This window comes from Meleagris gallopavo, chromosome 4 (assembly GCF_000146605.3).
Source record: "Meleagris gallopavo isolate NT-WF06-2002-E0010 breed Aviagen turkey brand Nicholas breeding stock chromosome 4, Turkey_5.1, whole genome shotgun sequence".
Lineage (NCBI taxonomy): Eukaryota > Metazoa > Chordata > Aves > Galliformes > Phasianidae > Meleagris > Meleagris gallopavo.
Window position 1 is genome coordinate 16047483 of NC_015014.2, and position 72089 is coordinate 16119571.

The 72089-nt window shown below is 38.9% G+C and overlaps 2 protein-coding genes across 2 annotated transcripts; one reads left to right on the forward strand and one right to left on the reverse strand.

Annotated features, from left to right (window-relative positions):
- Nucleotides 1-14303: 14303 nt before the first annotated feature.
- On the forward strand, nt 14304-25711 carry LOC100545878 (alpha-fetoprotein). Its single transcript, XM_031553035.1, has 13 exons — nt 14304-14428; nt 14661-14796; nt 15750-15952; nt 16487-16634; nt 16882-16979; nt 17601-17730; nt 18243-18457; nt 19301-19433; nt 20203-20300; nt 21486-21624; nt 22057-22280; nt 23135-23267; nt 24126-25711. The coding sequence occupies exons 2-13, from the start codon at nt 14665-14667 to the stop codon at nt 24168-24170; spliced, it is 1698 nt and encodes a 565-aa protein (XP_031408895.1). The 5' UTR covers nt 14304-14428; nt 14661-14664; the 3' UTR covers nt 24171-25711.
- Nucleotides 25712-26334: 623 nt separating this feature from the next.
- On the reverse strand, nt 26335-47696 carry RASSF6 (Ras association domain family member 6). Its single transcript, XM_003205672.4, is given in 12 exon segments — nt 26335-28675; nt 29469-29566; nt 29654-29703; nt 29706-29771; nt 30755-30806; nt 31764-31865; nt 32287-32471; nt 32901-32992; nt 34908-35059; nt 36243-36321; nt 43109-43198; nt 47511-47696. Coding segments are annotated over 11 exon segments (1023 nt in total). The 5' UTR covers nt 43180-43198; nt 47511-47696; the 3' UTR covers nt 26335-28599.
- Nucleotides 47697-72089: the final 24393 nt, after the last annotated feature.

Sequence of the window (72089 nt, forward strand, 5' to 3'; positions counted from 1 at the left end):
CACCAAGCATCTCCTTGCTTGCAAAGAGCTGCAGAGTGAGCTACTTTTAGACACTTCTGTTTATGCCTTCAATTCTTTTCAAAATAGATTTTGACTTTAGAGATGCATTTTGAGAAGCCAACAATCAAAATAACGTCCTTCACTGCAGGAAGTTCCTAACAGAGAAATGTTGGGGTTCCATGTCACTAAAGCACCATGATTTTCTATCACATACTTAGTTTCAGTCCACAAACATCCAAAAAAAACGCAAATCTTCTACACTTAAATGTGGGATGGTGGGATTGTTTTTGCTTTGATCCCTCACATAATAAAGCATTGTGTACAGACAGTTACATTGGCCTTGAAATATCGTGACTCTAGTTCACAAACCAACAGTCTTCTCCAGAATCATAGAAGTACACTCAGAAAGAAACAAAGATGTGGAGTTGAAAATGTACAAGAATCCATGAATCTAGATATGACTGAAAGGCTCGCACTTTCAATTAATCAGTCATAGTCACACATTGTTTTTGAATAACTTATATGACCTGAGGGTATTCACAAATATCTCAAGAGATGGAATGTTTAGCAAATCTGAGCAAGAATCATTCACCAGCTGCAGTTAAGCACTTTTTCCTTCATCATTCCCTGCTTGTGTAAGGGAGCATAGTCATTATAAAGGCCATTCTTGTTATCTAATTCACCATCCAAAAATCTGAGTCTCTCACTGCTATTGAGAGGAACCTGCTCTAGGACAGCATAGCTGTAGTTAACTAGAACAAGTTAAGCTTGTATAAAAAAGAATCCAGCTAGGATTCTGAAGGAAAGAAATCAGCTCTAGCTCCATGAGACTATCAAGAGATTTCTCAATAGATTCCCAGTCTTTGCCAAAACTCTGACCGTATCACATCCTGTTCTTATATGTGCTGGTTAGCTCACAGCTATATCTAGTAGGTCTTTTCAGCTACTACAATCATTTCAAAAGCAAAGCAACTTAATAAATCTATAAGATTTAGTAATGAAGAATGTTTTTTTAGTTAATGCTTTGGCAGTTTTGCTGGCTCCAGAGAGATACTGCATTTGTATATGTGACTTCCCAGGTGCGTTTATCAATACTGAAAAGAGCTATGTCAAGATAACAAAGTTAAACATATAAAAATATATATGTGAAAGGTTGGATTGACCTCTGCCTGTAGTTTCCACAATTTATGGGAATTCATCAAATTCTCTTTTGTATGTTAAAGCATCTTTCAGTATACAGAGAGAGAGTAACACAGATGTGTTGATGGGCTTAAAAATTATTTCTTAACAGCTTTTGCTCCCATGCTGAGTAGTTTTCCTTTATTCATGGAATATAATGAAACTGCGCTTACACAATAATTCTTTTGGACTGTGGTTTCCCACAAGTGACATATTTTTGTCTATCGTTTTTCCATGTTAAAGTCTGAGTGTAGAAGGCAGAGGAATCAAGCACAGATGCAGCTCTAATACCAGACTGATACAAAAATATTCTTTAATGGCCTAAGTGTCTCATAAAGAGGTTGAGAAACCTCCTCGATCATCTGGAACACATAAGTTTCTGGAACCAAACCTGAACTATGACTTCAAGTTTCAGAAGGGCCAACTATTATCATAACTCTCAACACAACACCTGTGACTCATTTTTATGCAGCAGATTTTGTTAGGTTATCTCAACAGCCTTGCTACTCTGATATTCCTCTTCCTTGAAAACTACACAAGTATTCCTGAATGCTCAATGGAAAACAAAACAAACAAACAAACCAAAACAAATAAACACACCAACTTGTAGGCCATAACAGAGTTTTAGAAGGCCTATCTCCTCACCTATGGACACTGAGTCTGCAATATCATGCCGTATCAGCCTGAGCACCGTTGTGAGCATGCATCTCTTGTAATTTAAAAAATGTAACAATTCTCATGCAGTTTTGCTGATGTGCACTTGATGTGCCCTGGAGAAGCTAATGTCTGTTATGTCTGTCTAGATTAAAAATAAATAAATAAATAAATAAATAATGGTGTACTAGGAAGGAACATGATACTGTGGTAATACACAAGAATCTAAAAGAACGTGACCTTTGCAGAAACAAGTAATACAGGGAATTAGGGAATTACACATCTTGCAGTCTGCTCCTGTTCCTATGCCCCATTTGCTTAATCTTCCTATTATAGCACAGTATAGTAAAGTGATACATAGTTGTAGTTTGTGATGTACTGTAAACCCTCAATAAAACACAGGCTAATTCTTACTTTCACCATTTTCACTTTTTTATAGCTCATCTCTCTTTTTCATACACCATCTATAAAGATTAGTAAAGCCATCACCATTCAACCTCTAATACTCATGATGACTATTCCTTCAAATCAAGTTTTCTTTTGAGAAAATCTGATAGCAAAATCCGTTACATGGAAAACTGTTTAGAGATCATCATCCATTAACAATAATTAACAGAAACCTCTTCTGAATTATTTACAATGTTTAAATTTCACATGCTAAGACAACCTACCATTGCAGCGCAAAGAAGATCTTCAAGTTTTCCAAAGATTTCAGAGTAACAACAAGATCCAGAAGTTGGAAACTATACTCTTCTGGTGGTTAAGAAAGAAAGTCTTTCATCTTCTGTTCTACGATAAGAGACTATATCCATTTCCTTCTGCCTTCTCCTTCAGTCTTTAATTCCTTCAGCTGACTGCATGTCACCTGCATTCATCAGGCTCCCAGGTGCCCAAAAACTCCTCATTTTCTTCATCTCTGAATTATTCAGCCATTTCCTCCTGTCCATACCTATACCACACCCTAAATCATAAATTGACAGTTGTCTTTTATAACACTTCCTACTGGCACTCACTTTTTAAAGGCACCCCTATAAGATGTTGTCATCTCTTGGCCAAGGCATTTCCCTGCTAGGGCTTGATTTCTCACAGTTCATCTGAGGTTGATGGAATGCCTCCTCCTCTTAGCCCCAGCTGCTCTGCATTCAGTCTCGGTGTTTGAGAACTAGTATTAGTATCGTGATTCTGGAGTGTCTCTTGGAAGACCGTGGGCTCCAGCTTTAATATTTGGAAAGTCCTTTAATGCATGCTTCAACTTTCACTGGAGCATTCTAGATCATATTGATTTTTGAGAAAAGTTTTATCAAGGTCATGACAAGGAAAACAGAAGAATAATCAAAAAGCAAGAATGATCTTCTAACCCACCACGGCAGCTTATGATGCTGATCTTGCAGCACTCAGCCCTATTAAGTATAGTGTAATATAGTGCAGTAGAGTGTATCCAAGGCTTTGCAATGGGTAGTAGCTTTGGACCAGGGCACATTTCTAGATTTTCAAAAAATTTCTCTTGGTCACCCTACTGTTTTCATGCTCTCATATACATATCAGAAAACATTTATGACAGCAAAAAATGTGCAAAGTGTAGGTGCTTTTTATGGTACACAAGAAATTCCTCTAACATCTTGATACAAATCTTTATAATCTTTTTGCCCTAGGGTTGTTCTGTTACCTCTTACTAAGAATAGTGCTTGACTTTTCTACTTTGAACGTACTTTTTGGGTCAACTATGAAGAAGTATAGGTAATCAATGCTAAGTGACTTTATTTATTTATAGTTACTAACTCATGCTTTGTCTATATCCAAAGACCTGAAAATATTTTTTTCTGCAACCAGGACTAGTAAACTGGATTTCAACCAGCATAAAACTGCATGTCAGTAGTACTAGTATGAAAATACACACAGTTCAAAGGTCATATCAAGTTATATTTTAAAGGCAGACTTGTAAGCCACATCTTAATGGACCCAGGTACCAGGACAAAGCAAAAATCTGAATTTGCAAGTTGCTTTCAAAGTAGCCTGGTCAAAATCATAAACCCAGTATGTAACTTTGTCACATTTCCTTTCAGCAAAAGTGACTGCAGTTTAGAAGTGTCATTCATGGCTAATGGAAATGTACGTTTGTGTGGTTAACTGAATTATTGGCACGGGCTGCCCAGGGGAGCAATGTGGTCATCATCCCTGGAAGTGCTCAAGACACATGGAGATGAGGCACTGAGGGACATAGTCAGTGAGCATGGTGGGGATGGGTTGGGATTGGACAGGATTATCTCAGAGGTCTTTTCCAATCTTAACGATTCTATGATTCTACTGATCGTTGATAACAACATGTAAGATATTTTATTGCTTCCCATCTTCTTTGTTTCCAAGCTCCCCATCATGGTCTACACAAAATCATAAGTGGCATTGCTCCTTTTTGACCTTACAAGATTTGCAACTGTGTCAGTAACTGGTTGGTGTTTCTTTTGGATAATCTTATAATGAATATGAAGTAAAATAGCCTTATTTTCAACCTAAATATATACAATATACTATATGAACTAAATGCTTTATCTATTTTAGCTTTTTATCTATTTATTTCTTAACAGGAGGAAACAGTACTACTTTAAAGAATCTGATATCTCTTCAAAAATGAAACAGAATGAAACAGATCACAGTGAAATGTAAGAATGTTTATTTTGAATGTAACATTCGCTGTTTCTAAGCCAAAATGCCCTCTGAAGTAAAGTAAAAAATTAACAGGTTAGAGAAATCAACAAAATCACCAAATATCATTCTACTAGTCATTTTTCTCTGGAGCTCTTCAGCTAAGAATTTCTAATAATGCCATTTTATGTGTCATATGTTTTTATATGACTGCTAGATAAAGGAGTTCAAATTTACATCTAGACACATGTCCCTGCAAACAAAGATCTGTCTTTTAGAATACACTGATTTCCAAGAAGGACAAATTGAAAGTTCCAATGAATCCTTTCTCTTACTGAAGTCTTATGTTGGTAATTTCTATTAAATGGAACTAGAATCTAATCTAGTTGCTTCATTTTCAAGACCTACAAAATGAGAAGCCCAAGTTTTCCTAATAGACAGTGGATGTGTCAGTTTACTAGTGGCTGAAACAGGTGTGTGGGCGATGTGTATATAGAAAAGTCAATGTCCACAGATAGTACTTGCTGACCTTAACCAGTTATTTTCTACAGCTGAATTAGAAAAATATTGAGGGTGGGCTTGAATATTCCCAGACAAATACACACACAGTGGGGGTCACCAGAGAGCTCAGTAAACCAAGGGAAGGCCTTAAGGATATGGAGCTACACTGGCATGTTTATAAACTGAAACCTAGCATGTGTAGCATAACCCCAAAAGAACAGTGGGAGACGTGAGTGTTCTAAGCCACTCGTATGAACTGAATACGAAATTAAGTTTATATTTTCAGCCAACCCAGACTGACAAATAGCAGTCACTGAAAAACTGTCCCTCCCTGATGTTAAACAAGCTATGGATTTGTATACACATGCACACTTGACAAAAAACTGAGTTCACAGAATTGTTCATAAGCCTTCCTGTACTGCCCCATCATTCCAGTGTTCTGCCTTCTCATTACATCTGTTCTTGTATCCCACCATTTTCTTGCATAAGAGGTATCAGTAAGAAAATTTCATGAATCATACCATACAGTGCAGTGACTGACTGCAGTGGTAAGGCTGACCCTGAAACAAACCAGTTTTTTGCGATTTTCAAAATCCCAGGGAAATTTTCAGTTGAAAATACTAGAGTCCAGAGCTCAGTGTACAGATAAAGGAAGACCAGAACAACAAAACCTTATGCCCAGAAGAGTAAGAACATTGTTTGTGTTGCACTGAACAAGTATTACTTAGTCAGAATAGAATATTTTGAAGAAATATTGGTACTTGCTTAGGAAAAGCTGCCTAGACATTTCAGACCTTAGAGTCTTTTGCCCATCTTTGTCAAATAAGATTAATTTTTCATTCAGAATAATTTAGAAGTACATTCTTCAGAAACAGCTTGCATAATTTCAGCTTTCAGTATTTTTGTAAAAACACCTGTATTTTCTAAGGCTCTTACTTTCTCTACCTTCCTTTATTTTATTTTCTCAGGAAAATTAACTCTCTAGAATCTTTGCATTTAAGAAGGCACAGAGAGGAGAAAAACGAGCAAGGATTTCTCCAATGTAAACTTGAAATCTTTGGCAATCTTCATTTGTATTATATGTTTCTTTATATGTTTAGAAATATTTTATTAAATATGGAATGCTGATTCTCATTTGGGGCTGAACACCATACAGACTAAACAATGACTTCCACAATTAATTTGGGCCATTAGCAGATGCAAATATATGAAGTCTCTAGAAGTCTAGGGCATCCTATACTGATCTGTTTGTCTCATCTTTCAGACCTGCAGCACCTACAGCTAAGATTTAGCTGCCTAGAAGGTGGCATCCAATGCTATTTGAGATACCTTGAACATCTTGCCTGGCCTTTACTATGCCAGATACTAATGGGTCTTCTCTGGCAAAGCGCTACGCTAGCTAACTGCCATGCCATATTAAAAAAAAACAAACAATAAAACACAGCAGTAAGATGACTCAACCAGAAGAAAAACCTCAGATAGGCAAAGTCAGACACTGAGAAGGAGTTGATAGAGAATTTATACTCCAAAACTTAAAACTTTGGTAGGTCCAGAATGAGCTGCACAAGACTCAATATCTGGGGAGCAGTGTCCTTTGCAGAAGGGCCTACAAGAATTAATTGTTACCTTCTCTAAACTGCATTTTGCTTTGTTACCTGCAAGCAAGTTCCCCACTATAGACAAAAATGCTGTGTAAGCAGGTCACTGCAACCAAAGTTTGTGTTGTATTAAGATAACAGAGACTGTGTGTTGTTAAGATAGCGTGTTTTGACATTCACCATCAGTGTTTCACTTGGCTAGACCATCACGCCTACAGGTGCCAGATAAAGACAAGGACAAGTTGTAAATGTCACCCTTTGTACTCTGTTGTGTTCAGCTGTAGCCAGTCTCTGTGGAATGTGGAAAACAGTTAAAAGTAGGAGCTTAGGAAATCAGGGAAAGAACAGGACGGGGAGGTGGTGAAAGAACAGGACATTAACTTGAAGAATATCTTACTCAGAATCATGGAATCATGAAGGTTGGAAAAGACCACTAGGATCATCTAGCCCAGCCATCAAACCATCACCTCTTCCCTTCCAGATGCTGGAGGTTTGTCTTATGCTCTCATACTTGGCTAGCATATAGGCTTTGCTTTCCAGTATAAGACATTTGTGCTGCTAACAAACAGATAGTCAGCAATCTCAACAGAAACAGCACACATCTAAATCTTTCACACTAAACATTGGGCTGTAGTTCCCAATCCTGACAACCACAATCCACCCGTTAGCAATGATTGCTTCTCCTCTCCTCCTTAGTGTAATAACAAATTGACAAACCTTTGCTGCAGTATGAAAAAGTGAGAGCCTCTCCTCAATCCTCCTGATCTTATAACAAAACTCCTGAATAAACAAATCAATACAGTTCAATATATGCATCCTCTTTTTGCTATCAAGAAATATTGCTATTAAAGAGATGCTCTCTGAGGTGATTGTTAAATCATCTATTTATTTGATTATTTCTTTTGCATTCTCCAGAAAATGTGTATTTTATTGTTGACATGGTCCTAGAATGACATGGAAGGGAAGAATTAAGGGAATAGTAACATTGGCAGAGCACTACTCAGTCATTATATCACAGAGCTGATCAAAGATCATTTTAGATGGAAACTTGAAATTCTATACCTTGAAAGATTCAAGTAAAAGGTTGATAATCTGCTGTGTGGAGAAAGTAGGAACAGTGCAGACACCAATGATAGTATGGTTGTTTTTTCCTCTTGCTGCTTGCAGCATCCCTGGGAGAACAGTACAGCTTCACAGAACTGAAGCTGAGGGAACCACCCCCAATATGGATGAAACCCAGATCTCTCCTCAGAAGCTCATTAAATAATTCCCTCAAGTGTAGGTTGCTGATAAATACTTGTCCATGTAAAAATACTATCACAAGTGTTAGGACGATGAGGTGACCATGACAGCTACTGACTAAACCTCTTTGAGAAAACTAGGTGGTTCTATCACTCTGGGAGTCACATGATATTGGAAGGCTTAGAGTTACACTGGAAGGCTACAAGTCTTCCTTAAACGTCCTATCAGTGTTGCAGCAAAAATGGGAAAAGCTGAAGCTGATGAATATATAATAGTTGTGAATGTATTAATTTGTCTTCTTGTTTACAGGCTTTGTTCCTTCTTGTTTTGCTTTTAAGTATACCACAAAATTTTACTGGGGTCAAAGAAACAGAAGAAAAGTTAAGCCTCCTCATGTGTAGACATGCTAAGAGAGCTCCAGTATAGACACACACATAAACAAGTGCTCCTGAAACATGTCAATTGATTCCAAACATTGGGACCATTAAAGCACCCAGTGCACTTTCCACCAACACACCACTCTGACAACACACAGCAAAATGTGTCCACACAAGCTCAGAGACAAAGGGCATAGAGAGAAGCACTGCCAAGAAAAGCGGTGAGGAAAGTTGTTTCATTCCCAGCCAAGTGACTCAAAAGAACCAAAGGACAGAAAAGACCTTTGCCAACTTACAGCAGGAAGTAGGTGTGCGTGGCTTGGGCATGCTTACACCCATACTGCAAGGTTATCCTGTCTCCTGTGCTGACATGCTGATACAACCAGAGGGTGAATGCTTCTCAAGGGGAAACTGCCAAATCATGTCTAGACAAGGGACCACACAAAATACCTAAGTGTGACTAAAAACGTGGAGAAGCTAGATATTACATATTAATCTTTTCATTCCCTAAAATTAAGGGAATTTGAACAGAATCCTCTTAACTAGGCAAATGACAAGTACTTTTGCCAAAACATACCAATACAGGAAATCATTCAGGTGAAACAAGTTCAAAAATGATTGATACAATTAGCCACATTCATGGAGTGAAAAAAGTAATTCTTTATCATAAGAATTCTTAGCACTGCCAAATAATCTATTAAATCATTTGTAACAATGAAGTTAATAACTTGGGTTTCCTCCCAAGTTCTGCTTCCAGGTTTGCTATGTGCAACAGAAAAGATGTACTGAATATACAAGTAAAAAGTTCCATGTTCCAAGTGTCCCATGAATGCCTTAATGTTCGAGGCACAGATACAGCAGTGAGTGTAAGTTGTCTCCGCGTCACAAGTCATCCTGCAGGAAAACCTTTCACCCTCTTCAGTAAGCTTCAAAGTAGACCCTAAAAACCAATTATGAAACCTGTCTACTTTGGCAGTCCTCAAGTGGCAACATGCTTTCTCATGCGAATTAGTTTGGGTTAGGCCAATACTGCCATGATATTCAAAGTAAATTCAGTATGCTTTAGCAAGAAGAGCTGAGCACAATGCCAGTTCAGACCACTTTGAATGCTATTCATGCATGTGCATCAAGACAGTGAAAGGATAGAAAACTGCTGTGAAGTTTCGAGCTAAATATTTGCAGGAAAAACTCAAACATGTTTTAGGAATCATATTTTCTTAGTGAATCTGCAGCTAACTAACAGAAGAGTATGGATTAAAAGCTGAATTGGTTTTGACTTTCAACTGAAAATTCTACATGTTCAACCACAAACTCATTAGTAGAAGATGGGAAGGGAAAAGGATTAGGGTTTTCAATTAAAAAAACAAACAAAAACACTACAGAAGTGAACCCATTTTTCTTTGTTTGCAGTTCTCTGTGTAGAAAACTATATTTTCACCCTTTTTAAATCCAATCATTACAAATACTTGCCCTTCAAAGCAAGGAATTATCCTCCGTTTCCAAAAAGTCATCATGTACTGTTGGTAGGGCAAAACAGCTGCAACGAACTATCCTAACAGCAACTGTCCTACTGCTGTGTACAGACATGCCCAGCAGATAAATAAGCCCAAGCTGCATCACATCATGTGTATCTCTTGATCAACAAGGGCCCACAACTCAAGTCATTATAGACAGAGCAATCAAAGCATTTATAGTATCACATGCCCTGTAGACTACACAGGCTGTTTCCTCACACATTACCCAATGTCTACAGCATCTGGATTCTTTTTATTTAAAAATAGAGAATTAAACTCCCTACCAATGAGGTTTACCAAGGGAAATTTGTGACCACCTCACTTTTTCAAATTTGATGAAGAGTTAGAAGAAATAGATACATTTTTTTTAATGTATACGCACCTACACGCACATGAATTCACATGTATTTATTTGTTCATGTTGTTTGATGTAGCTATTGACAGGAAGGCAGTGAAGTATTACAACAGCAAGGTGCTGACCACTTGAGTGGCCAAGTTCCATTCTCTAATTATTGTTTTTAATTTTTTCTCTCTTTTTCTTGAAATGAATAAAGTAGCACATGAGACAAAGAATATATAAAACCTCACTGAACACAGAACATGGCAGTCTTACCAGTCAGTAGAGCAATAAGTCTAATAGGGGAGACTTCATGATTGAAACACAAACCTAGGATCCCTGGGCCAAGAAACTAATTACCTAAGGAACAGACAAGGCCTGTGCAGATGTAGATGTTCAACAGACACTAGCACTGAAAATGAAGTGGTGAGGGGGAATAAAAAAAATTCAATTTCATAACTGTTGCTTTAGCTTATTTTCTGCAGGCAGTAAAACTCAATATCCAAACAAGACCCATTCCAGAAAATTTGATCAGATAAAACCTAGTCAGCTTCCTTTTTTTGACATTACATTTTAAAAATATGAATGATCTCTTCTTTACAAAAGAATTTGGAAAGTTTCAGTATGAACACTAGACAGCACGGAAACTGGAAACTATTTACAAGGAAAAGAATTCCAAATATCAAAGCAGTTTAGGATTTTGTAAAGACAAACTACCTCACTACTTGAGAAGCTCAATTCTTCCAGGTATACAAGCTTCCTATGAATATCATTCATTTCAGAATGAATTTTCAGGATTTTGTAAGACTACTACTCTCCAAGCGCATAATGCAAGAATATAATTGAATCCTTCACAAGCATTACTTAAATTACCAGAAAGCACCAAGGTTGACTTCCAAGAAAGAGAATTGATACAATCATGAAGTAGCTAACACAAGTGAAAGTTAAAATCACAAATTCTGGTCTCACTAGTAAAAGCAAAAACTAAGTGTCTGAACTGGGGAGACACACTCGCTTTTCAGTGGCTTAATTAGGAATTGCTAATCAATGACTCAATTCTATCATGAATGGAAACCAATCAAAAACACAGAAACCTTCCTCTAAAGCTAACAAAAACCAAAGAGGAACAATGAGGAAGAACCAGCTCCCCTCTTTGGTTGCGACAACATAAAGACAAAAAACTTTACTGCATAAGAAATACTTAGGAATTTCAGCAGTCTATTGAGAATGCTTCTCCCCTCCACACAGCCACAACCAGCTTATGGCAATTCACAACTCCACACACCCTAACAGCAATCAGCTGCTTTTAGCTCTCCCTTGAAAGACAGTTTCTAAGAAGGCCTGGAAACAGCTGTGGTCTCCACAGGTCTAAGACTGATTCGGTCAGCAAGGTTTGAAAAACAAGAACTCACAATTCTTTCATTTGTTCTAGTTAAATACTATATATGTACATTTCCCTTCTGCAGATAAGAGAATGTTCACTGCAAATAGGTAGATTGCCATCCTCATAGCAGCAAATATTTTCAAATACAAGTGAAAAGTATTTGACTGTCTTAATAAGCATGGTGAAGGGCAGAGGAGACATTGAGTTAAGCTCTTCAGCAGCCACGTATGGCTTTCTGAAATAATTAGGATGGCACATTACACATCAATAAACTCTCACACTCTATAAACCTGCTATAAAAAGCCTCTAGCATCAGTGTCTCAGCTGCTTCTGAATCCTTTCTTCAAGCAAATACACCTCCTCTGCCCTTATTTTTATAGCTTTCCGTAACATGATTGCATTTGAGTACTATCATAAAAATAAGGGGATTAGTCTGTATGTCTTTCTGCTGCTTCTGAGGAAACTGATCTGGAACTGCACCAGGCAGTCTCCACACTGCCTCCATGCTTCCACCTTCACTCAATCCTTTTTCCTTTTTATACTGTCTCATGTGTGATCAAAAAGTCTCATCATCCTTCTTCAGAATGAAACAAAGAATATTGCCAATTTCTCACTAAAGAAATAAAAAGTTCTACCTCTTTTTTTTCTCTCTCAAACTGAATATACATATACTTGTCCACTCATCCCTTAGTTACAAATATCCATGGCTCTCTTAAGCCATGCTGTCTCAAAAAATTGACCATTTTGGTCACAATTGTGCTATAGCATACTTTTAAAAAAATATTTTAAATAAGTCAAACATCTTTTTCCCCCTTCCTTCTTCAGTTTTCAAGTTGATTTTTGAGTTTTGAAGTTTTCTGAAGTTTGAAGACTTCAGATGCATTTTTATGCTAATTGTTAATGTTTCAAATATATCGTATAGGGTACTTAATTCAGCTTTTTCACCATGACACCTTGGACTAAGGGAGCAAAAGATGGCTTTTTCAGCAAGAAAGAGTGCAAAAATCTCAGGGTAACAGATGAACTTGGAATCCTTTGGTCAACAACATGTTAGGAAGGAGCCTTCTGCACAGCAATCACCTTTGAACAAATCTGTAAGTAGAAGAGATCTACATTTATGATAAAAAGCACAGAGAATGTTTAAACTTCTTGTTTGAAGTGTGATAAGTTAAAAATGTCTACCTAAATTTCAAGGAAAAAAGAATCTACAAAGTCATTTCTTTGCAACAAGTTGATGAGTTCATCACACTGAGCAAATAATGGCATGTTTAATTATTGTGGGAATATTCTTCAAGGGCTAATTTTATATGTGACACTAAAAGGGTTTTGATTAACCAGAAATTGTTTGGTAGAGTATATATGTCGTTTGCCTTAAGTCTTTCTGATTTTCAGAGATAAAGTAAACCTATCTCCGTCCCTGCCAAAGGCTGACATTATGAACTGGAGAACAGTAATTTATATTATTTTATTAGTAAGCTTTACTATAGTCAGAGCCCTGCCTAGAAGTTATCGGGACACAGGTAAGAATATATCTCGTGTTTTTATTCTATTCTTTCATATAATACTGATGACTGCATCTTAGCATGTATGGTTATTTAGTATTGTTTTATCACTGCTAGTTCTACACTAGTTTTCTTGTAAGTGAAAGATACACAACAGAACTGTAGCTGTATAATTCCAGTCTTTTGATCACCCTTAGACATATCACTTCCTAATGTCTTGAGAGTCCATGAGCTGTGTGATACAGCCTGGTCCATGCAGAGAGGATGCGCACTAAAGGGTAATTTAATCTATAGGAGTGTGGTTATTCCACTAAATTTCAGGTACTCCAAAACTTGTTGAATCAAAGACTGCAGTTGTTCTAGCATCCATACATAGCCCATGGGAGAAAGATAGTGAAGTAAAAGAAAGAATGCTACATCCAGCTAGTTATTCAGTGTAGCTCTTTAGAGCTCTGAAATTGCTCTTTATCATTCTTTGGAGAAGTCTTACTTTCCACTAACCACTAAAGGAGCCTATGATGACTGCATTTGGCACTAAGTTTTAAGTCCCAAAAAAGAGAAAACTGAAATCCTCCCACAGTGTGCATGTCTGATGAGTCTTTCACATTATATATTTCTATCATTGGTCAAGTGTTCTCATCTTTAGAACTTTCAAATGCACTAACAACTGCTGTTTTTCTTATTTATCTTTAATCATCATCCCAACTGACATTTCCTCATTACTTAGGGAAACTGGGTTAACTCTTAATTTTGCCTGATTCTTTTATACTACTCTCAGAACTACTGACATGGGTGTGAGATAGAACCGTCCTGATTAGGGAAGATACTCCTAATTTCAAAATTAGTGTCTGAAAGTATTCTCTAAGAAACAAGAAACTCAAGAAACAATAGGATTTAGGCTTGGCCATTAATAAAAGATCCGCTGGCAAAGGAAAATATTTGCATACAATCTTCAGATAAATTGGACACAGATAAATCAGATAGGGCTAGTTAATAGAGAAAGATGAAGTTCTGTGATTTTTTGTGGAGCTTTGTTTCCCAAGGTAGCCTTCAATTTACTACACAGGGAAGCTTTCACCGGCAGCCAAATGATCATCAAGTACACTTTTAAGTAGCTAAGACAAGTCAAAAAATGATTTCTAAGGTGTTTATTTAATCATGCAATGCGTACCATCATAGCTGAAAACACCTTCTAGATTTGATTGTAACTTCCTTCTGCGAAACATGAAATAGGCAGGGAAATTACACTGTAGTTCAAAAACAAATTGTTTCCCACCTTCAAGTCAAATAGATAGCATTGCCTCATGCCTTCCACCTTAGTAATAGTACTACTGGCACTGAATTCTGTTTTTCTGAAACTCCATATATTAAAAAAAAAAAGTATTTGATGAAGCATTTGAAACATATTCTATTCAAATACTAATTATCTTGTTTTTCAGAGGAAAAAAACAGCATCAGCCAGCGGTTTTCTCAGCTGCAAGAGAACAACTTTAAAGCCATGTAAGTTGTCTGGGTAAAGAATTTACTTGCAAATTTGCTGCCTATGAACATCCCTATGGCATTTTGTGTCATTTGGAGATGAGCATGCACTGCAAGTCGCACACTCCCTATTCCATCAGCCTGAGCAAATTGGCGATAGAAGCCCTCTTACTGTCTCATGCAAAAAGTAATACAGTTATTTTATTTTTTAGATAGAGAGAAGCATTATTAATGTTCTCCATTCCTCTTACAGTGCCATGATCATGTTTGCGCAGTATGTGCAAGGAAACACATTTGCCCAAGTGGTTAAAATGGCTGAAGCTGTAACAGACTTTGCCAAAAGGTGCACTGATGTAGACAGAGACAATGCAAACTGTCAGAAGCCTTTGGTAAGCAAACTTGTACTTTTAATGCAACAGAGGTTTTCAGAAGTGACATAATTTCAGGGTACTGGTATGCATTTTTCCAGGCAGGAGTAAGATATTAGGAGACATGGTTTACTCGTGTGTGAATGTTTGCTCTTATTGACTCTTTCCTTCTCCATGCTCCCACCTAAGAGACATCTCAAGATGAGCAAAGGATAACAAAGTCCTTCACAGAAAATAACAGTAGCTTTTGAAATCCTTGACCTCCTAAAATGTTTGTAAACTTGTGCTTTTATGGTTATCATAACAAAACTCAGTAGAAGCCAGATTAGATATTTCTAGCAATTATGATGCTCATAGGAGCTTTCTCCACTCCATTAACTTACATTGCTAGTATTCACAGAGTCTACTTCAATGCACTGTCAGATCAGCAGATCGAATCATGGAAAATGGATATCAGTCTGTAACAACTCTTCTATTTATTAAATATGGGGCTGAAGCAAATCCTGAATTAAAACAATTCCGAGCTGAAGCATGACTGACAGCAAACCTGAGCATTGCTACTTGATGAACAAGGAACCTGGGAACTGTTGTTACATAAACCTGCGACTTGTCACTATACAATCTGATTTTAATTAGAAAAGAGTATGGATCCCACTGAGATATACAAATCAAACGATCATCTTGACTCTAATCAAGAAATGAGGGTCTGAATGTTTTAAGTTCAGTGGAAGCTGAACAGTATGTTTGAAAACTATCTCATCATAAAGTCTATCTTGGCATAATAGTAGGTATCAGAAATTGACACATATATTTTAGAAGTCACTCTGACACTGCAGGGAAAGCAGTGGTAGTAAAGAGAGAAACTATACGTTTACACAAATTAGGGCTTTTTGGGTTAAAAAGTCTCCTCATAAAGCTCACGGGGGTGAAATAGAATCCTCACACGCATTAGCTTTTTTTCTAATTTTTCACAGGACAGGATCTTCCTCAATACAATATGCCAGGAGGACAATCTTCCTAGATTTACTGATTGCTGTGCTAAAAAGGACCCTGAAAGAAATGATTGCTTTCTCTCCCTTAAAAATTCATCAAGAGGATTCATTTCTCCTTTTGAAAGGCCAAATGCTGAAGCTGCCTGCAAAAATTATTCAGAGCATCGTCATTCATTACCAGGATAGTAAGTAAATAACTCATAGATTTGTTGCCTGCATATGATGGTTATGAGCCTTGAGACCACAAATGCAGTATCAACCAAAAAGTTCAATGAGACTTGCTGTAGAGCCATCCTCTCTTTTCTTCCTAATGAGAAATATTTGAATAATCCATCCAGGTCTATTTGTCATCATGTGAAACCTGTTCTACCAAAGCCTACTTTGAATATAGGTCCAAACATAAAGCAATCTGATCTATCTCATTGTAGTTTAAATAAAGCACTCATCTGAAACACTAGGGATTTGTCTTCAGTCCTTAAAAGCCAAGCAGATGTTCTGCTGCCTCTAGACCAGAAACTGGAAGGATCTCAGCCTTTAATTTCCAGAAAAATGCCAGCCTCATCAGAATTCTTCCAAGACACACTGCATCATACAGCTTGTTGTTTTGACAAGAAAACAGATGCTTTTAGTAGCTATAATTCAGCAGATACTACAATACCACTGCAGCTCCCTACGTCTCGGGCTTAATCTGATAGTAAAGACATTTGTCTCTGTTTTAGTTTTATCTATGAGGTTTCCAGAAGGCATCCTTTCCTCTATGCCCCAACAATCCTTTCTGTTGCTATCCATTATGATGAGATGATGAAGGACTGCTGCAGAAGTGCTGAAGACTCCACTCATAACCTGGAGGAATGCTTTCGGAGACAGGTATTACAAAGCAAGGTTTGGTTTTGTAGCATGTGACTAGTGGCTTTCCCATAATGAAACAAATGCCGAAGCAGAGCTATTGATTATTTCTTTTTCAGCCTCTGCATCTGATGTTAGAATTCACCCTGCTAAGGACAGGGTAAAATACGACTTGAATGCTACTTAACTACTTAAATCAGTAGTTTTTACCACAAAGCATTTTCTTGGCTTTCTTCCATTTTCACAGTCTGTATCATCTTTCTACTAGGCCCCAAAGGTGGTGAAGCCCATCAGAGAAGATGGCCTGAGGCAGGAACACACATGTGGAATCTTGAAGAAGTTTGGAGAACGGACCATAAAGGCTCTGTGAGTCTTCCTGATGCTCACCAAACAAGGCTTTGTCTTGTCTGCTTCAGCTGTAGACTGGCCACACTCATTGTTAAGATGTAACATACGGCCTGTTACAGGGCTTCCTGGCTGCTCCCCTAGAGTCCCTTAGGCATACACATTTTGAAATACAGTGTGGATGTCATATGTCAGCAGAAAGCAGATCTGCACCTGCACGCAATACAATGAATGTGAATACTGCAACATCGTCTTTCTGTGCAGGCCACCTGTAGCACCTAACAAGGCAAATGGACTAGTACAAATTGACGCATGACAGCAGTCACTGTTTTCTCTTGGTGATTTAATGTTTATGAGCCAAATACAGTTCAGCTCACATAAGACACAAAATTGTTACTGTAATTTCACATTCACCTTCCATATATCCTTGTTTTCTCACACTAAATTTCACTGGAGATCCCTAGATAACTCTGAATATCTCAGCCTTTGGCTTCAAGTGGTATTTTTTTTTAATCAATATCAGTGACAGCAGTAACGGGCCATTTCTGACCAGTTTGCATACAGCCCTTTACAGACAAGTAATGAAAACTATCACAGTCTCACATTGTGAATATTAGCAATAACTATTTCTCTTCATTTTAGGAAACTTGTGCAAATAAGCCAGAAATTCCCTAAAGCTGATTTTTTTACTGTTACCAAACTTGTGTCCGATATTGCTAACATGCACAAAGACTGCTGTCGTGGAGATATGCTGGAGTGCATGCGTGATAGGGTAAAACATTTAATATTTATGTATGTTTGCAGAAATTATCTGCCTTTTTTTCTTGTTTTCAGATTTTTTTCCTTCTGTGTTGTAATGTTTTCTCTGGAGCTTAATTTTTCAGACTAAAAACATGGTTGATTATCCCAGTTTACTTTTTTCTGTCATGAAGTCTTAAAAAAAGTCAGCAAATCAACTTTGTGACTAAAAGGGCCTAATTCTGTTTTAGTGAATCCTGTTACAATTCCTAGCTGAGCCATATATTTTCTGCGCAGTTTTCAGCAAAACATGTATCTGCCTTTCCTTTGTTCTCTCTGCTTTTCTAACATACCAAACCCATCTATCTCACTACTTGTCTGTGATGCCTAGCTAGATAACTAACTTCTCTGTTTAGGTGGTTATCTGGAACCTATCAAATGGAAAGCAAAAGGCTTCAGCAGCTTTTTACCTATAACAATACTAATAAAAAAAATAATAATAATAAAGACCAAAATCTGATTAAACTTCCTTTGTTTGCTTTTCAGGAAGAAATTCTACACTATGTCTGCACCAACCAAGACATCATATCAAGTAAAATTAAAAAGTGCTGTGAAAAGCCATTGCTCCAAAGAAGTGAATGCATTGTTAATGCAGAAAACGATGACAAACCTGCAAACTTGTCTCCCCAGGTCAGAGAGTTTATAGAAGACAAAGGAATATGTGAACGCTTTGCTCAGGAAAAAGATACCCACTTAGCCAGGTAACATGTATCTTCCTCCAGTCTTCAATTTTTGTGTTCTACTACTTGAGTTACAAGATGGCAGTTTGAAAGACAAAGATCAGCTCATTTAGCCTCAGATTTGTCTGCACTGTGAGCATGTGGGCATGTAGGAACTGCACAAGGTTATCTTCATAAAAAACCAACCTTAGCGAGTATGGAATGAGAACAAATGCTGAACAAGACACAAGAATTTCAGAGAATACTGAAGAAATGCATGCGAAATTTAGGTACTATCAGTTCTGATCTTAGGATCAAAATCTAACTTTGATCCACTCTTACATGGGAATAAAAACACATACCTAAATGATGCTCATGTCTTGACTCAACAGGTTTGATCCATTTCTTTTCTAGACATGTTCCTTTGTCTGATGAAGCCCTGATCCTACCTGTAGCAAATCTAAAAAAAATCAAAAACAAACAAACAAAAAACCCACAAGCTGCAACAGAAACAGTATCAAGTCACAAATAATCAATTTACTTCAAATAACACCTATCACTTCCATTTATGAACACTGCAGCTAAGAGATTAAGAGATTGAGCACAATGCTATGTAGAGTGACTGCTTTCAGGACAACTAATCTTTTCAAGATCTTTTAAGAAGTGGCTCTGTTACTGGAAATTACTTCATTTAGATAGGAAGAGCTTAACAAGCCATGTTCTGTTCAAGTTGAATTCTGGGCTGTGATTTTGTGAAATTCTCCTCATTACATAGAAGATCAGATGAAAGCAACCCAAAAGCATCCCTACTGTCCTTACTATCCCCAATCTCCTGAAAGTGACAGTTTTGTCTTACTGCTAATTCCCAATGCATACATATTGCAGGTTTCTCTATGAATATTCCAGAAGACACCCTGAATTTTCTGCTCAAATGCTTTTAAGAATAGGTAAAGGATATGAGGACCTACTGGATGAGTGCTGCAAAACTGGCTCTCCAGACAACTGCTGCAGCAGAGGGGTAAGTGCCTTACACAATACATGGATGAAATCAGGCACACAATCACACAGCTTGTCTGGCTAAATAGTACTTGTGTGGGTACTAGAGCTACTGGGGATGGGACAGGAAAAAACCTTCTCTTGGTGTGCATGTCTGATTTCAGGTATCCAGCCTCCTCCTCTCCCTGTGGATATTTTGCAAGAAGCTGCTGCTATAATAATTTAATATGGATAGATAGAGATGCCAGTGAGACGGATGGAGATAGCATTTCTGTGAGTCCCTACTCTCTGTTAGGCTCCCAGCAGCACCACTTGCTCACTTGCAAATTAAAAAGGCCCTTACTCAGAGGGTGGTGAGGCACTGGCACAGGCTGCCCAGAGACCTGTGGGTGCCCAATCCTTAGAGGTGTTCAAGGTCAGGTTGGATGGGGCCCTGGGCAGCCTGGTCTCGTGGGTGGCAACCAGCCCATGGCTGGGGATTGGAACTGGGTGGACTTTAACGCCCCTTCCAAGCCAGTCTCAGATATAGACATCTGCATTGTACACGTCTGAAGTTCGGAGCAACTCTGTGCCTTCCATTACTTATAGAATTAATATTTAAAGATGTTTGAAGTGGACTTCTGTCACATTCAGGCAGTTTAGAGGTCTTAGATAGGTTTCTAATAAAATTAAAACTTGGTAGCATTTCAGGTGAGAGGCAGCTATGGAGATCAAGGCCTCATCGTAAGGCAATAGGACATTCTGCATTCCCACTGATAAAGTGATTCCTCAAATTAATTTTGTTTCCTCAGGAAGAAGAACTGAAGAAACACATTTATGAAACTGAAAGTGTGATGAAGACAAGCTGTGACATTTACAAGGAGAAAGGAGATTACTATTTCCAAAACGAGTATTTATCTTTTGTTTTTAAAATACGTATCTGCTTACCTGATGCCTGTACCAGATGGGCACAGTGTAGGCTCGAATTAATTCATAGATGGGAAAAAGGCTGGGCTAAAAGACATCATCTGAATGTTTGGTCCACTAAGTTTTAAGATTTTCTTTCCTTCTAACTTACAAGACAAAGTTCTGTCCTCACCTAGCTCCTGAGGCAGTGAAACGACAACTTGTTCAATCTCTCATTCACTTTTGCTATGGATTGGTGTTTTTTGTTTTTGTTTTGCTTTATAACTGCATTTTGAGCTGTGAGATGTAACTTAAGAGTCATAAATTTGGCTAAAAGGCCATTTCTGCATCTTCTGCAAAAGACCTTTCTCTAATTCCAGCAGCAAATGTAAATACTAACAACTATAACAAAAAATTAACTACAGTAGACAAGGAAAACCTGAATAGCTTAGCTGTGTGCTGTGCTTCAATGCAACATGCAGGCACAAGCCTCCTGCAGGAATTCTGGCCTTGATTTGCAATGTTAATGAGCACATGCCTAACAAAGTATGTAAGTAATTTCAAATCCATAAACTGCTTGCATGAAGTTAGGCTTCTGCTGTCTTTGTCTGGGGAGAGAGATAAAGAGAGCTTTCTGTACTCTTGGGCATGTTCGATCTTTAAAAGACTTGTGGAACTAGAGGGTTCCAACAACCCCATTATGCTACTTCTGCCTAGTGTACCAGTTTTTATGGTTCCCCCAGCCACCAGGGCTAATAAGCACAGTTTTTAAGTGAGGAAAAAAACCCAACTTTTTTGAGTTTATCTCCTGCTGAGATCAGCTCTGCCAAGAAGTCACCCAAGTTCAGTTTTGCTTCTAAACATGCTCCCTGCACTCCCAGAAAAGAGAACAATGCAGGGAAAATATACATACCATTTCATAAGAGAGCCTACCAAAATATAAACAGCAATGTTAGCATTAATTTTATTTAGCCCGGTAGGAGACTAGTCAGAAAAAGGAGAGATCTCACAGGGAGCATGCTTATACTTGCGTACATGAGTCTACAAACACTAGGCTGAGTTCTGCCCTACTAGGAATGAGTGTTCTGCTGTGGGATTTGGCTGGAGCCTTACACTGTTGAAGGCAGTGGCTTGCTCACTGCTGGCTGCTTGAATGTAAGCACCAATATCAAAGAAATTATCATTTCAGGCTTCTCCTGAGCTTCACCAAGAAGATGCCTCAGTTAACATCTGCAGAGCTGATAAAATTCACCAAGCAAATGACTACAATTGGCTCCAAATGCTGCCAACTGAGCCAGGACAAGCTATTGCCTTGTGCTGAGGAAAATGTAAGTTTGTTGTTTTTTGTTTTCTTAATCCTTAGTTTCTTTTCTTAGTCCTATTTTTTTTCCTGAAGCTCTGTGCCAATTCCTACTACAAGCAAAGTCCAAGAGTTTGGAGTACCAGCAAATGAGCAAAATGCTCACTGAGGTATTAAAGCTGCCCTGAAGAAGTACTTCCAGATACACACCTGTAGTAAGCATAACAGTGTTACTGAAGTCAATGCTTGAATTACTCTCTCAATTACACTGCAAGCAATCCATTTAGCAGAACGAATTCAGGAAAAACATTCAGCAGAAAAAATCCCTTTTATCTTACGGGCAAAGCTTAATCTAAGTTCTCAGTTATTATTTATAACTTTACTGAAAGCAGTATCTATATCAGGGATTTTTTAAAATAAGAGAATAACATGAAATTGTGTTTTTCACTTCTTCTTAAAGCTGGATCTTGTGCTTGGAGAAATATGTAGAAGACACCTGACCAATCCGATAAACCCTGCTGTTTGCCACTGCTGTAGTAGCTCCTATGCTCTCAGGAGGCCGTGCATGGGGAAACTAGAAATTGATGAGAATTATGTGCCCTTATCATTAACACCTGATCTGTTCACTTTCCACGAAGACTTGTGTACAACTGAAGAAGAAAAGTTACAGCACAAGAAGCAGGAGTAAGGCATACCTCTTTCACTCTCTTACCTGTGTTCCTTATTTTTACCCTGGCAATGCTTACTTTCCCTTGTCCACTGTACTTGTCTGCCTTCTATAAAATGCCTTGGAAAGCAGCCATGTCCAGCCTCAGCAGCGCACCTACCTAACTGCTTTTCTTTCTTCTTATCTTTGTCCTAGTTTCTTTTGCAGTCTGGTTGAACCTGTATTTATCTGCCTTTAATTAGAAGAAAGTCATTTTTCAGAGGAGGTAGCTGTACTGGTATATACAGCACCAGAGATGAAGCAATAAGTGCCTGAAGTTAGTTCCTCACACTGTCCTCTACAGAAACTGTGAAAGTCATATCATAAAAACATACCAGAAGAACAAGGAAGCTAATGCACGACCTTTATGGTTTAACTGAAGTGTGTCTCTCAGTAAGACAGCCTATGTATTTATCCACAACCCAAGCACTCCTTCGATCTCTGGATGCTTGTTTGCCTTTGTCAGAGAGAACTGTCATGCTGGACCTCCCACTACAAGGAAAAACAAGTTACCTTGGATAACTCATGCTATATTAAACTTATATTGTCTAGGACACTCTCGAGTGGTAACAACACAAATCAACTGTATGATTTGTTCAGGGATATTAGTGGTGGAACAACTTCAAAAACAAGCACTACTATTATACTTCACAGGATAATAGGGAGATGCTCCCCAGTGCATCCTGCCTGGTTGTTTCATAAAGATGAAAAAAACCTATAGAAAGCAAGTGGATAATAAGAAAACAAAGATCTTACTAGACTAGTGGTTGAGAAGTGCTTCTTAAGCTGCTTGCTCACCTTCCAGCTTCACAGGACTTTGCTTCCCTTGCAGAATGCTCATCAACCTCATCAAATACAAGCCCCAGATCACACAGGAACAGTTGACTTCCGTCACTGTGGCTTTTACTGCCATGAGGGAACAGTGCTGCAAAGAAGAGAATCGTGAGGCATGTTTTGTGAAAGAGGTATTTGTTCCACTTTCAACTATATGTTCTTAATCAAAATGAAAGCACTTAAGTGTAAATTTCTCCATTAAGCAACAAAAACAAAGTCTGGCTAGCCACAATTCCTTTGGTTACTTTTCCAAAGATCTTTCTCTATAACAGTACTTGACTGAATTTCCTTTTAAAACAAGTTCCTTTACAATAGGGAGGGAAAGAATATTCAAAATTTTGTCAAGGCGTTTCCTGTATTTATTTCCCCACATCTGCTTTTCTCTCATCCTTCCTGTGTTATTTTAGCTTTTTGAACTTCATACTACAGAGCTACTTAGATTTTTCTCTATCTTCGAGTAAACTTGATTTTCCTTATTTCTCATCTCTCTCCAATGTATTCCTTAACTGAACAAGCTTTCCATGACCCTTGAGAAATGTTCAGCTCTGCTTTACCCAACCTATCTACAAAGAACCACACTACTAGCTCTTTGTAATAAAACTACTTCAGTGTTTTTCCAACAAATACAAAACCAGCTAAGACAATCTGAGCTGAACAGCAGAAGTATCATACATACATGTATTTATACACAACCCGCAAAGATATAAAACATTAAGGAATTGACTTACTGATGTACACGCATAATTTTTTTTGCAAGTATGTTATCTTAGAGAGTGCTCAGGTGCTGGCACAAGCTGCATGACAGTGGAGTCACCATCCCTGGAAGCGTTCAAGAAACATTTGAATGTTGTACTGAGGGACATGGTTTAGTGGGAAATGTTGGTGGACAGTTGGACTGGATGATCTTAGTGGTCTTTTCCAACCTTGGTGATTCTGTGATTCCACGATCCTTCTGATTTTATTGCTTATAGTTGTTTTGCTTCTTTCAGGGTCCTGAACTTGTAAAAAGAAGTGAAAAACTGCTGTCAGCCTAAAGAGCTCATTTAGCATATTGGAAGATATTGGCTGAATGCTATGTAGTTGCACAAATTAAATACTAAGCATACCTTTTCTAAATATTCATGAAGTATAAATAGGACAATATGAGTTATCATAGTGGAAAATACTGTGCTGTGGTTCTTACCCTACAAACCCTAACGAAATCAGTACAATTTTCACCAGCTATAATTCTGCCAATGCCTGATTTTCCACCATCAACAAATTAAAGGGGAGCCTCCAGTGAAACATCACGTTTTGAGAAAAATCTGACAAGCTATGAAACTGTAAATGTAGTCTGCCTTCAGATCTGAGCCTAACAGAAATTTATATAAGTGTATGAATTTTATTCAGATGTGGAAGAAACTTCTGTGATAACTTAATGTGTAGTTCAGATGCCCTTGATTCAAAACAATCATGAACATGTAAAATTTAAACCGAAGCAAATAACTTAAACCCACTTGAATCCAAAAATAAGTTGCAACACAAAAGGTAACTGGATGGAAAATGAGGTTTTAAGTGTGTCCATAATCTTATGCTACAGAATATTATTTTTCTTGTATGAAATAGTCATAGAAAAAGAAAAAAGTAATCTAAACATTGGCTTCTTACAAAGCATAAAGAAAAACAAGATTGAAAAAATCTGACCATAACAACTTTTAAAATATTTTTGAATCACCAAATATTTTTGGGTATTTTAATAGGACTGTCTTTGAAATACAACACATTCGTTCACTAACAAGGGGCTGCTGTAGGGAACTGTAAAATTACCCTTAGGCACAGAAAGATTATCTTGGTCATCCCAAGCAGAGCAAGGAAGAAGATAGATGAGCAAAATGTCATTAAGATGAAATGTGACACTTCTGGTCAGCAGACAAACGTTTAGAGAAAGCACCAGAAGGCTGCTGAATTTAAAGTATATAATAAGAGATAATTTTTCAGAGTCAGATTGAAGAGGTTGACCAAATGAAGTCCTCTCATAATCCATCTTGTGTATATTGTTAGGCAACATTCTCATTAATGATATAGCGAAAGGAAAAATTATTCATTAAATTTGTGACAGTGAGGTGGACAGAGACTGTTGCAGATCTCATTGCAGCATTTCTGATGTCAAAATCATCTTGGTATGTTACACAAATAGCCTAGGAAAACACCAGCTGTGTTCTGTGAAAACAAATTAAACATTTGACATAAGTATAATTAAGCAACTGCAGTAGTACAGTATAGGAAAAATATTCATTACAGTGTTGAATGAATAACAATGCAGATAAAACAAATCACAAACTGATCAAGAGTCACTGATATATTGCTGCTAATTGAAGCCTAACATCATGCTTGCATGCTGGTGATACAAACACAATGCTAACCGATAAAACAGAAGAATGAGATATATCAAATATGCATCATGGTTTTGTTTTTCTCACCTTTCATCAGGACTTTGCTGAAGTACTTGAACAAATCCAGGGTCTCAGTTGCAGACAGAATTTCACTGAAAAGAAAGCAACAATTAACAGCCAAAGTTCCATTAAAAAAAAAAAAAGGAAAACGAGACTAGATTGGGGTTGTGTGGTTTAGTAAGAAAGGTTTTAAGAACATGTGAGTCTTCACCTGTCGAAAAAGGCAGGTCGCAGGACAAAGATAGCCAGTCAGCACCTAGCAGGAAAAACAAAGCACTGGAATCAATGGTCTGGGAATAGTACGGAGCTTCAAAAGAGAGAGCACACACTACCCAAGTGCCAGTGACATTTTCAGACAGAAAAATAAATGAAGAGATCATCTAAGGCTTCTCTCAGCACAGTTTTCTCAGGATTTAATGCTCTGATGCACATCACTCTTCTGGAATCTGGGGGCTGGGTTTTGGTGGTGTTTCTGAAAAAAAAAATAAAAAATTATCTTTCTTCCTCTAAGTCTTCAAGTCAAAGTGATGACTTAGGGTTTTTCTCACTAGGTTGCTTAGTAGTAGCAAAATTATATAGTATTTTTTACGCTACTGTCTTCTTCATTATGTCTTAGGACTTGAATTTTTTTGTTCATCTTTGAATTTTTTCATTACTGCTACCTTGAGTATGGAATAACACTTTGGAATAAAATCTTCCTCTATTCTTGTCAGCATTTGTCAGAAACAGTTCATTTAAGCGACCGCAATATTCACACAACTCACACCACTGTAACAGAGCAGCTTTATTTCACTAGTGCTTTAAATCCAGCAACCTACATTTGTATTTGTGGTAGGCTCCATTGTTAGTTTTCCAGTACCATTTAGTCCCAATTCAGCAAGACAAGTGAACTCAATAGGATCCAAGTATTTAACATCAAATGATGGCAAAAAATGACTTGATTTAGGAACATACAGGATTGGATAATCTGCTTTGCAAACATTTTTCCACATGGTCAGTGCACTGGCACTATCTTTAGTTTTTCAAATCTCAGACCAAAGAACTGTGACTATACCGTGCTCCATTACTTTCACACTGCACATTCATACAACCACAAGCATTTACCAAGTGGAGCACAACAGAAATAGGCTAGCTACACAAAAAAAAACGTAAATACTTTTTTTCTGGTTAAAACAATGAGAAGATGCAGACAGCCCTGCAGCACTTGCAGTTTTTCTGAGTGCAGGCTAGATTTTCTCCCTGCTCATAAGTTTGAGCTATCTGCATATTGTTCTGTGTTTCAGTTCTGATTTGCTCCTTAGAGTAATTTAGGCAGAACAAAGCAAGAAATACAGTCCAAGGGGGTCTGTTCCCATACTTTAGCATAGTTTCTAGTGTCTCAGTATGGCCAGTTAGTGCCAAAACATACCTGTCTGCAGCTGAACAAAAAATGACAGTGCTTGATTTGGTTCAAGCTGACAACAACTTCTTGGTTTCGGATAAGAACAAGACATGACCGTAGACTAACTACTTAAACTTCACTGAAATTTGACCTTACAAGCCCAACCTGTGATGGTTTATGGTGAGCTTCCTATCTCCTAAACACTTGGCTAATCAATGTATGAATGGTTCACTTGTGAAATTTCAGTGACATTTGCATGCATAACTCTGTTTCAATGAACTGACATTGGCACACCCAAGGCAACTGTTACAAATGCCATGCATCTTGCTTGAATTGTTTTTATTTCTCCCCTCTGTGTTCCCATGCCCATAATAATTTCCTCTGTAAGATTATAATAGATTGCATATTAAAATAAGCACCTGCCCCAAGCACAATAGTTTAATTAGCACGACGACTTCTCATTTTTTAGTTACCATCCAAGTAACATCACCTCACAGGGAGTACAGCTTTTCACACTTGATTTATTCCACATGATTTCTAGATATCATTTTCTGTAACCAATTCCCTTCCTCTCAGCACATACATCCTGTTATCTGCAGAAACCAAACACACTGCTGGGAGAAAATACAGACATCACATTAAAAAAAAGGTACTACAGGAGGGCACTTAATTGTGCACATTTTATTTACATCTCTACAATTTGAGCTTTACTATTCAGCATGACTGAACCACACAGGATCTGATAGAGGAATGCTGTACACTGTGCAACTGTCAGACTGTCCAGAAACTGCATCTGCAGAAGGATGCCAACCCCATCCTATAAGAATTGTGACGTCAGCCTCTCACTAAACACTTCTCTTTTCCTTTGCCAAATAGAAAACAGAGGAAGTAACATGGAATAATCTGTCTCAATGAAAACACGGGATGCCTTCTAGCACCCAGTCAAGCAAATGCCACAATACTTTGTGAGAATTCTTTGCAGCTTAAAATACATGTTAGATATACTTTTGCTCATACATTTAAGAGCTGAGTAGCCATGAAGATGGTGGACTTATATTTATATTCTTCAAACTTTGACTCAAAGGCTATATGAGTTAGGTACCTACCAATTGGAAGCCACTGGGCTTTCAGGTCTCTCTTGTGTAGGTATTTTTGTTATGTGAAATGTGAAATGCCTAACTGCAGTCTTAGATACATAAATACCTTTTGCCACTTAACTCTACAGAAAAGCTTCCTCCTAATAAAATTTATCATTTTTTCTAACAGAAGGAAAGTCAAATACTTTCTTTTCTTATTTTTGGCACAATTAGCACACTGGTTATTGCAACATTTTCATGTATACCAGACTCTTGGTAATGGTTTGGAAATTAGAAGATTTTAAAGCCTTGTGCTTTTTCAGCTCAGGATTTTTCCCGATCTGAAGTTTCAAGTTAGATTCAGACTTTGTCTTTTGGATGATTTAGTCCATCTTCTTAGGTGGTCCCCAACTTGTATTCCAGAGCCATAGTACAGTTTCAGTTGCAAAATTGTCAAAAAAGCACTTTGCACACCTTTGTGCCCTAAGTGCTCCTCAGTGATGGCACATTCAAGAAAACACAGACTTTCCTTTGCCAAAGGCAGTGGGTGGTAGTTGCAATATGCTAAATCACATCAAACAGTAGTCTCTGTTTTTTTAAAAGTTCGATTTTGAAGGTGCTGGCATATCACACGCTTCTCTTTAAGGTATCTGATAGAGAGAAAGAGAAGGAAAGGAAGAGAGAGAGAAAGAGAAATAAAGTGTTTAATCACACAGAATCCTTTAGAAAACATTTTTAACCTGAATTTTAACATTCTAGTTGAATGGGTAAAAAAAAGTTGCAATGAAAGCCATTCTGACAGAAAATGGCAATAGCTTGTATTTTTTTTTCTTTCTATTCCTGGCTATTTTTATTCAAAATGATTTGATGGACATTAGTTAGCAGATCCACAGCTAGTTTAGATTCACATTGGTTTCGACCCCATAGTTTCAGAGTGACTGGTGTGGCTCTAATCTCCAGCTGTTGTGAATACTGAGCTACCATTAAAACCACACGTCATTTTTCAGAAATTAAGTTCTAAAGGATATTCTTCTGCATCTGGAGTTCTGCATCTATCTAAATTGAATGCAGTGACACTTAACTAGTACCACAATATTTACTGCATTTACACATTCCAGGGAAATACACAGCAGCAAGTAGAAACTGAAGTACCAATCTAAGGCTCAGAAGACATCCAAAGCACAACAGAAGTGACCCCAGGGCTCCCAGTTTTATGGAAAAACTCCAACCTTCTATAAGTGGTTTGGAATTTACTCTGGTATCTTCCACAGCAACAGCTCATTTAGGGATGCAGGATACAGAAACAATTGTGATTCCCACAAAGTTCAGTGTAAGCAGTAACTGCACCCCGATACATAAAAGCATTAATCTATTGAACCAAACTATAACTGTAAGAATTCTAATGGACTGAAAGTGATTCCCCCTAATTTCACTTCTATTTACTTTGCAATTGTCTGTTGAATCTCCTGTTCTTCTTCTTTGTTTATTCTGTGCAGAATTGATTCCAAAAAGGGGAGATGAAATTGAATATATTGAGCAACCTATCAAGAAAATGAAGAGAAATGCTCATTAGTGACTATGTTAACTGGGAAAAATACTGTGAACTGTAAGAATGATGATATACATACATCACTGCTGACCTCTTCCACATCCCTGTCCATGAGAAAAACTTGGCAACCTTCTCTGATGGCCCCTGCAGGAGTCTGTGCAACAAGGGAATGTCTCCACTTCTCAGCTGCTTCTTTTCTGAGATTTAAAAGCAATGCACTGATATATAGAGTATACAATAGTTCTTCTAAATACTAGATGCATTTGGAAGTCTTGTTTCTTGGCAAAGTTTCTATCTTTGCCTGATGTGCAATTAGTATGGGTATAACAAGTCTCTAATGCACATTCTCAGGAAGCTGTGGCACCTACATTTATACTACCATATGCCAGTGTCTTTCAAAATGCAACACAAAGGAGTTGCAGTTTAGGTAATCAAGTATGTGTTTAAGAGATTACTTCTAGGCCTGACAATGCGGCTGTAACTCACTGAAACAAAAATCACTTTATAATTTTCAAACATCCTTTCAAACTCACATTTTGACATTTCTCTCAGTTCTCCCATTCTCTTAAGTATTATTTTTAACAAAAAAAAAGTTTCAAGAAGAAATAGAGTCATAATGCATTGTGAAAGTGGGCATTTTCTATTTAAATTGAATACTTTGAACTAGACATCTGGGGGATACATGACTATGTCTCAAAATTGTGAAGTCCAAATGAAGTGTGTTTAGTCTGGTTTTCACCAGGTTAGCATTTCAAAGCCAAGCTGGGTATCTTTTAGCACTCCCTAAAACCCTTATGTCCCTTTTCCAATTAAAATATTCCATAACAGCGACAGATGAAAACTGGCATCCCAAGACTGCCATGTGGTCATCTAGAACAGAAGTTACAGCAGAAGAGCATCTCAAGTAGATGTTAATTACAGGAACAGCTGAGGTTTGCTTAGTAGAAGCAGCCATACTCACAGCACTCAAAGTACCCAGAACACATTTATTCAGGTTTTCCTCTCCATCAGAGAAGCGCACATATCTAAGGGGTCCCAGTAAAGCAAAAATACTGTGTTTAGGCACTGTGAGCAAGGACAGATGCTTGTGATGAATCCTGTCACTCCAAGGTAAGCAGTCCCCCCATGTACACAGAAGATAAATAGAAATGAAATGACCCCACAATAATATCTGGCTTACCTCCAGACACATGGATAATATAAAGTGCAAATTCATGGGGACTGTTTTCTATCTGTAAACACAAAACCAAAACACTATTCAGACTGACTGATATGTTTCCTGAACATTTCATCAGCAGCAGATATGCTAGATGCTTCTCAACTCAATGTTAAATTAAAACCCACAAACTAGGACTTTGTTAGAAGTTAGAAGACACTTTTTGTTTGGATAAAATTCAAAGCTGCGCTGCCATTACCTTTGTCCTTCTACTCCACTGCCTTATGATTGCCAATACTACCATATTGCCTAAAGGAGCAACACACACCATCTTAGACAAAAAGCGATCTTTCCAGAGTTTCCTTTCAGTATCCGTAATTATTTCATACAGCTTTCTTTTCAGATGATAGTCAAGTTTTCCGATAATATTATCACTAACACAGCAACCTGTGATCTCTTCCAATCCACTTACCTGCACCACCAGTTCAGAAAAAAGGGGTCTACTTCAAAATTATTTTCAATATATGCTGTACAACTGTATATAAGTCAAGCCACACAGAACAGAGCACAGAGTGCCATTTTTAAATTTGGCTTTCTGGATCTCTGTGTGCCTGGATCCAATACAGTGTGCATACCAGGCACTCATGCTAAACAATGGTTACTTTTTGCTTTCAGAAAAATACAATTACTAGGGCCTATCACTAGGGGGAAGCACAGTCAAACATCCTTTTTCTGCGCTGAATAACGCTGAAGGTGCAATTTCCTCTCCAGTACATGAAGGCATAAAGAAGCCATTCACTAGTTCTTCCTTCACTGCAAATTACATATCTTTTCTAAGCATATCTAGTCATTAAGCATTTGTAAAATAAAAGCAACACTCCCCTCACCTATGGCTTACTTTCATGTACATATGCTCTATTTCATGTATTATGATTCCAGTTATTTCCTGCTTTTCAAACAGGACTGGTGGGACACTGATCAAGTTATCATTTCTAGAATGTAGTTGCACTGGCTTCTGTAAGCATGCAGTTACCTTGAACTTTCGAAGCAATTGTTCTATTACTTCTCTTGTTCTCATGTGGCTGTTAATTCTTATCTTGGTTTCTGATCCAGAAGCTGGAGTGAAAACTGATGTCTAAGAAAAACAGCAAAAGGCTGTGAATACGAGGACTCCCGCAATCAACAGTTGAGACTCAAAAGAATCTAAACCAGTGCAGCTCTGGGATGAAGCAAACTGTCAAGTACATTGTCAGTGTTGCTGGGAAGGCACACGGTGTGCTCAGGAGAAGGGAATGCATGCCCCCAAGAAGGAAGGATCACTGTGGACTCTTTGTAGCCCTGACCAAACCACACTGTTGCTGTGTGCACTTGAAACCTTCCTCCCTGGGGCTAGAGGCCAAAGCCCAAGGACACAGGCATGGCCATATGGAGGGACCAAGTGGGGAATGTCCCCCTGGCTAAGGTGATGCAGGGTAGGTCCAGAAGCTCATGAGGGGTTTTATTCTGCTCCAGTACCCAAACCTCAGGTGAAGAAAAACAACTGTCTACATCTGTACCTCATAGTTGTAGAAGTGGCCATTAATAGAAAATCTGTGAGTCTCCACTTCTGTTCTTGCAATCATGGGGAACCTGGTCCTCTTCCTTACAGCTGCAGCACTGCTGACCGCCCTGGGCAGGGTAGCACAGTCATGTTCCTGCTCGCTCTTGGACTTCAGAGTGTTGCTTTCATAATATGAATAACCTAGACAGAATGAAACTGCATCAGCATATTGTACAGCTGCACCTTGCTCCTTGCCAATACCAACACAGGGAGAAGGTTCGTGGTGGAGGGATTTATTTTGTTTTACATTTCTGGGAGGGAGTTGGGCATGGGCACACAATGAAGAGTAATAGGCTGCTTGCAGTGGCCACAGGCAACAATTGCCACTTTTTCTACTTCTCAGGAATGTTTTTTTTTTTGGTAAAAACACAGCCTATTAGTACATATAATTTGAAAAGTTATCAGTACAGCCATATTTTCACCAACCAGTCATATGTCACTATTTCAGCAACATATAAGAGATGGTAAACAGATTGAGAAAAATTACCCTTTGCTGAGATCTAATATGCAAAATTATTTCTGCAGTTACAGAACAAAGATCTTAGTGAACACAAGAGCACAGACACTAACTTTTCTCAGAGTTCAGCTTCTCTTCAGTAGATTTCAATGTCTCCCCGCTAATATGATGCAGATCATCAAATTCTCCCCATCGTGTCATTCCTCTGAAATAACAAACCTACATTCACTTAGTGAATTCAATTTATCCTGTATCCAGGCTTCAGATAACACATTCCTATCCCTGTTCAAAACTTTACGGAACATGATTACAGCCTTCAATGTGGCATACAAAGTAAGTCATTTTAGTTCATGTCATAATCAAATTTCTGTTCAATTTAAAAAAAAAATAAGGCGCAATTAGGGATCCCAAACGTAACAAAATCCTATTTAGATTGAAAGTTGAACATGACAGCCCTTAAGTTATTTGCAGTAATTCTTTGCATATTTCATGGCAATGTTGTAGATCGACCACAGGTAGGATGACATGCAGACACACAGGAAAAAAAAAATACTTGGACATTTAAATAGTCACAGGGCATGTATGAAATATTGTACAGCTTTCCAAACCGTTTCTGTAGGACAGCAAGGATTTCAAGCCATCTGTTGAGAAGAATGCCTGTTTTGAAGACTAACTTTTCCTATGTCATTATTTCCATAATTCATTGAATAAAGTCTCTAGCAAAAATCTTTGGCCAGTTACTGCTGTGACCAACAATAATCCAGTTTGTAAGAAAATAGTTTAAAAAAAAAAAAAAGTATTTCCTATAACTAGTCAAAACAATATTCAACTAACTCCAATGAGCATGCCAAACAACTATCTCAGTTTTGTTCCATGCATTTAAAAAGTTCAATTAAGATCAAACAATCAAGCTTTTCTGCATACCTTAAAGCATGTCAGGGCAGTTTCACATTTCTGCGATCATGAATTAATATTTACTTTAAAGATCCGCATTTGCTACCAGTCATACACTCTTGAAAGAATAAAAGGCAAAGAGAAATTTAACTGCTTGACTGGATTGTATCATACAAGACAGCTGTAACCGGTAACAAGAGACCTACTAAAGGTAAGCAAAGAGAACCAGATTTTCCTCAAGTTCATTGCTGGTTACTCCTCGCCAGGTTTCCCACTAATTTCAAGAGCAAGAGACAAGGAAGAAGAATGTCCCTGGTTTTACTGGAGATAAGCAGCTGCAATTATGATAGAATTAAACCCACAGTTCAAATATATACCACATGCAATCTAAGACAACAAATAATTAAGAAAAGGAGCTCTTAAGTACAGAATTTACTAGGGAATCATTCAGGGTAAATATTGGCTCAGCCTCCATATTGCACATTACTCAGCTTCTGCTTGTCAGATGTAATTCCAAATTTACCAATCAAGGCTTGGGAAACAGTATTAAAAACAGAAAAAGGAAATATTCTAAGCACTTATGCTATTTATTTATTTAAAGATCTGGGAAATCTAGCAGGATTCAGATCAACATAGAACACTCATAGGCAGATGTCTGAAGGAACAGCTCATCTGTTTACATCTCTAGGGTTTTTAACATCAGATTTTGCATGGACTAAATATTCATTTCCTGGCTTTAACTTTGCCCTGAGAAGCAATGGTGTCATGTCTGAAACATCTGAGAAGTAACCTAGCACAGACAATAATTTAGTACTAATCTACCAGCTTTCTGCTTCATGGTATAGAATGTGTACCACTAGGCATTTTTTTCAGGTGCTGCATGTTACTGGATGTACAGATTCTTATTTTCAAAAACATTTTTTTGTACATAAATTTCCCAGTGCTTGCATGTGAACAATCAGTATAGACAAGAGCAGCTTCCTCCTTCACCTTCTTGAAAATTCTCAAGCAGAAAGCCAGAGCAAGATGCATCTTTCTGTCCAGCAGAGGTGAAAGGCCAGTTCATTTACACCTGGTGAAGAGCACTGCTCCACACAGTCAACCTGATGTTGCAGCCTTTGGGAAATCTAGGATATGCAACTATATCCCAGATAAGCCATAGCCTTTGAAGCCACCTTCATGAGCTGTCTTGAAACATCAGCCATCCCCCCTTCTTAACATGTTACCTTTTACTGGGGAACAAGCCCACATTCTCTGTTGACTTCAATGTTACAAAAGAGGGTATCTGCTTCTCATCCTGAATTTTTAAGCGGATAGGATGTCGAACTCCCCAAAATATTGATAAGATTCCTTCAATAAATGGTTTACTTCCTTCTCGCTGTTGGGGGGAAGAAAGAATTAAAAAGGAGCACTGCATCATAGTAGAGCCATAGAAATTCCCTTCAGTTAAACAGGAATGCACTGAAATCGCTCATGCTGACACAGACCTGGAAACAGGTCACACAGAGAGGTTGTGAAATCTCTGTCTTTAGAGATTTCCAAAACTCAGCTCACTAAAGCCAGAGCTGACTTCACCTAGTGTCAGCATTACTCCGAACAGGAGGCTGGATTAGATAACTCTTCCAGAGGCTCTTTCCAACCAACATTTCCACAATCATAGGCAATTAGAAATCAAATCTTATTTGTTCTGCTTGGGTGAGTAGTTCTTTTGGAACAAAGGGGGAGAATAATTGCTATCAAAGAGGAAAGACAACATTAATGAAGTCACCCTCACTGAGGTAGGGCAATGCAACATTGTTATTGATGCCCATTCTTGCTGACAACAAATTTGGTCACTAGGTCTCTGAGTAGAATGAACCGTGACAGACAGCTGAATACTTCCAGTTTTCAGACAATATTTGCCTAGAAATTCTCTAAGAGTCCTTCTCATTCTAATGCAGAAACATCTTCTGATGCTGAAGGATATTCAGACTGCTAAGCCAGGGGCTTTGGTATCATAGGCACAACTCATGCTTTCCGCAGTCCTTCAGATACACAGACTCTTCTGGTCTCCACAGAAGGGACATTCCTGGGGCTACGGTGCATTCTCTATGCTGAAGGTTCACATTTGAAGAGAGACTGATAACCTGCAAATCAACTCAACTGATGGCAGCCCTGCCATTACAAACTGCCTGTTCCAGCAGAAGGGATAGGGGAGGATCTGCATGTTGCAGAAAGCTTTGCAGTTTAGCTCCCTCCCAGCTAATGAACTGAGACTTGAGAGGTTGACCCAAAGAATGATTTTCTGTGACTGGGATTTCAAGGAAATCTCACTCAATGATCTCAAATTCCCACTCGTCTGAACTTACCTTTTTCACCTCTCTTCTCACATACTCTTGACAATAGCATTTGCTGGGGTGTTTTGGTTATAGTGATATATTTCATCTAACATAATAAGGCACAATGTGTATCCTACATTGTTCAGTCTAACTCTGTTAAGCACCAGCACCCATCAGTACGTTTTCAACTATTACTTTATACTTCTTGTATCCTTTTTGTTTCATTTTCACACAGATCCTTACCTGATCATATGACAATTGCAGATTTTCTTGATCAGAATAATAAGAGTTATAGACCTTCAGAAGAGAATGGAGCTGTTCTCTAGGATAAAAGACCACGATAAAATTAATCATTTTTAAACATCTCTACTACTGTAAAATCCAGGGCTTATGTGGCAGAGTACTGCTTTTTTTTTTTTTTTTCTCAATCTCTGTTACCCACTGAACATTTGAATAGGTTAGTAATTAATAAGTCTTCCAGGAGTAAAATTTTGTCAGAATACTAGGTTGCCCATAAGTTACTTTTTTAAAGACCTGATACACAGAGGAAATGAATTAGTTGGTCTTAAATGACATTAATAGCACTGCCCTAGAATAATTGGTACTTTGAACTTCTGCTAGAGTGAGGGGGAAGCAAACAGGAACAATGCTCCCATACAAAATGTTGCAGAAGATTTAATTAGGTTACAATTTGTTTTCTCCACATGATAGTTTTCAATGCATTTTTGCTTTTACATTTATTCTTCATCAAAGTGACTACAGTGTGCCTTGACAAAATAATTCAGTTTCCTTCTGCTTGCAACATTACAGCTTCACTAAGAGGAGAAAGGCTATATGAAGAAAACATCTGTCTACAAGCCAGCGTTATAACCAAGCCCATTGTATCAGACTTCAAACAGAAAGCTGCTCTACAATTTAAAAAAGCACAGCATAACCTTCTCCTGTGAAAATGCTTCACAGAGCAAACCCCAAGCAGTCTGTGGGCACACACACTGTGCTACTACATCCCAGCTAGATCACACATCTAACAGCTGTAGTGCTACCAAAACCCACAGTGCTGACACTGCAGCTCACATGGGCCTTGCAGATAGGGAAGAAGCAATAAATACTGTGCTGCACAAATATGAAATAGCGAGTGCTCAGGCACCAGCACTCTGCAAAAGTGACTTCTGGTCACTGTTCTATACCAGCAGACAGTGCTGTGCTGTACCACACAAGAAGGTACCCAGGGGAGTACCCTCCTCAGAGCCAGTCTGCTTGAATTACAACTGAAGGTTGAGTTTGGTTAAAGCACCCTGCTTTTTAGTATTGCTTTTGAAGAACACCACACACCACGCTGACAGAGCCCAAAGGAGAGCGGAGGAAGTAAGAAGTGCTATGAGCCATGAAGAAAAAAAGCAAGCTGCAGCTCAAGCTAGAAGAGCCTGAACAGAAAAACAGATGATGAGTATTTTCAGCATCAAGAAACATTCTTCCCAGATCAGTTAAACAACTTTCAAAGGTTATTTAAACTACAATTCAAGAAGGTAATTTCTACCTGCATGGATAAAAACTGGCCAGAGAGACATGATCACCTTACTGATGATGATTAAGAATTAACTGAAATGACTAACAATCAAGATTGTCGCATGGTCTGACATGCAGTGGTGAGTGAAAACACCAAGCTTACTTCCAAATATCATCTATTTTTCCATACTGTCTAGCATAAATATTATAACAGAAATACTAAAACAGCAAATGAAAGCTTATCTCACAGCAAAGTTACACAGAGACTTAAAGAAATCATTCAAGACCCAAATACTATCAGAAGTGCTACTACAGCTTCTACACCAATTTCAAGCATAAATAGAAAAACTACAAGAACTGACTTATAGCAGCATCACTGAATCAAATCACACATAGCAACCACACACAGTAGAAATTAAGTTTTATATACTGCAAAAGTCATAGAGTTCACCAAGAAAATTCCAGATGTAGCAGCATTCTGAATGAGGCGGTATGCAAAGTATTAAACACTTCTATAAGACGTACATTTAGAGAGGGAATTAACAACATAATATTAGGGAAGAGGAAACGTTGGATGAAGCATTTGGGGAGAATTTTTCATGTTTGTTTTCCTGTATCAATCACAATACACCCACACCCTAGAATACACAAGGGCACTATCACTGGTGACAGTGGCACCTTTATCAGAGATGATGAGCTGAAGAGCAACCTCCCCTAGAAGTATGACCAGCCTATCGGCCATTGCAAAGCAGTTAGGAAAGAGATTTTCAGGGATGAAATGAACACTATTTCATAGTATCTCTCTGCTATCCAGTCTCCATGACTGCTGTAAGCAGATATCTTACAGTCTTGTGCCTGCCCCTTCTTTCCATTTCTATGTATCCAGAGCGTTTGGGCAAAAGCATTTCTGAATGACACTAACTGCACTTGGTAGTGCCCTGCTGCTTAGTGATCCTTGTCCCTCCCTGTGAGAGGGAGCAAGAAGGGCGAAGAGAAGCAGGGCTTTTATTCAGTAGCTAACACTAGGGCAAGGTCTGCAGCGCTGATCTCAAACTGCATTCCTCTCTAAGGCTCTGGATGTAAATTATTTACTTCATTAACTTGCTGCAGTTCCCAAAATATATTTTGAGTGGCTCTATCAAGCCTGTTGGGCTCCAAAACCACACTTTCAGCATCCACCTTAAGTCACTTTGACCTTAAACCCTAGAAAAACAGGTGGTGAAAGCCCTTTTTCCCCCCACTGTGTTGGAATAACTCATTCCTGGTTCTGAGTCTTCTGAGCTATGAGGGATTATATTCAGGTCATTCCACCAAAAGTGAAAATAATAACAGACTTAGATATGAATCAGGCACATGAAAAACTCTCATCACACTGGCTAAATGGAAGCAAGATTAAGCATGTCTTGGCCTCAGACAGGCAGAATCCAGATGCAACACAAAATTAAGGTACAAGTAAGAGATCCACATTTTTGATTGACATATGTTGTGATAGACCTGCTGATCTTGCTTTTAAGACACTGAATACTTAAGTCTTCTTTGCTTCACAACATAATATCTCAAGCAATCATTCCACTAACAGTTGTTACTTTGTGGGCTTTTGGAAGGTGGAAAGCTGTGGAGGTCAGTTCCCTGAGAACAAATTAAGAATACTTAAGGACTTGTGCCCTCTTGCAAGGCCTGTCTTTTAGGCCATGTTGGTTGCAAAGGCAATTGAAATCACAGGCTAAAAGCAAAGTGATTTAGTAAGGGTTGTAAAATGATAGAACTTTATAAGTTGGAAGGGTTCTTTAAAAGTTCATCTGGTCCAACTCCTCTGCAGTGAACAGAAACATCTATGGATACATCAGGTAGCTCAGAGCCCTGCCCAGCCTGACCTTCAATGTCTCCAGGGATGGGGCACCCACCACCTCTCCAAGCAACCTATTCCAGAGCCTCACCATCCTGATTATAAAAAACTTCTTTCTTACAGCTGTCTAAACCTCCCCTCTCTTAATTTGAAAGCATTTCCCCTTGTCCTATCACAACAGACTCTCCTAAAGAGTCTGTCTCCTTCCTTCTTATAGACATGCTTTAGATAATGAAAGGCTGCTGTCAGGTCTTCCTAGAGTCTTCTCTTCTCCAGACTGAACAGATCCAGCTCCTTCAGCCTGCCCTAGTAGGGGAGGTATTCCATCCCTTTGATCATTTTTGTGCCCTCCTCTGGACCCAATCTAACAGGTCTATGTTTCTCCTGTACGGAAGACTCCAAATATGAACACAGCACTTCAGGTGAGGTCTCATCAGTGCAGAGTAGAGGGGAGGATCACTTCCCTTGACCTGCTGACCATGCTTCTTTTGATGAGTCCCACATACATATGGCTTTCTGGGCTGTGAGGGCACATTGGTTTCTCACGTCCAGCTTACCAAACAACTCTATCCCCAAGTCCTTTTTGGCAGGGCTATAATCTATCCTTACATCCCAGGATTTGTTCTGATAGATAAGGTAACCACAACCCAGAAGACTGTGTGATGGACTCTGTTGAACCTTTCGTAGAGCATGCTCTGAAGATTTTTCTTCTGGAAAAGGCAAGAAACTAAGTAAACTTGCCATTAATTTCCACAGAAGTTTGCATAAATCTTTCAGGCTTCAGTCTTATATTAGTGGAACAAACAGTGATTAACCATGCAAGTTATTAGAAAAATCCTAAGAGAGAGACAAAACAATAGCTGACGTAGACTTTGTTCTTGTGTAGTGGAGAAGCATAAGGAAGTTTTTACTTCTTTTAGTCCAAAAAAGGAGTAATACATGCACTCTCCTACTAGCTCCAGATTGAGTCAGCGTAGCGCATCTTGGCTGAGAGGGCTCCAAGACTGCCCTAACAAAGAGGCAGATAGAATCATAGAATTGCTCAGATTGGAAAAGACCTTAAAGATCATCAAGTCCAACCCCAACCTAACCATACTACACTAATTTTAACAACCCTCCGCTAAATCATGTCCCTGAGCACCACATCCAAATGGTTTTTAAACACATCCAGGGATGGTGACTCAACCACCTCTCTGAAGAGCCTATTGCAGCACTTAACAACCTTGCCTGTAAAGAAGTTTTTCCTGATATCCAACCTAAAACTTCCCTGAAGCAACTTGAGGCCATTTCCCCTCGTCCTATCACCAGTGAGAAGAGACCAACCCTGCTCTCACTGTAAGCACCTTTCAGATATTGGAAGAGAGCAATGAGGTCTCCCCTCAGCCTCCTCTTCCCCAGACTAAAAGCCCCAGTTCCTTCAGTCTCTCCTCACAGGGCATATTCTCCAAGCCTTCTTGCCATTGGATCTGCTCCAGCACTTCAATGTCCTTTCTGCACTGAGATGCCCAAACTGAACACAGTACTCAAAGTGGGGCCTCACCAATGCTGAGTACAGGGGCAGGATTACCTCCCTACTCCTGCTCACCACACCATTCCTGATACAAGCCAGGATGCCATTGGCCTTCTTGGCCACCTTGGAAAACCGCTGGCTCACATTCAGCTGACTGTCTAACAGTGTATCAAGGTCCTGTTCCATCAGGCAGTTTTCCATCCACTTTTCTTCAAGCCTGTAGGGCTGCATGGGGTTGTTGTTAGAGTCTCCTCGCAGTTGTGCTGCCAGTAAAGTCAGCAACTCCATGGCATTGCCACAGTGTCCCTTGTAATGTGCCTTTGTGACAACAGCCAAACACAGCAATTAATGAAAGCCAGCATTAAATAACTGGAAGAATTATGTAGTGACAAAACAAGAAGTTAACATATAGTGCACTTTCACTGGTTTCTTCAGTAATGAAGGCAGGATATAAGGGAGCAGTTAGTCAAGCGCCCTCATGGTAAACCACGAAGAGCACACTGTATGTTCAATAATCCTGTAAGGTTTGCTTATATCCTCCTCTCATCTGAGACCTATGCATTTATCCATAGATTTTTATAGCAGTTATGCTTAAAGTCATTATGAATTTTTTTCAGCCAGGTAAATGCAAATTTCATTCTGCAATTCCCAAGAATCAGACTTGCCACATCAGCAAGATTTGCATGGTATGACTGGAAGAAGAGCTGCATAACTGCCAATTCAAGGTGCAGAAGGAGGACGATAGCCTGCAAATTCTGTTGGAAGCAAGTCTGAGAGCACATTAAATCTACTAGTGAATCCAGAAACTTTTCTCCCCATAGCCCAAAGGAAGGAAACTTGAACAGCAGTTGTAACCGTGACTAACACAGAAGGGTGTTGACCTGGTTCATCTGGAACGTTTCACAGAATCGCAGAATCAGAGGGATTGGAAGGGCCTTTTGGAGATCATTTAGTCCAACCCCCTGCTAAAGTGAGATCCCTGGAGTAGGTTGCACACAAAAATGTCCAGGCAGGTTTTGAATACCTCCGGAGAAGGAAAATCCACAGCCCCTCTGAGTAGCCTTTTCCAGTGCTTAATCACCCTCACAGGAAAAGTTCTTCCTCATGTTTGTATAGAGCTTCTTGTGTACCAGTTTGTGTCCATTGCTCCCTGTCCTGTTGCTGGCCATCAGCAAAAAGAGCCTGGCCTCATTCACTCGACACTCACCCATTAGAAATTTATAAGCATTCGTAAGATCCCCTCTCAGTTTTCTCTTCCTGAGACTGAATAGTCCCATTTCCAATTTCCAAACATTTTTGTGTACCAACTGCATGAAAATTAACACAGACTAATTACCTCTGACAAAAAAAACATTATTTATTAAAAGTAGTAGCAGCATAATTTGAGAGCAGCTGTTTAGAAAAAAAGGGAGGGATGTATCTACTGCCTCCACACTTTGGACAGAGTTCTAATGGTCTTCCTTAAAAAGGGAGAAATCAACACCACTGTTTTTAACCGATATTAAGGTTCAAATGTTAATACTTAGAGTAGCATCAGAAATTCTACTACAAACTCCATTCTTGGGAACGTTTAGCTAGCTTCTTCTTTGAAAGGAATGTCAGGAGGGATAGAATTGATACTGCATAAGCTGCCATATATTTCAGTTCTCATGCTCTTAACAACATGCAGAAAAGCCATCCCCAAAGAAGGTGATGGAACCACGCACTGGGGGACTCAGGATTTATGGAACAATAGGAAAATCACTAACAAACATCCAACTGTAGAAAGGCATCTCACGTAAAACAGTTCATGTGCAGTTCCAAACTTTTTCTAAGTAAGTTAGAGAGCTACTACTCACAACAGAACAAAGCTGACAGCCTAATACATTTTGTTTTGTACAGAAACTTCACCATCTGGGGATAGAAATCAAATTACTGCTTCAAGCACATGGAAGTCATGTTAAACACTGGAATTTACACTCCATTTCAACAGTTTTTCAGGACAGAAGGATCTTCTTCCCTAATTTTAAATGTTATTTCAGTAACCTGTAAAAGTGTTGTTCTAACTAATAAACAAAATCCACAGACCAAAAGGTTTTGTGCTTCAATTTTTGAAATCCAAATAAAAGACCTCTTTGTTCTATCAATGCTTCATAGAAAGCAAGCTGTAGGAACTGCTGCTGCTACAGGACCCCTTTAGTGAATAAATACAGAGCAATGAGTAAAGCAAAGTTATTTTATTTTTAAATTCTATTTTTAAAAATTTACCTGGTTATAAACTTCTCCTCATTAATGGAAACAGAAGAAAGATGCTGCGCTTTCATAGTCACTTTCTTCATTTATTCAGAAGACATGAAACTAAACAAAAGGAAAAAAATATTTTCACTAATTCTAATAAAGCTCTGAATGGTAAGCACAGCAACAAAGCCTTAGTTTTGCAAAGCAAAAGCAAGTCAAACACTGAAGCTAAAAGGCTAAATAAATCATATTTCAGCTACTTTGTGCATAGCCTTAATACCCAAATACTTTCCCTTCTAGGAAAAAAAGCCATAGGTCATTCCCACCAGGTATATCACAGTAGTTTAAATCCTAGTAGAACATATGCCATTACTTTTTCCAGTAGTTTTAGAAATACTCCAGAACTCCATGACTATTACTCAGTAGACTGAAACCCATTTACTGTTAAGGGTTCATTTGCTAATTATGGATAGAGCATTGCCCAAGGTCACAAAAAAAAAAAAGTGACTCAGCAAATCACCCTTAACTAGGTTTGTGAGACCAGACAAGAGAAAAAGTGTTGATCACAGGCAGAATCCTGCAGAACACAAAGAAACCAGCTGAAGTATGAAGTACTAAAGCGAGAATAAGGCTATAATTAAAGTGATGTAGCAATACAATTTACAGATCTCCACGTACTGATTTCAGCACACTGTGCAGGCAAAAAGCCAGACTCATGATACTCCAACAATTCATTCTTCAATAACATAATTATGGAGTCTTGGCTGCTTTATTTCACCCTCAGGTATTAGAATAAAAGGTAAACCGAAGAAAGTAACAAAAAAGACTCAGAAAATCAGGATTGACAGCTGATAATGCACTGAAAAAAAAATCTTAATCTCAGCCCAAGAAGTAGTAAAAAGGGGAAAAAATGCAAGAAGTACAATCTCCATAGACTGCATTAATTTCTACTTTAATTTCTCTCTAACTGAAGAATGGTGACAGAGGAATCTGCCTATTATCACTCATTGTCCATTAGCACTTATGCCAGCAGAATGTCTTCAGCCTGATGTCAGACCCCAGAACCAGCCTTGTAAAAGATGTCTGAAAATCAGTTTGTCTACAGTAAAGGCAAATAGTATCCAGGAAATCAAGTTAGAAAGGAAATTAAAGCTTGTAGAGACCATAACTAGCTAAGTAAAAGTGACTAGTTTCTGAGCAAGTGATTCCACACTAGCAAGCTCCTTTAAAGTCAGACGTCAAGGTTATCATGCATGACTTGTGAAAAATGAGGGCAAAAGAGAAGTTTTTATATTATCTTTCACCCACGGGACATATAAGAGAGGGTTGTCATAAGTTATTACACAATCTCTGAAATCAAATGAGGTCGCTACTGAAATGAACTTTACATGAGCAGCAGGAGAAAGCGTTCTATAAATCCACTGTGTCTTGGGTGACATCCAGATGAAGGTGAAATTTATCCACTTACTGAAAAGACCCAGGGACGAGTTTATATATAAGGAAGAGACTTCTGCACTCTAATCTGATGTTGCTGTTTCTTGGCCTCTCAGATAAGTTCAGTAACCATCAGCCACACCTTGAAATCTGTTTTTATGCAATTTACTAATACCTCTAACTGAATCTGCTTCCCACTCTAAACTCATTTCAAAACAGTTTTGAAAGATGCAGAGATGTTCACATACACTGGCACCTGAATACCCGGGCATACACTTGAGTGCCTTTCCACAGAAAAAAACTTGTGAAGAGTAGCAGGGAGCTCCGGCACCGTTAGAGCAGCCACGCCACTGAACTCTGGCACTGTTTCTTGCTCAGTGCTGAAGACCTTCCAGTATAATTTGACTGTAAAGTGACTCATATGGATGAAAAAAAGTGACCTCAACAGATAGATAGGAGTGACTTTTTAAAAAAAAAAAAAAAAAAAACAAAAAGAAGATTACCACAGAACCATGTTCCGCCCAGTAGTGACAGGCTCTTACTGAAGTATTTGCCTTAAAAATCTTAAGCATACCTTAAATTTGCTGGTTGCCCTTAAAGCACCGACAATGAGACCAAACGAGATCATTCAGTGATGGAAATAACCAACAACTCCCCTTTTCTGTCTCACAGTCCAATGAGCTGTTACCTGCAGCTGGCACACATGCTTATTGCCTCCCCCAGTCATCCCCATCTAAGCAGCTCTGCTCACCAGGATCACACCACACACCTCTATCTGCTCACCCCAGAGCAATGTGAGGGATGGGGCAGCCCATGCCCATGGGCTCCTCAACAGCTGAGCAAACTCGTGTGCTGCCATCCAATCCTTTCACAGAGCAGGAGTTCCCTTGGGGATCTGCACATGTCTGCCAGCTATATTTCTATACTTTGTTCTTTATGCATGCCAGTAGCAACATTTAAGTGAATAAATATCATTAGAGCATGATCAAAGTGTGTTAATTTTTCACCTTTCTCAACAATGTATAGCTATTGCTATACTTGGCACCTATCCAGTGATATCTCCTGAATCACTTCCCTTCAGACAGAACCCCAAAATTCCCTCAGAGAGGCAAGATTTTGAAAGCTAGGCCTTGGAAGGACCAACTTCAAGGACTGACACCTAATAAAGAAGAAACTTATTGGGAGAAGGCTGACCAAAGCCTAAAATACATTTGTCAGGAAACAAAAGACAGAGAGGGGAAAAATAGGAGTAAATAAGAAATGGAGCGGATGCAAAATGAAAACCTCCAGAGGAAGACAACAACTATCAGAAAGTCCACAAAAATGGGGAAAAAAAACTACTATGCAGTCCCTGAGCTGTGAGAGGACCAATATCCTCATGAGGGTACATGACCAACCTGATGAGAAAGTAGATTTTCTTTTTTATAATATTTATGTCTTACAGGAAATAGTCAAAGTGTTTCGAGAGATAAGAGAACTAGTTTAATTTCATAACATGCCACAATTTTTAAGTTTGTGGCTTCAGGAAAACATCACAAAGACAGGGATGGAGGAAAGACAAGGCAAAGTAAGAGCAAAAGTCCTTATAAATTTTTATACCAGGATAAAAGGATGCGACTGCAGGAGAGGGCACCTGACCCACAAGTCCAGCTGAGCAGTAAAGCAGTATTTCAGTTCATATTTAGTAGCCTATGGAAGATGCTGTGCACAACAGCCTAGACATGCTTCTTGACACATTCATAGATTAAGATGGGGACTGCAGAGCAAGCAGTGTGTTATACAGAGCTCCTACCAGTGTTAAGAAAAACTGGAAACATGAAAACCCTTAAGAATTTCTGTGTATTTTGAACCTGTACTTTCTAAAGTTATTCCAAAAATATTGGAAGTCAGGATTGTGTGAGTGTTCTCATTTTCTCGTATAAAATCCACAAAGTCCAGCTGTTTATCACAGAATCATATTTACTTGGCTGTCAGCAAAACAAACATATAACATTTTGTACAGCACAAGGAGCTTTGCACTGTAAGAATATCAGCAATGCAATAAACTCAGCAGTCTGGTATTTAGCCCATTCTTGAACTGCTCTCTATTTCTAAAAGAGTTATAATCTGTTCATATTCATAGGAAATCCAGTATCAGCAGAATATTGCTATATTGCTGATCAGTCTTTATCTAGTCATATACTTTAATTCTATGTGTCTTTACATATATATATATATAATTTTTTTTTTAAATTACATGCCCTCACCACCAAAGCAAAGATTTAATCACAAGAAGTTACTTATTTTGAAATAAGTTTGAACGCTAGCATTTTTTCCCCCCACTGAAAACAAGGTGATTTTGTTTGTTTGCTTTAAGTCTTCCAGTTACTCTTGCATTTTGTTTTAAAATTCAGTTACAATACAGCACACTGCACTACTCAAATACGCAAAACAGTTCAACCCCTCCACTCACGCAGCTTCAGACCAGCTTTAAGTACTGAAACCAAAAGCAAGTTGGTGTTAATTGGTGAACATGGCCCCTCAGCACCCAGAGGCTCCCTCCCTTTGCATGAACAGTGACTGCACAGCAGGGCTTCACCAAATGTACTTCAAACATGACTCACCCATTGCTATGAAGTTCCTTTCTATTTCAGGTCTCTCCAGAAAGATAGCCTCCACTCCCCACACAGAATAGCCAAGGTCACCGCACAGTGCTTACAACCTTGCTGGTGACTGAGCGACAGGCAGCATGGGGTCTGCCTCCTTTATCACAAGGGACTCATGCAAGTCGCTTTGAGATTTAGGAACTTTTTCCAAGAATTTCCAACTGACTGAACGTTTCCTCTTCCCTCTGGCACCCTAATTACCTGAAAATAATCTGACTCAAGTTCTGGATCACTGCGAAGGACCTTGCTTTCCCCTGACGCTGCAGGTCACGCAGCTAGCAGAACAGCTCCAGCTTTTACGTTTCACTTACCTGTGCACATGAGCAGAACAGAAGCAAAGGAGTACCACATACCTTGGAAGAAGCATGACAGCATGGCACGAGCTGACAGCTACCTCTGATTCTCTACAGAACTCACGGAGCTGCTAATTACTGTTTTGCTCACCAACCTGGGAGTGCTGGAAAGCCAGGACACTCCCTGCACTCGGTGCATGTTGGGAGCATTCACCTTCCCACTTTCCTTCCTCCCCGCAGCTGAGGGAGTGCTCCCTGAGTCACGGCTGCACCTACGGGAGGCTCCGGTTAACACTTTAATCACTAACCCCATAACGAGAGGCAACCTGCTGGCGCTCGGTAATTATTTGCTGACAGAGCACACCCTGAAACATCCTGTGCTGAAAGCACCGCTAGGCTTTAAACTCTTCTCATGTTTGTTTTCTACTCCACTGGTTAATGTGGTTGTTCCTTCTCTGGATATACCCAAATCTCTAGTGTTTAGTGAAATAAAGAATGCATACAAACAGGTGATGTCTAAATATAAATATCTGGATTTATAATATTATGACAAAAAACTGTGACAACACATCTTGATCATTTCATTACAAACAGCTCTAAACTCAGTTCCTTGCTTACCCACTTAATATTCTTATGAATGTTATTCACTGGGCAAGAGAAAGCACCATTACTTAATTGCTAAGCAGCTAATCATATAAGCAGATGTTTAAGCTAGAAAAAAAAAAAAAAAATCACCTTCCAAGCTCCTACTATTTGTCCATCCAGTTTTAGGCATTTATTCATAGAATCAAGCTTAAGACTGAGACCCGTTGGCCCAAAGAGAGAAGAGTATGAGAAATACTGGACCTGAATTTGTCTTAATGCCAGTCTTAAGGCGCTATGATTAATATCAAGTTGCCTCTGCTTTATATCATCTCATGCAAAGGACTGGCAGACCTGTTAATATTTGCTTTCCACCCCTGTCATTATCCTCTGCTGTGCTCCTCTCAAGAGCTAGACAGATGTACATGCAACAGAACATATCTGATATTTGAGATTACAGTCCAATCTGCAGAGCTTCTAGTCCTACACCTCAAAAGTACATAAATACAGATTTTATTGGTTGGTATAATACTGAGAAGTCTCTCAAAACACACGAAGAAGTAAGCATGCAGGATTTTTGCTCAATTCACCACAGCATAGAAGCTCCACACTGTGGTGAACTTGGAGCTTCACATAAAGCTCCACCACTCCTGCAGTGGTTTAACACAAATCCATACAATTTCAACTTATTTAAATTGATTTTTCCTGTTGTACCTTCAGATACCTGAGCACTCTCCTGACAACTCTAGGTTAAAGTAGAGAGAAAGCAGAGCCTACCTTCAAATTCCTAAACCAAGATAAAATCAAATCCATCCATATTTGACAGCTGGGCCACCCTGCGGGACACTGACACCATGAAGCTATTTGGTACCAGGAGGTATCCAAGTATTCTAAAATATAAAGTGAAGTTAAACCCTTCAGTGTTCATGCTAACAGCCAACATTTAAGGTGTTTGGCTGCTGCTGTTGTTCAGAGTGCGTGTGTTTGTGGTGGGAGTGGTTGTTGTTGTTGTTGTTGTTGTTTTTTCTTTTTTTTAGATTTAGGTGTTACAGATACCCTTACACTTACTAGTAAGGCTTTGAAATCTCTATGTACTTATTAGTTAGATTCATGCAAATGTCTCAAATTAAGATACCAAAGTAAAAAAAACAACATTGTAATAATGGACGATAAACCTCATATTCAGTTAAACCAGGTGGACTGATTTTTGCAGTAGGGAACATGGCTCAGGTTTGTTTCTCATTTTCATTATCACACGTGAACTACCTGTACCACTGACCCAGATCTGATCTCATTAAGGTCACATGTAATTAACTAATAGACACCTAGTGGAAGCTGATTGGTGCAATCTGGGAGTAAAAATTACATAGGAAAAAAATGACTTTAGGACCACAAAGCAGTGATTAGTTTGCTGTAAATTAAAGGAATAAATATTCCTATTCCTTTCGTAGGATAATAAAGCCTCACATGCAGAGTGAGTATTGTTACTCATCTTTCTCAATGATTGTTGCTCATGTGCACTGGAAGTCTAAACACATCACAGCATACTTATGAAATGGTTAAATAAAGGGTAAAAAAGGTTTTGCTTTTTTTTTTTTTCTTGAACAGGAAGAGAATACTGTGATCCTTGTGTCCTTAAAGGCTACAGTTCTTTTTGGCTTCTTACACAGTTAATGCAAATTATTTTAGGTTAATAAATAATTGGAAGTTGAAGTCCAGTTGTTTAATAACCTGGCCTCAAATCATTAACTGACAGACTGCTGAGCATAGAATAACATCTCCAACAGTAAAAGACAACCCCCCCCCCAAAAAAAAACAACAAAAAAACCTACAACAAACAAAACAAAGCAAAAGTTTCCACTTTTACAGTACGCAGTCCTAGTAAAGAGGCTGGCCACGGCATGATCATAAAGTCACGCTATATACACAACTCACAAGAGATATTTTTCATTGCGAAGCAGAAAAAAAGTCCTCAATATCATTTGCAAACAGCTGTTCGTGGACAACTTCAGATCAACATTTCCAAAAGTGGAAATGGCTTCTTGGACCTTCTGAGACAGAATTCTGAGTCTCAAATGATGGGATCTGAATTTCACAGTCAAATTCTTTGCTTTACGTTATAGAAGTTGCCAGGAGGCATCATTAACAGCAAGAAATGAGGGAATTCAGAACAACTGGGTTTACCCTGCAAAGAATTACCCATTCTTTAACAAGATTGTCTTCTGTCAGTGTACTCAAGAATCAACAGCAATATTTGTGTAACATGGTGTTTCACAGACACAGCTGATAAAGCATAGCCAGTAGAAATTAAGAAATGATGATTAATGATTAGCTCCGATCACTAAACATGCAAAACATACAGCCTTTACAAGGCAGTCTCTTGTGGACCATAATTCCTCACACATACCACTTTGTGAGTCTCAAGCTCTTCAGAAAACAGGAGGAGCAGAACCTGCTGTTTGTGGCAGTTCGTGTGCCAACAGCTATGGTATTTCACACAGCTGAAAGAACTGATGTGTCACAGGCACTAACCTTTGCCTGAGTAGAAATCTGCCCACAAGCAGCACTGGCTTTAACCTCATTTGCAAATTGTTAGATGGGCAGGTCTTACTTAACAGATTGAACCAGCATTAGTCATGCATCATAGCTCAGTGTTGATCATATGTCCCATTAAGTCATGCTTTTGATAGTCCAGACATTCATAAAAGCATACATGCATTTTCATTGCTTGAAGCTGATAAATATTGTTAAGGGCAGAACCAGAAAGAAACATCCTGCACAAAAAAAGCTGCTATCACACCCAGCCAGCCTTCATAGTTCTTCTAAGCCCTTACTCCTTTTCTAAAGGTTTTCAGACCAAAAAACCTCCTGGCATGCTTTTTTTCTTAACTCCATAAACAGGTCCTACATACTCTTTTGTGCACACACACAACCCCCTTCCACTTTCCCCTCTCCCCCCAACAAGGTCTTCCTCACACCCACCATATGGAATGCTCTTATGCTCATGTCACTTCTCTGTAACAGTCATTGAGGGTCATGTGACTATAGCACCTGACTCCCATTTCCAGCATGCTAATTATTTTTCTTTAATTACTTCCTTCTAAAAGAAGCTAAGTCATAACATGAATTGTTCACCTATTTCCTTCTTGTTTTAAAAATATCCTGATCACGCAGAATCATAGAATCATAGACTAGCTCAGGTTGGAAAAGACCTTCAAGATCATTAAGTCCAACTCCAACCTAACCATACTACCCTAACTCTAACAACCCTCTGCTAAATCTTGTCCCTGAGCACCACATTCAGATCTCTGGCAAATATCAGACGGTAACTGGATCAAATTTCTTGATGGCACAAATTGATGAAACTCCGTCACTACTGAAGGAAAATAACCTCTTAATAAATATATCATCACTAGGAGACCCAGGAGACTGAACCACAAGTCACCTGGAAAGACATCAGCTACTGTATTGTTTTCTTGTGGTTAGGAACCCAAATAAGTGGTCTGAAAAGCAGACTGACACTTCTTCCGCTTCATTTATTCCAGCCTCTTTCCAGAAGAAAGTCAGATTTCTTTAACACCCATTACAAACCAGAGCTTCTACTGAATAGATGTGGTGGTGCAGCATCCCAGGTCACTCTGCAATCTCCAGATAAACTACCATTGTGCTTTGATCTTGCATGAAGTACAGTGAGTTGGGATGACCAGATACTCCCTGTTGGTGACAAGAATTCCTGCTCCTTGAACCACAGCTTGAGCTAAAGGGTACCAAAACAGTACAAGCTGCAGAGTATTAGAAGAGCACAACTTGCGGAGAACGTTCCAGAACTCACCAAATTTTTATCTTATCCAATAATTGCTTCATCTGCGTCTGGCCAGAGTAGAAAACTTTTTTACTAAAATCAATTATCTCAAGGTGCTATAAACAAAGGTCCTATGCAAAAGAGCCCTTTGAGCTCTTGTGGTCCACAGTGGCTGTGACCCTTGATCTCCCACTGACCTGAAACACCACTCAAGGTAGGCTTTTTTTTTTTTTTTTTTTTTTGTAGGTCAGTGTTAAAGAAAAAGAGGTCCTTCTGGGATGGATTCCATTGTTTGCTGAGAGCCAGTGAACAGGAAGGGAGTAATTTACCTAGGGAAAAAGGTCCTTGTCTGTGTAGTGAAGTTTAGAAATTTCTGCTTGAATTGCCCTTCGTGTTCCAGGTCTATCTTGCCAATCTTGAACCATTAAGTTGCTGTATTTGATTGCAGTACTTTCCATTAAATCAAGGTGTTAAATTGGCTAATGATTAAGTGCTGATTAAGTGCTACTAAGAATTATACACTCAAAATTTGTTATTTATCAGCAAAATATTAATAAAACTTAAACTGCCACTAAAACTAGACTTGTATAGAATTGATCCTCAGCAACAGATGAAGATAGTCTGTTGCAGCAAAGCACACTGAGCTTCAGATACCATTATGATTGCTTTGAAAGCTTCCTATAAATTTCCACAGAAACTGTAACAGACAAAAAGAGCATAACAGTAATATTTGATAGAGCAAATTCACAGCTACAAAACACTATTTTTCAACACAGACACCACCATTAACTGTGCACTTTCACCAGTGATGAACAAGAGCCTGCAAGACACTGGAGGTAACAGCTGTGCATGGCTGTCTTTTATGTTGCTGTCACCACTGCTGATGCACCACGCACACCCTCTCTGTGCTTAAATCAACTAGTTGATCTCCCTCAACATTGAGTAAGCATAGATGAATGTCAAGGGATGCCACTGTTTCTGCATGGAGGAATTCAATGACACAACTTTGCTCCATACCACTTCTACATCAGATGCCGTTCTGTCAGACTGCCCCTCTGCTGCCATCTGTCACATGGCAACAAAATAGAACAGTATTTGCAGGCTGGTTCTACCTCTACTGTCATACCACCAACATCCACCTCTGACATTGTCAGACAACATTATAAAATGGGAGGCATTACTTTTAGAGCAGCCCTTGTATGTAGCCTTTAGAGTAATGAAATCATCAAGGTTGAAAAAGAATAGCATGAGAAATATCATTCATGAGTTTTTGTTATGCAGTTATGAAGTGAAGAATCAGAGGCAGGGGGGCACGGAAGGAATGCATAGCAATTGCAGCCTGCCTCTGTCTGAGCTGCCCACTCGCCTTTGCTCAATACTGCTGTGCCATACAGACATTTTTCACATTGTGTCCTGGTGTCCCTGCACAGCAGACACTTCTTCATTGTATGCTGCTAAGCACAACTAACTTGAGAGATACATCAAGCTGCTAGGAAGCTTGCAGAGAAACTGTGAAATCTGAGACTTGAAAACTTTAATTCCTATAGTGAATATTGACTGGGTAAGCAAGTAACAGCCTGAAGTACACAAAAATTTCTTGGAGAGAGAATTTTTTACCTTTTGTACTGCATTAAATATCTAAACAGACAGTAGGAAAAGATCTGTAGCACTTAGGTATTATTTTGCTTTCTAAAATGTCACATGAACATGGAGAGCACTATGAAGGGGAAAGTACAAAGCAGAACAGATGGGATTGACTGTGTGATGTTCTGCCTTGTGTGGTGGTCTAAGGAGACCTCCTCGGTTTTCTCTGTCTTCCCTCTGACAAAAAGACATTTCTTAGCTCTATTTGCTCTTCTTTCTGAAAATCACCTACTAGATACTGTAACTGCTTCTTCCAAATCCCTTCTATCCTTGCATAATGCTGCTTTTCTATTACAATTCCAAATAACCCTTTCAGGAGGAGTTCAGCTATCTAGCACCCATTACAAAAAGTAAATACATTCACATACTTACTGTGTCATCTCATATTCTTCTCTCTGTGTTTGACCTTATAGATCACATTTTTTCTTTTCATTCAGCTATCCAAGACTCAAACTCTTCTGAGCAGGGTCCTAGAGCACAGTGAATGCTGCTTGCTATGGGTGGCAGTTATGTGCCACCTCTGTGGCAGAGGCGGTAGCATTTCAGTGGTGTTGCATGGCACAGAATGTCGTGAAATCTGAAGTGATAAATCTTCTCTTGGTGCTTGGTTAACACACTTACAAACGATGCTAGGTTTCATGAAAATTAGGTTAAAATTTGATCTCCTTGATGAAGATGTCTGAATTTCTTTCTAGTTGATAAGTGCTTTGGAGTAATGAAGCCAGATGAGAACAGGGGCAGATGGAACACAGCAGTATGTAAAATCATATTCTCATTAGGACTGTGAAATACACACCTTGTGTAAAGTAACAAGTTAATAGCTGTTTAGGAGATATTGAAATTCTGGAAAGATTCTTCCCTATTCAGTTGTTCGCAGGGTGTGTCTTTGAGTCTGGAACTTGATCCACCTGAAAATGTCACTCAGCTCTGCCAGCAATGCCTTGCTTCCAGCCAGTACACGTATTCCTGCAAGTGAAGAATCTGAACAAGCTGCTCTCTAGAAATGCAAATTCATCCTCTGGGATGGTGTTGTCCCAGATGCCACTAGCAGTCCACACTAGGGAACCATACCACGCTTACAGAAGGCAGCTTTCACATCAGGTAACTATGGGCTGCTGGGTGACAGAGGCTGTCTCCAAGAAGAGGAAATGCAATCAGCTATAAAGCTGTAGAGAAATAAGAGTGACTTCAGGATCGTAAGTTGCTCAACCCAGGTTTGTGCAGAAAGCACAGGTTTAAACAGGTAAAAGAATGGAAGTAATTTCAGGTGTGACATTTTATTCAAAAGATATTGCAGAAACAAGAACTGAGCCTGAACACTAAATGTCCAGCTATTACTGGAGGAGTTTAGTTGGGGAGCCAAATGTTCCTCACCCAAAGCACCCTGTAGCTACACGATCCCTGCATGCTTCTGTAGCAGTCAGTTTAGTAGTGCTACAGGAGTGGGCACTGAATTTTTATGCTTTGATTTACAGCAATAAATTTCAGATACCTTTGTGAAAAATTAAGGAATATCTAGTAAAATAACCTGAAATTGAGGATTCTCAGGCCATTGGCCCTTTCTACAAAAGTGACCTGAGTATTCAACCTGGTACCATTCCCGTGACGTGTAACATAATCAATTTGCTCTTAAATAAGATCCCAGAGAAGCTGTGGGTGCCCCATCCCACAGGCATTCAAGATAGGTTGGATTGGGTCCCGGGCAGCCTGATCTGGTGGGTGGCAATCAGCCCACGGCAGGGGGTTGGGTCTGGATGGGTTTTAAGGTCCCTTCCAACTCAAGACAGTCTGTGATTCTTTGACTCTATGATTTTAGGAAAGAGATAGGACTCTGCTGTTCACAGTCAGCCACCTATGTTACCTGAAATGTCATCAGAGGTGATATTTTTCCTGGGGCTGGATCCTTCTGCTTTGCCCATGGATTCCACGCTGCAGACACATGCATAAGTCAATGCTGCAAAATAAAAAGTATAATCTCTTATAGTGTGCTGAAAGGGGTGTGCTGAGTAGCCAAACTGCTGTAAGGAAGTAGCTGAGTAGGGGAGTCTCCTACTGCTGGCCAGGCTTTTGCTTCAGGCAACTTCTCATGGTGAGCTTGCACTGACATCATGTGGCAGCAAAATGTACACAGATTTACACAGGTCATCGTTCTTACTTTGCTCCATCTCCCTGGAGCTGCTGTGCTGGACACTACATCTACAATGTATTTACTCAAAGAGCTTTATTTTAACTGCTTTTGACCTTTTCATCACAGTAATGCAAGCATAGAGTCAAATGTAATTAAAAATAATTGAGGTAAAACACTAAAATCCTGGTGTTTCCAGTTCTTTGTATCCTGGAACTTAAATCTGTGGTCATGTTGTACATACCACTGGAACAATTAACTTTCACAAGCTGCTGGGGCCTCTCCACTATAGTATTATAACAATTTGGATTGTTGGCTGTGAAAATGTTCTCAGAAGAGAAACCTTTTTTGACTGAATGTAGAATACATTCAAATTCATGTTGGAAGTAGAATCTTCTATTTTAAATTTATCTTGTAAAATGGATACATTTTAAATTTAGAAACCTAAAGACAAGTAAAATTGTGCTTTTTTTTTTTGTCAGAGTTTTTTGTGAGTGTAAAAATTATTTATGTCAGCCCTTATGTTGTCTACCCTAATGTCTTCTGATTTTCCTTATCTCTATTTTCCACCAAGTCTATTTTAAGAAACATCTTATTGCAACCCTTCTTTAGTACATAAATTGAGAAAACTATGCTGTATTCAAAAGATTTATGTAAGTGCTATGCACTAATCAAAGTAATTTGATATGCTAACCATTTATTACACTGAGCTTGTTTCTTAGTTCTTCACACCTTATACACACTTCTGATTATGCGTTTGAGCCTTTTCCCTGATCTCTAAAGAAACAAAAATTCACCTTTCTAATATAAGCATCAATATCAATAATTTTATCTAATTTATGTCAACAACAAAGTAACACAGGGAAATACCTATGAACTCTAGAGCAGTGTCTGCTCCATAACCCTAGGATAATAAAGATGCAGTGGAGTAGAAGTACCACCAGGTGGGGTAGCCCCAAGGATGCTATTTGGCTGAGAGAGCTCATCTTGACAAAATCTTATATTTCACTTGGCGAAGCTGGAATAAAATTACTCTCCTGCTGGTTGAAGGGGTGTCAGAGCTGTCAGCACCTATGTATTAGAGTGCTGAGAATGTTTTATTCACTCTTTGGTGGGCAGGGAAATAACAGTTATGTTTATGTTGGAAAGTTGTTTCAAAAATCTGTAATTAAACAGTGTCAAGGAGGCTATTAAGCCTTTTTAAAAATAGCTTTTGAAGTTTAGAGAGTCATCAAATATTGAAAAAATAAAAGGAAGATGAATGTGTTGACACAGCACAGTCAGAACTCTCATGTAAACATGCCTTGGTACCGGACTTGAAATTGGCAACAAGAAGCCCAGTTTAGAAAAGTAGATCTTAGAGTTTGGGAAATTACAGACCAGAATATCGGGCAAATTGGGAGAAAAACAAACAAACAAACAAAGAACGGCCAATGCACTCAAGATTAAATATAAAATACTGGGGAAGGGTTAAGCCAGCTTTTTCTTGGGGAAGCTGTGACTCATGACCTGCTCAGGAGGCTGTACAAGTCAGTGAGTGAGTAGGTAGAGGCTTCAAGTGATAGGGACTCCTAGAGGGAATCTATGTCCAACAACCAGGATAAAGGATAAAAAAAAATAGCTGATGAAGAAGAATAAGTTTGGAAACAAAGCCAGAACACTTTTCTTATCATAGAGATGATTTGAGTCCCACAGATTTATTTTGAACCTGTGCTGTTTGGCATGAAGCTAACTGAGAAAGTGAAAATTCCCAGTTCCAGAAGCTAAGTTACATGTAAATATCAATTAAGACTCCCATTTGTAACCTTTTTGGGGATATGTGATTGTATCTAATAACACTAATATGTGAACAACTAGAGATAATAGTAGGGCACAACCTCTGTCACAACACAGCTGTCGCTTCCAGGGTGAGAGCAAAAAAATCCTACACACAAATAATGGTCAAGTGGAATGAACTCAATAAGAAGTGCAGAGCTAGACATACAGTTTTAAGAGGTGGTGTGGATTTATTTCTCACCATTAAGGGCAAGCTCTTAATGTGACTGACAAGAAGTTTCTGCGTCAGCCTCAAGGTGGAACTGTAGGCTCATCTGGACCCACGGGTAGGGTGAGGCAATCCCGGAGGGGGCTGCTCGCAAATCTGCTGAGAGCTTGTAAGAGCCTGCAATCACTACAGACTGCAGAAAATTGCTAACACTGCTCAGAAAATTGCTAACACTGCTCAGAAAATTGCTAACACTGTTTTTATTTGAGTAAAGAAACAATGATGGACAAAATTCAGCGCTTATGGGAGCGGAGGTTTCACGCATAGTATTGCTGCCTTACCTTTCATATATCTCCTGGCTAAAAGATCTAAGGAGAAAAACTTGATTTCTTAATTAGGTTGCATTAAGAGGTGCTGTAATAACATTATATTTTGCTGCATTTTACTGTGGTGACTGGGACAGAAAAGAGGGAGATGGGATGGACAGATGGATGAAACTGTCATAGATCTTCACAGTACACCAGTAACCAGTGAGCTGCACCTGAGCAACCAGACCTAACACTTCCCTCTCAAAGGAGTGGCTGCTGAGGCAATGGGAGCAGACGTGAAAGAGAGAATGAAGCCATAATTTGGGTTACTGGGAGATCTTCCAAGGCAAGAAATAACAGGAGGGAAAGACCATGCAATATTTAGCTGTAGTTACAAGCTTTACAACAGTTCAGTGATTAAAAGGGTAACTGGTCCTGGACAAAAAAGGTGAAATGACACCACAGCCTATGAAACATTTGGAAAGAGAAATCCCATTAGTCCTAGCATAGCCAAGTATTATTAAAAGCAAAAATTTCTGGACTGAAAATGCAGAGCCCTGAACAAAACAAGAAATAGATGTCCGTTCTAGCCTATTCTGTCACAAATGCAAGAAGTTGCTCCTGCCATTGTTGTGAATAGGCAAATATTCTTTCTTTTAGCTTTCAAGTGAATTAATGGCTAGACCACAAAGAGCTAAGCGTTCTCTTCCCATCAGACACTGCAATCACATAAGTAACTCGGAGCTCTTATCTGCTGGATCTATCAGTACCTGCAATAATTGAGAAACTGGTGTGCTGCAGTCCTCAGGAGGCTTGACTGCATGGGATCACCTATGAGAAGTATGGATGTTATTTTTCATTTTGCCTGCTGTTTTCAATGAGTGGACAGCAAATAAAGCCATTATGTGAAACATAGGGATTGATACAGGAGCAAGTGGTAGAAGATGATGTTGAGAATGGTGGGATAAGATCATCACTGCTTATTATACATTTGTCACTTGTGTTTGCTTTGCGACATGTATTTCTTGTAAAACATAAGCTTCTTACCAGTTATGACCCACATGGATAATGTGACAGCTTCCAAAACCAGGTGGATGTGCCTGAAACTGCCACAGCAAAACAGGGCAAGTACAAACTCCAGAACAGACTTTACAATACAATGGAGCAGCATTGTGGAAAAGAGAACTCTAAATGAGTCAGCCAACAGCTTTCTTGAGTGGTTTATCTATGCGTGCAGTAACTTGTCAGTGTTTATTACTTTCAATCTGGTATCATAAATGATGCTATTTCTCATAAAACAGAATATGAGCACTCCTTTGTCAACAGTTCTGAAAATCACATGGGCATCAGAATATTCTACTCCTGTTCAAAGCAATCCTCAGAAACACAGCTCAATCCATGTATTGGAGCAGAACCCTAAACCCACTGCAGTGCTTCTGAACATGCAGTTCAAAATCTACAGGAGAAGTAGGATTATAAATTAAGTATTATTCTACATTTTACGCATTCATTTCATTGATAGTACTTCTGGTGCTACTAAAAAGTCTTGCTAATGTATTGTTGTGTCTTATTAAAAAGAAGTGCCAAAATGTGTAGGAAAATGATTTCATTGTGTGTGATGTCATGGAGGACATATTTTTGCACTCTTTCTTTCTCTTTCTTCCTTCCTTCCTTCCTTTTTTTTCTTTTTTTTTTTTCTGGTACAACTGTAGAAACAATTGCTTTACGAAAAAAAAAAAAATCAAGAAAAGGCTGTTAGCAGTAGCAAGCTGCCCCAAAATAACACCTCTCAGTTGGCAATGTGAATAAATTTAGTCTAAAATCTCATCACCAGTGGCAAAATATTTATAGTAAAAACCTAGGGAATGGTGAAATCCACGAGGATGAATTTTTGTTTGTTTGTTTGTTTGTTTGTTTGCTTGTTTCTGAATGATGACACTATTTTGAGTACCTTCTTTGAAATTTAAATAAACCTGGCTTAGAGAAAGAACTGAGGGTGCACTCTGAAAATCACAAATCTTTCAAGAAAATCACAGCTTTCAAGAAAAGCAAAAGGCAGCAAACAACAGAACCATGCAACACAGCACAAGGTAATTTTGCCACTGGTGATGAGAGACACAAGACCAACCCAATAGCAAGTACCTGTGATTCAAAATCCCTTCAGTATCTTGCACTGGGCAGGTATCCTCATGGAGGAACTAGTAAACGACTGTTTACACAAATGTGTACATTTTCTGGTTGCTCTCACACTCTAGATGTCATAACTTAGGTTGGTATTAACTGAAATCAACACTTAAAGATGTTTATATGGTGGGATTCAAGTCATAATAGAGAAGATTCTTTTTTTTGCAATCCACGTTTCCATAAAGAAGCACTCAAGTGTGTTCTGTTTATTTATTTCCAGTGTTACTAATAATTTCCCTCAGTCAGTACCTTTCTGAAGCATCACCTTCTTTCTTGTGTCTACCACTGTAGAGCTTGATCTCAGGCTTTTTGAAGTAAAAGATTTCAGCGAAGTGTAATAGTCATGTAATGATCAGATCTCTGTTATGTTTGCTTATCTTAGACCTTCCGAGGCAGAACCGCTGAATTCAAGGAGACCGCTGAATTGCATTTGTGTAACACACAGTTACAGGGTAGTCATAAAAAGTCTCTGATGCTTAAGTTCTTGAAACGTACACCATGTCACTTAGCTAAAGAAAGTCCTAATAGATGTTTGTAGTTTAAACAATATTGTTTTAGGCATGTGAGACAGGGAAAAAATCTCCGATTTCACAAGTGAAAGGTATGTCAGGGAAACCACTCCAGTGACCTCAGCGGAATGAATAAGACCCTTGTAATCCCCAGTAGTGTATCAGGTCAAATACAGCAAAAGAGATATAAATCATCAAAATCCTTCAGGGGAAGTGTTACCTGCACTGATTTCTGGCAGGAAATTCAGCTTCCAGCTAGCGTCTGTCACTAGCATTACTGTGAAATCAGAGCAGTTTGCAACAAAAAAGGCTGTTAGCTGCAGCTAAATTTAGTGGTCCTAAGGTGTGGGACAAAGCCAAAATACAGCATAAATATTTGATTTTGCTATTTTGGCTTGTTTGTGAAATGCAACAAGGGTAAAATGTAGTGCTGGTATCCTTCCTAGAGGATGAGAAAGTAAATATATTTTAGAACAGAAGAAAAAAAGTTCTTGCATTTCTACATTATGGATTCTGAATCTGCTTTAAAATGTTTTGAAGTCCTATAGTGTTAAAGAGAAGCTCATACTGCTTAATTGCAAATGTTCAAGCACAATGAGCAGAATCAATAATGTCTTTCAAAGGTCTTCTAAATCCACATTTTAAATTCTACTTGACAATCTCACAAAACCCAGATTAACTTGCATTGTCTGAGGTCTGTACTGTTATGTCTATGAACTGTGCTAATGATTTATTGAATGACATAACTCACAGCAATCCCACGTTCCTTTTTTTTTTTTCTTTTTGCATATACACATTTTACTAAAAGAAAAATATTGTTCACTAATTTCTTATGGCTCTTAAACTAACATTCCTTTGTACTATAATCATCAGAGTGTTTCTTTTTTGAACTTTTTTTTTTTTTAACTTTCTGGAAAAGAGCTGTGGTAACTCAAATTAATCTCCTAGAAGACAGGTGGCTTCTAGCTCTGCAGGTAGGTCATTTTATAGTGGGGAAGTAACAAAGGTGCAACAAAATAAACCCAAAATTTTAAACATAGTTAATCTGAAATCACCTCAGACAATGACAATCTCATTTTTGGCATCTTTGCAGTTGACCTGACAATCCCAGATCTCAAAACTCTGCAGCAAAGCCAAGAGCTGTACTGAAATCCCCTGAATTCCAAGTTAACACTCCAGGCATGTGATTATCTTTTTGCTGACATTACCAATATATCATATCATATAAATCCAAGAAAACTAATTTATGTGCTGATTTTGTCCTGGATGGTTCTTATATTTTCTTTCTTAAAGGACTACCATTAAGGTGAAATTCCTAACAGTCCGTGCATTCATATGGGCACTCCTTGAGCAAGGTACTTACATTGTCTTGCTTACTGCTCTTACAAATATCCAGCAACCTCACCAGCAGTTAGAAATACACAGCAGAAGTGAAAATCAGATGTGAAGAATCTGTATAAACATACAGATTCAAGTGTAAAATTTCAAACATCCAAGGGTTATCTTGCCTGCAGAACATTAACATCTCATTCACTCTAAACAGAAAATACACAAGCCTATATGTATTCTTTTCACAAAGGCTTTTCAAACCTTTGGAGGGTTTCCAATCAAGCAGGCACAGGAATGGGAGCTTTAAGTCCAGGTTCTGATCTCAGACTTGCAATTTGGGCCTCTTTGATGCTTAAGACAAGAGTAATTATCTGCTGGTTGTGCAAGAGGTTCCACAGACTTGGAATAGCTGCAGCTCAGCAGTGGGCAGTGTGCAGAGCACAATGAGTCACTGTCAGCTGTATTCATTTCTGCTGTGGCAGTGTGCAAAAAACCCTGCTTTTATTAAGTGACAGTTATTCTAAGTACTCTTGAAGAGTTAGGAAAACAGGATATTTGCTGTCAGGTGTTGGAATTTTACAACCTGATGTAAGCCCTCCACTGCACGCTCTGAGATGTCATCTAGTAAGACTGCAAGTGCTGTCAGAAACCCTGCATATGTCCATTCGCTGCTACTTCTGGCTTCTGTGTTGGCTGGCTTTATGCTTAGAGAGAGGATCTAACGCAACCTCTTGGATGATTATTCTGAACTCACTAGTGAGCTGTGCTAGGCTCTTAGGTGGAAAACACCATCTTCTCAGAGCAATAGCACTCACTTAGCAGAAATGCTGAAATGCCAATTGTGGTTCCTAGACAGGAAGCTGCCCTGCTGTTCTTAAGGAGGGACCACCACCATTGTTTCAAAATGACAGCATTGTGCTTGCGTGCCAGTGGTGCAGAAGTGACTTCTTACACAGGATGGCTGGGATGACACTGTGCAACACAAAGAGATTGCAACATAACGTGGCAGGGGTTTCTTGTCTTTCTGGAACTCATTACAAAGTTCCTCTCTCTAAGAAAAGTGACATGGTAATTGCCTTTGGATGTTTCCACAATGCATGATTCACTTGTAAGTGTGTGATGCTGGCACGTCTGCTTGAAGTTAGGGCCCAGCAAAATTGCAGAAGTGAAATATTGGAGCTCTACCTTTTGAAGATAAGCATCGCTGGGAGACATATTCACAGCCTGAAAGACATGAGGCACATGTTGCTTGCCTTACTGCTCTTCTGCCTCCAGCCTGCTTGTTTTCTCTTTATACTACACAGCACAGTGTTCCAGCTGTAATGCAATAGTTACGACAGTCACTGTAAACTAGAATATAGTAACAGTATAATCCGGTAGCTGAATGTAATTGAGTACCTGCTATCTGCATTGTTTTGTGTCAGTGTCAGGGTTAAGGGAGTCGGCATATTTGTAGGGATGTCTAGCACTTCCTTACTTCATGACGACTGCAGCTAGTAGAACAAGCCAATGTGACTGAACTTGCCAAGAAATGAGGTGAGCTAAATGTTATTTTACAAGGCTTAATAGAGATACCTTTCCTTCTGCAATATAAATATCATTATGTCTTATTATTCCACAGCTTATTTGATGACACTTTAGTTCTTTAAGGAAACATTCTTCAGAACAATCATTGCTAATCCTTCAGGTATTATTTGCCAGTCCATACAGCATGTCTGATACTTCATACAATAGATTACAGTAAGTAATTTTCTAGACTATGTTGCTATTGCTCGTAGTAGTTTGAGGTATGCACCTTCAGGGAAGCCGGACTGTTACCATGCCTTCCTCACCCAGGTTTCTTGTTCCCACCATTTAATCATACAAAAGAGAGTAGAGCCACAAAAATGATTTAGGGAGTGAAGCATCTGCCTTATGAGGAGAGGCTGAGGGAGCTGTGTCTCTTGAGTTTGGAGAAGAGAAGGCTGAGGGGTGAACTCATTAATGTTTATAAATGTGTAAAGGGTGAGTGCCAGGAAGGTGGAGCCTGGCTTTTCTCAGTGACATCCAATGATAGGACAAGGGGCAATGGGTGCAAGACAGAACACAGGAGGATCCACACAAACATGAGAAAAACCTTCTTTATGGTGAGGGTAACAGAACACTGGAACAGGCTGCCCAGAGAGGTTGTGGGGTCTCCTTCTCTGGAGACATTTAAAACACTCCTAGACGTGTTCCTGTGTGACCTGATCTAGGTGCTTCTGCACCGGCAGGGGGACTGAACTAGATGATCTTTCAAGGTCCCTTCCAATCCCTGATATTCTGTGATTCTATGATCATGCTCAAAAAATGAATAGAGAAACATATCTGCTCTTACTCATTCTTCAAAGACAAATGTGTTTCATTTTAGATTTATTTTGTTGAATGATTGCAATAATGATTGGCATTTCCTTCCTAATTGTGTTAAGAAAAGAGTAGGATGTGAACTGGTTGGTATGGAAAAACTAACATTCCTTTCAGAATGCACTATGTTGAATTTAAGAGATGACACACAGTTTTTAATTGTTAACTTCCTAAACAAGTTTTCAAAACACCAATTTAAAAAATAAGAACTACAGTTCATTGGACAGTATCTTCTCATCTATCACTGAAGGAGTATTTATGCCAGGGCAACAAAGAATACATCAGCTTTTTCATTCTGAATGTGTATTTTGATACATCATGATTCAAAGCTTTGTAATAAATTCAGCCTTATCTTGAAATGTTCTGCATGAAGTCTAAAAATTTGTATAAGGCTGCACAAGTGTGCTCTAGAAGTCATTTTTCGCTTCCTCTCCAATTCCATCACTTGAAGTGTAATCTATAGCCAACCCTTTTCACACACTTCTATAGCGTGATTTAAAAATTCAGATGAAAGGTGAACAGAGTGACGTTCAAGTGCACATCCTGTTCATTTTGTAATGTTAGCTGGAAGGAAATTGTTTTCAAACTGAAGTTTAGTAACCGTAGCCTAGTCAAAAATACAGCCAATTGTTAGATCTCAAACAAATGCTAATGGATTATTAATTGCATAGTGTTTTACTTCTAACCACTAACTGTAGAAAAAGAGATGAAGCACTTGAACCACTCTCATTGATCTGGTATACAGAACTGGATGATTTTACTATGTGTGATACTTTCCAAAGCAACTCTCATTTCACAGAGGAAAGTATTGCAGAAATTGAGCTGAGAGGGTGCAGAGTGGTTAACAGACTTCTGCAACTCTGGAAGTGTAAGTTAAAGCCTTCACCAGAGAAGGCTCCAACTTAACATTAGTGTGTACATGTTTATTCCAGTTGGAATAATGAAAGGGATTTTAGTGCTGTACTGAGTAATTATTCTTCAATTTGCTACTACCTGAAAAATATCTATTTCTTGACTGTGCTATTGTGCTAGGCTTTCAATGCTCATGTAGGGTTCTGTCACTCTTTAAACACTCACTATACTCCACCTGACATCAGTACCAAACTCGAGTTCAAAACCAAAGCCAGGGTGCAGTAGGAGGTGCGTTAGATCAGCCAAGCTGATGTGCTGTAAGATCCTGATCTTGTAACATAAGATTTCCTACGTGTTAAGGTAACTGCTTTGACAGAAACAATGAATCACCCATTGTTACAGGTGAAACCTAATCATGGAGACAGGTTCTGGCAAAAGCTTGGCTAGATGTAATGGTGCTCCTTGTAGATCTGGGAAATGTCACTCTATCACTACTCTGTTGCCACATCAAAATGATCAGGTTATCATCACATTTCATACTGCAGCTAATTGTGGCTGCGGCTTCCTAAGTGGTGGAGGTCAGGATTCTGAGAGTAGAGAGTATGACAAAGACCAGAATCACAGCTATGGACTTCAGGAAATGGACTACATTTTGAGATGACAGACAGCAAATCATAGAATCATAGAATGTTTTGGGTTGGAAGGGACTTCTAAGATCACTTAGTTCCAATCCCCTGCTATAGGCAGGGACACCTCTCTCTAGACCAGGTTGCTCAAAGCCCCATCCAGCCTGGCCTTGAATGCTTCCAGGGAGTGGGCATCCACATCCTCACTTGGCAAACTGTTCAAATGTCTCACCACCCTCACAGTAAAGAATTTCTTCCTGATATCTAGTCTAATCTATCCTCTTCCAGTTTTAACCCATTTCCCCTCATCCTGTCACTACCTGCCTTTATAAAAAGTCCCTGCCTAGCTTTTCTGTAGGTCTCCTTTAGGTACTGGAAGGCCACTATAAGGTGTCCCTGGCGCCTTCTCCATGCTGAAGTGCCCCAGCTCTCTCACCCTATCCTCATAGGGGAGATGCTCCAGCCCTCTGACCATGTTCATGGCACTCCTCTGAACCCACTCCAACAACTCCGTATCCTTCTTGTGCTGGGGGCTCCAGAACTGGACACAATACTCCAGGTGGCATCTCATGAGAGCAGAGTAGAGGGGCAGAATCACTTCCCTTGACCTGCTGGTCACACCTCTCTTGATGCAGCCAAGGATATGGTTGGCCTTCTTGGCTGCAAGCACACATTGCCAGCTCGTGCTGAGTCTCTTTTCAATCAACACTCTCAAATCCTTCTCTTCAGGGCTGTTCTCAAGCTATTCTCCACTCAACCTATATCTGTGCTTGAGATTGCCCCAACCCAGAGGCAGGACCTTACACTTGGCCTTGTTGAACTTCATGAGGTTGGCATGGGTCCACCTCTCAAGCCTGTCCAGGTCGGTCTGGATAGCATCTCTTCACTCTAGCGTGTCAACTGTACCACTCAGCTTGATATCATCTGCAAACTTGCTGAGGGTGCACTCAATCTCACGGTCTGTGTCACCTACATAGATGTTAAATAACACCTGTCCCAGCACTGATCCATGAGGAACGCCACTCATCACTGGTCTCCACTTGGACACTGAGCCATTGACTACAATTCTCCGAATGTGACCATGCAGTCAATTCCTTATCCTGCAAGTGGTCCATCCATCAAATTCATTTTTCTCCAACTAGGATGTCATGTGGGGACAGTATCAAACACTTTGCATAAGTCCAGGTAAATGACGTCAGTTGCTCCTCTTTAATATATTGATGCTGTAACTCCATCATAAAAGGCCACCACGTTTGTCAGGCGTGACTTACCTTTGGTGAAGACATGTTGGCTACCACCAATTACCTCATCTTTATTTTCCATGTGCCTTAGTCAGGCCATCAGGAGGATCTGCTCCATGATCTTGCCAGGCACAGAGGTCAGATTGACTGGCCTATAGTTCCCTGGATCTTCTTTTTCTCCTTTCTTGATAATGGGGGTTATGTTTCCCCTTTTCCAATCAGTGGGAACTTCACCAGACTGCCATGACTTTTCAAATATGGTGGATAGCAGCTTGACAACTTCCTCTGCCAATTCCCTCGAAATCCATGGATGGCTCTCATTGGGTCCCATGGACTTGTACACCTTCAGGTTCTTTAAATGGTCTCAAACCTCATCTTCTCTTGAAGCAGGTAGATCTACCTTCTCCTAACCCTAACCCTAACTCTAACCCTAGATCACTTGCATTTCTCATTTACTCTCTGGCAGTCTATGAGAAACTCCTCTTGAGGTCATCTTTCTACCCAAGGAGGTTTTTCCTCCAAAATGGTAGAAATCATGGAGATTTTGCAGAAGCAATGGAAATGTTTTCTGAAGAATACATGTGATTAGCAGAATAAAACTTAAGGAATGACTATCCAGTCATGGATACCACTTCAGAAATGAAATGATAAAAGCTGGAATAAAACCTTGTAATAACTCATAACATTTTTTCAGGCTCTTTACCTATTATTACAGTTAAGAAAAATGTGGAAGAGATAAGGTTTTGAGTGGGTGGTTAAAACATTCAATTCAGTAACTACCTCCAATGCATGCCTTGGTTCATAATGATTTCCTGGTTAACTGCACTAGCACTGAAGATCTCAACAGGTTGGACTTAACAAACAGGTATAGTAGACCTTCAGGAAGGAAGTGCTGGGCAAAATGAAACTCCTGGCTGTACATTTGTATCTTTTAAATAAGATTCAGTCTCTTCCTGGTTTGTGTTTGGCACACACCACTAATGGTCCATATCGACAGACAATTTATCCTTAGTTGGAAATCAGTAGATTCTTACATTCCAGTTAAAATAGTTTATGTGTGACTAAATTAGGTCAGGGCTAGAAGTAAGAGAAACAATGATACATAAGAATAGTTTTCACATCTCACATTTTTCCTAAAATGAATAGGCAAAGATGTCTTTGATTCAAACTACTTTTTCATACATAGCCATGGCTGGACACTTGATTCTACCAGTAAGAACAGCTGTAGCTATCTTTGCCAAAGAGCTCTTTGCTTATACTGTTGCAGTTAAAGAAGGTTGGGCTGGATGATCTCATAGGTCTTCTCCATCTCAGGTGATTATATGATTACTGTGTAACTCAAGGAAGTGTTTGAATTTTACTGCTATTTCATTGACAAAGTACTATGGCTCTGTGGAATCTGTGCTCAGATGCACAAGAATCCAAGTCCACACAAACACTGAAGAATAATATGAAAGGGAGCAGGGTGAGACTGGCAGAGGGAGATGATGGGTTTCAGAAGTTCAGGATGAACCTTATGGTTAGAAAAAGGCATAAAACCTCTGGCAGTTGTCATTCTAACAGTTCAAGCTAGGTCAGATCTTGCTGATGCTGGTATGATGAATATTAGACCCACATATTTTGCACAAATCAGTCATACAGAAGTAGGATCTACCTAAGGTTAAAAGTGATCTGAGTTGGTAGGGTTTAGATCAGAATACAAAATGACTACTTGTAATTTTCAAGTCACTTTCTCTTGAAGAGTTAGAGAACATCACTTCATCACTTTCCCCAAAGGTGAATTGTAAGTGCACAAGATTCATAGGATGTGAGAAGACATGATTCAGAGTACAACAAGCCAAGATGCTTAGATATATATATTTACTGCTAAACAATTATTTTTTTAATTGCAAATTCACTAAATCTGAAAAGTCTTATGTGCAAACAGAGCTGTTTTCAAAAGTGCTATGATAGTGCAGGCAACCTACAGAAGCTTAAAAATGTGCATTCTGTCTTTATATCGTTGGGCCTTTAAAAAACTAGAGAGCTATATGTCAGTGCTTGGAAAGAAAAGAAAAAAAAAAAGAAACAAATTCACAAATCACACAAATATTCTAATTTGCTATTACATGTCTACGAGCAATGGACGAAGATAACACAGGTTATAAATAAAGCATATGTTCAACCTGCTGCTGATATTTACTTTTTCTATCTAGTTTCACTAGTTTAGTCTGCCATTAGGAATACTCAACCGTTACTCATCTGATTTTGAGATAATAGACAGTAAGAGTGTTGATTTTCAATCAGCAGTACAGAATTCATTGGAGTTAAAAGAAGTTCCCTACAGCAGGAGTTGCCAAAAAGTCAGAATAATGTAAATTTTCAATTTGATGTAGGAATAAAATTGCAACTTAAAATGAAGGAAAGAAGTAAAGAAAGTGGCAAAGAAAATGAATTTGGTTTCCTTGAAAAGACATAGCCTTCCAGCACTGTTTTAGCTGCACTAAACACAAAAAAAGAACATGCTTTGCTTCTTTTCCTTGAGGAGCAGGACTGGATGGGAAGAGACAAGACCCAAAGTCTATTTCCATACCAGCTGACTTTCTTGAGTCCTGCCCAGTGTTTGTACCAACTGCAGAAGCAATTAGAATACCCAAGTGCAACAGCAATGCAAATCCTTATTTTTACACATTAACAGGGGAAAGCAATCTCTTCCGCAGCAAATACTGGAAATCAACATACCATGGAACAGAACAAACACAAATTGTTAATCTAGCAAAATGGATTGCATGCACTCAGTAAGGCAAATATTTAAGCAGAACCTGTAACTAAACCAGCAGAAATTGATTCCTGGGGCAGAGTTACCTGCCTGAGTCAGCTAAGGTTTCTGCAGGGGCTGTGCTAGAATCATCTCTCCACGGTTCTTGAACACCTCCAGGGACAGTGATTCCACCATCTCCCTGGGAATCCCATTCCAGTGCCTGACCACTCTCTCAGATAAGTATTTCTTAACATCCAACCTGAATCTCCCCTTGTGCAACCTGAGGTGATTTCCTCTAGTCCTATTGCTAGTTACATGGGAGGATAACTGCCACCTCATCACAACCTCCCTTCAGGTAGTTGTAGAGAGAGATAAGGTCACCCATAAACCTCCTCTTTTCTAGACTGGACAATCCCTCAAAACTCAACACAGTACTCGAGGTGCAGCCTCACCTGGCCTGAATACAGAGGGATGATCACTTCCATGCTCCTGCTGACAACACTATTTCTGATATAAATAAGGAGCAGATTCCTTAGGATGTGCTTTATCTGTTCTGGTCTCCAATTTGGCTCTTTCTCAGGAGCACTTTCCCTCAGCTCCAGTATCAGAGATATCTGTTTGAGGAACTAAAACCTCTGTCTTGGTTTCACGTTATGTAAACATACATACAGTTCTTTAACGAAGAATCTTTTAATGAAGATCAGACCCACAAGGAACCAGCTTCCATACCATGCGGATGGGACCTCATGAGTTAAAAGCAGGCTGTGATTCCCTTCTTCTTCATACTTCTCTGTCTTCACTTTTTGTTCTCTTGGGTGCAAACAAGAAGAATATGTGTAAACTCTTTCTCTCTCTAGCTCATACTAATTTTTCCTCCATATAGCTGAAACTTTGGAAATAAACAATGCCAGAATGATTCACACACTAGAATTTGAGGCCAACACACCTTTTTTTGTCTTCTAGTAGCTGTCTTGTCTCACATCATCTTTCTGCATCTGAGTTCAGGACCTTGTTCTCTTTGTAATTAGATCCAATGCAGAAGTATGACTTCAGTGATATTCACTTATTCCTAATTTATACCAGTAGACAAACAATTAGAACAGCAATACAAATACATGTGTGGCACCAGGTTAATAATTCTGCCTTGCTTGCAAGTCTAAATAGCAATAGACTTGAAAACATACGAAGTTCATAAAAGCTATCATTATTTCATCCTTCTCACTTAAGTAGATCAGGGCTATCTAGAAAAAAAAAATTCTAGTTTTGTCACAGCTGCGAGAACTGAAACTTTCAAAAGGGAGTCCAAGAAGTAAGTGAATGTGCCTGAGAATAGAAGCAAATGGCACTCATACATATTTTACAGTCTCTATCTTTGTTCTCAAGAACTTCTTCTGTCTAGAAGTCATAGATTTGCCATACTAAATAAAATATTTTTTTTGAAAAATTCTTTGACTCATGTATTGTTATTAGTGTTCATTTAATTCAGCATATTTGTGAAAAATAATTCCTAATAGAAAATACAACATATGGTGATACTGGCTGACATTCTGGAAAGCCTGTGAGTAATACTACCACTGAAGTTTATTTTTTTAAGTAATGTAACTAGTGCAATTTTGTTTCTAAAAAGTAGCTGTAAATTGAATAGTGTGAATATTCTGATCATTCATTAAGCAGCTTTCTGCCTGTTAGTTTTTGTTTTGTTGTTCATTTTTTGTGGGTTTTGTTTTATTTTGTTTCAATTCTGCTTCCCTTTATTGAGGTGACTTCATTTCCTATGCAGTTACTACAGACATGGGGAAACCCCAGGAATATACAGAGACATATTTTCCATCAAAACTGACCTGATTATGGCTTTTGATTTTATTGGGAATAGGCCATAGGGCACAGAAAGGACTGCAATTTTGGATTTCTTTGGACTTTTGAAAACTATGAACAAAGTTCTGAGTCAACAATAAAGGTTCTGACTGAGGTTCAGGAACTTTGCTGAATCAATGCTCAACATTGGCACCAGTGGATTTTAGAATGGTGGAGTAATAAATACGTAGGACTGGGATCCAGGACAGCTAGCAAGATGAACAAAGAGAAAACAAGAAAGCACAACAGAAAATGTAGAAGGGGGAGAAAGAGAGATGATATTTAATTGCAGAGCAAGAAGCTATAGTGGTAGTTTCAGATGTCTTACATAGTTGTCTACTGTTGGAGCACTCATTTGTACTGTAGGGAGATCCACGTACCAAGCCCTGTCAAGACGGAACTTGAAAGCTTTCCGCTGCCTCCAAAACAGAGCTTTCATCATCAGTGGAGGAGGAAAAAACTATTCACCAACATAGG

Excerpts from the sequence above, each read along its gene's own strand:
- LOC100545878 (XM_031553035.1), top strand. The coding sequence starts at position 14,665 with ATGATCATGTTTGCGCAGTATGTGCAAGGAAACACATTTGCCCAAGTG. Across the intron at positions 14,797-15,749 it reads CAAACTGTCAGAAGCCTTTG|GACAGGATCTTCCTCAATAC; the intron begins GTAAGCAAACTT and ends AATTTTTCACAG. Across the intron at positions 18,458-19,300 it reads AAAGATACCCACTTAGCCAG|GTTTCTCTATGAATATTCCA; the intron begins GTAACATGTATC and ends TACATATTGCAG.